We start from the raw sequence: 72089 nt of genomic DNA on the forward strand, positions 1-72089 counted from the left end.
TGAGCATACATGATATGATTATGTATTTTGGCAAAAAAAAAAGTAAAAAGGGTTTAGGATTTGGTCACTCACTCTTCGCCGTCGTGACTCACTCACTCTCACTTTATCACTGTTCTGCCTTCTGCGCCTTTGTCATCTGTCCTACACCACCGTTCTCTCTGCTGGTCGCCTGCGTCTCCTTCGTCTAATCGGCTTCACACATAGTTGCACATAATTTTACTATCTCCGTTGCTTCTCTTTATTGTCGCAAATTCGCTCTCTTTTCTGCCTTGCTGTCTTGCCGTAGTTCGTTGCGTTGTCACCGTTTATCGTGTCCTCAGCAATTTGTCCTACTATGCACACAGTCGCACACGTCCCTGGGTTTGTTCCAAAGTGGTGACAATGACATGTCTCTTATATCTAGACTCTGGTTACGGTGAATTTAGATTTGTAATTTGATGAATGATTTTTTATGTTCTACATTTGGGTGTTTATTGTGAATTTCAATTTGTCATTTGATTAATATCTCACTATTATCTTTATTTTTACATCCTTGTTAACTTTTTTTTAGCGTTACAGTGAACACGATCCATTGAAGGACAAAGTGACTTTGGATTCATTAGCCAATTCAATTGGTCAATTGATTTAACTAGTCCAATCTCTTGTTCAACATTTGGAAAATAATTCTAGCTCCCCCTCTAAGGTGTTTAAGGTCTTTGGTTCCAATTCTAATACTCTTACTCAACAAGGTAGTGCATCGAGTAATCCATTGTTGCTATGTTCTATTGAGAACGCAAAGACGGATTTGTCTACTACTAAAAAAAAGAAGAGACTCACTTGCTCCAATTAATGTTCTTGGACTAGAGCTACCTATTGTGAGTACTAAGTAATAAGTAGTTTAGTTTTTATTATTATTATTTCAATAGTAATAGGTTTTTTTATATTTAGTGGGTGTGACGTCGGGATTTTTGCCAGTAAAGAATGTCATAAAAACAGTTGCGTTGTAGATATAGTCTCTAAACCGACAAAAATCCCTTTCGTACAAACGTTTTGGTTGTCACAAGTAACAAACCCCTTTTTAAATTGATAACCGAGTATTAAACCTCGGGTTGTCTTCTCAAGGAATCGCAGGGAAGTATGTTCGTATTATTGGTTATGAGTTTGTAAATTGGGGTTTAGGAAGTAAGGTGGGAATATGTTATATGACAAGTAAAATAAAATAATAATAATAAAAATAAACTCTTGGCAAGGTATGAAGACTGGAGGTCCTATCCCAGTTATCCTTATCAATTGTAACGAGAATTGGATTTTTCTCCCACTTTATTAACCTCTAACTATGAAGGTAAGTTAAGTGGATGAATTAATTCTTGAAGAATTCCAATTCTCAATCAACAATGAGTTTGATAACTCAAGAGTCACCAATTATTTAACCAAAGCCAAAAGGGAGAAAAATATCTAAATTAAATTAAAGGCAAAGCAATCTTAAATCTGAAATACCTCAAATAATATTAATTAAGAAAATCATAACATGAATGTAGCATAAGCCAAATAGGCAACATAACTAATATAAGCATTAAAGTATCTGAACGTAAGAGATAAATATAAAGTAAAAGAACGTTGAACCTGGGATTGAGAGTCACTCCTAAAACTAAGAGAAATCCTAAATCCTAATCCTAAGAGAGAGGAGAGAACCTCTCTCTCTAAAAACTACATCTACTCCTAAAATTGTGAATGGTGTGAGCCTCTTTATGAATGGATGCAGTCCCCCACTTTATAGCCTCTAATCTGTGTTTTCTGGGCCGCAAACTGGGTCAAAAACAGTCCAGAATTCGCTGGTTTCGAATTTTTGCCATGCTGGATTTTCGTCATTGCAATGCGGCCGCATGGATTACGCGGTCGCATCGCTTAGCGTCAGAGGAACTATAGCATATTATATATCAAATCGAAGCCCCGGACGTTAGCTTTCCAACGCAACTGGAACCGCGTCGTTTGGACCTCTGTAGATAAAGTTATAGCCGTTTGAGTGCAGAGAGGTCAGGCTGGACAGCTTAGCAATTTCTCCAACTTCTTGCATTCCTTCCACTTTTGCATGCTTTCTTTCCATCCTCCAAGCCATTCCTGCCTTATAATATCTGAAAACACTTAACACACATATCAAAGCATCTAATGGTAATAAAAGAAGATTAATATTAGCAATTATAAGTCCAAAGAAGCATGCTTTCAATCAAAGCACATAATTAGGAAGGTAAATGTAAAACCATGCAAATAGTATGAATAAGTGGGTAAAGAGTAGATAAAAACCACTCAATTGAGCACAAGATAAACCATGAAATAGTGGTTTATCAGGGTGCATGTATCTTTTAGACCAACAGCTTCGATGAGTTTGGACAATACTGAACTTGCAATTACAGCATACTTATATGGTTATCTATTGGTGGATAAGTAAGTAAACTTAATCAGCATATTGTTTTTTAACAGTGTTGTGGATTTGTTTAGCTGAGATGTATTCAGGAGTTTGATGCCAGGCAAGCCAATTGATTCTCTTGTGCTACAGAGTTAGGCCTGGCAGCATGGACCCTATCCGCGGGTACCCAACCCGGTCGAGTAGGGTTGCCAACCCGATCCACTGTGGAGCGGGTTGGCTTGCGGAGCGGATAGGGTGCGGGTTGATCCTCAACCCTACCCGCCCTACCCGCACCCTCCATAATATGTATTATATATGTTTAAAAATGTTACATATGGGAGTTGAACCAAGGACCTTAAGAATATGCAAAAGGCTCCTGGCCACTGAACTAAATTTATAAATATGTAAACTTTACTTATTAAATTTATCAAAACTTTACAAAAGAAGGAGAGATCAATTCAAAAGCAAGAGCAACCCTCAGTCAAACAAATAAACGGTGTCGTTGTATGTTTAGGGTTGAAATAAAGAAAAGAAGCAGCCTTCAGTCCTTCACTTTCTCCTCTTCGAACCATGGAAGCCTTCGCACACTAAGCCCTAACCCATTCGCCGAACAGCTTCGTCTTCATCTCACTCACCGTCTTCGTCTGCACTCTGGGTGTTCGTCTTCTTCGCCTGTCTTCTGCTCGCCGTCGTCCTCGTCTGTCCTCTGCTCGCGCCGTCGTCTTAGTTTGGTCGCCGAAGGTCAGCACTGCCTGCTCACTGCTCTCTGTTCTTTGTTTTTTTTTTATTTTTTTCATGCGCTCTGGTTCTGGGTTTCTGCTCACTGCTCTATTCTTCATTTTGTTGTGTTAGGATTTTTGTGTTTGTGCTACTTGTTATTGAACTGTGTTGTGATTTTGTGTTTGTGTTTGTACAGATTCATCTGGTGATTCTGCTCGCCGCCTCAGATCGAAGGTTAGTGCTTGCTCACTTGTTCTTCATTTTTTTTTTAATTTTGTTAATGCTTTGCTTGGTATTCTGCTGTGCTGCTATTTTGTGGGTGGGTTGTAATTATTTTGGATTCTTCATTCAGATCGAAAATTTTACTGAGATTAATATAAACGGTGCAACATGAATGATGGTTCAGCTTTAATTTATACTGTCATATATTTAAATGTGGCATTAAAAAATAGAATGACGTTGAATAAATACTTTTGTAGGCTTATTAGTTTGAAAATGGCAGCAGAGATCTGAAAATTAAAGAGATTATTCCATTAAGAAATAATTAATAAAGTTTGAAATGATATGACATGAATTGAGTAGCTTTGTGTAGTGATGTGTTGCTTTGTGTAGCTTACCATGTTGTTATGTGCTGCATCGTGCTTGTTTTTTCCTGTATGTTATCGCCGTTTATGTATCTGCATCTTCTTCACTTGATCTGAGTTGTACTAGTCCTTTTTATTATCATTTTTCTTGTGGATTAAATGGAAAAATGTTGACTGCAATTGAATTATAGAGGATTAATTAGGATACTTTGTAGTTGTGATTTTTATGTTGTAGACTTAGCTATTTTTCTAATGGAAGTTAAGTTGATATAGAAAGGAACTTTTTTTTTCTTTTTATTTTATTTTATATGTATGTGTGTGTAAATTGTATATCTGATTATCTGTACAAAGTGTATTTAAACATGTCACATATATATATTTGTAGGGAATTCACTTCGAAATGTCAAGTACCAATATGGATGTAGTGGCACAAGATGTGGCTGCAGAAGAACAACAACAAGAACCTCTGGTGGAAGCAACTGCTAATTTTGTTCCAGATGAGTCCGCTTCGATTGAAAATAGCAACAAATCGAGTGTGAAGAGTGTTTATTGGCAATACTTTACTCGATTTCAAGAGGAAAAAGATTGGAAGGCAAAATGTAACCATTGCAAATCTGTTCTTGGAGCCAATCCAAGAAATGGAACTACAAATTTGAAGAATCACGTGCTCTACTATTGTAAAAAGATCAAATTAGCAAACTCTAGGCAATCAACAATTGCTGATTCATTATCTAAACATGCAAGTGCTGTGGATACTTTTGTATTTGATCCATCTTATACAAGAAGGTGTATTGCCAAGGCCATATGTATGCATGAGTACCCTTTATCTTTTGTGGAACATGTTGGAATGAAGGCATCAATGCAACCAACTTTTAAGGTGCCTAGTCGAAACACAATTAAGAAGGACATTTTTGAAATGTATGAGTTGGAGAAGCTTAACATGACTAAGCTAATGGATGAAAATGATAGTCGAGTAGCAGTTACAACCGACATGTGAACTTCCAACCAAGAAAAAGGATACATGGTTGTCACGGCACACTACATTGATAGTTCACGGATTTTGCAAATGCGCATATTAAGGTAATCTTCTAAATTATACTTCTAGTAATTGATATGACTTTTAATATTTTTTTTACTTGAAATTAATTTACCTTCTAGATAATAATTGAAATATATTTTTGAATGCTTTTTAGTTTTACTTATGTTCCCGCTCCTCATACGAGTGAAGTGCTCTCGAATGCATTAATGAAAGTTTTGTTAGAGTGGAACATAGATAGAAAATTGTCAACTATTACATTGGATAATTGCTCTACTAATGATGCTATGGTTGATGAGTTGTTGGGGCGCTTAGATTCAAAATATTTGTTGTTAGGGAGTTCCATATTGCATATGCGTTGTTGTGCTCATATTTTGAACCTAATTGTGAAAGATGGTCTAAATTTGGTTAAGGAGAGTGTGGAAAAAATTCGTGGCAGTGTGGTGTATTAGACTTCAACCCCTAAAAGACATGAAATCTTTGTGAGTTGGTGTAATAAGTCAAATATTCAATTTACAAAAAAATTAGCTCTTGATTGTCCAACTAGATGGAACTCCACTTATGTGATGTTAGAGACTGCATGGTTGTATCGAAATGTGTTTCCTTGATTAAGACAAAAAGATCCTAATTACAAAAGTTTTCCAAGCAATGAGGAGTGGGACCTTGCTAAAGAAATTTGTGGTAAATTAGAGTTGTTTTATGATGTGACACAATTATTTTCTGGTACTCAAGTTCCAACAGCCAACATTTATTTTAACAAAGTATGTGATATAAATGTTGCCTTGAAAAAATGATCTGCATCTCCAAATCCACTGATTAGTAATATGGCATGTAGTATGAGGGTAAAATTTGATAAGTATTGGGAAGAAATTCATGGCATGATGGGTGTTGCTGTCATTCTAGATCCTAGGTATAAGTTTGTTAGGCTTGAGTATAAATTCTCAATATTATGTCAAAATCAAGATGAGTGCTTAAGTAAGATTGAGAGGATCAAACAGATATGCTATGACTTGCTTCATGAGTACCAACAAAATCCGTCTAATTCAAGTAATGTATTTGAGGATTCTACACAAGAGCTACAGATGAATGCAGAGCAAGATGATGATGATGCTTACCAGTTGTATATTAGACAAAAGAAGAGAGAAAATGCTTCATTTGTGAAGACTGAATTTGATTATTACATAGAGGAATATGTTCATCCTTTGAGTGCCGACTTTGATATTTTATCTTGGTGGAAAGTGAATGGAGCTAGATTTCCAACACTTCAAAAAATTGCGAGAGATATATTTGCTATCCCTGTATCTACAGTTGCTTCTGAGTCTTCTTTTAACACAAGTGGTCGAGTAATTGCTCCTCATCGTGGTAGTCTTCATGAAGATACTGTGGAAGCTCTTATGTGTAATCAAAACTGGTTGTGGGCAGCATATCGTCAAAGAGGTTATTTATGATTTAACTTTTCTATTTGTTTATGGTAATGTTAAATTTATATATAGATTGATTAATAAATAAATTATTATCTTTGATTTTTAGGTGGAAAACCTGATTATCAAACTGCAAATGATGATGATGATGCTGTATCTGAAGGCATAGACTAGTGACGGTGTTGTTGCAACAAATGGAATGCTCATGGAGACATGAAATTAAATAATTTTATTTATGTTTATGTTATTTACTTAGACAAAGACTTTTATGTGTAATTTAATATTTGATGGTTATATTGTGTATGAGATACTTGTGTTATTTGTGGGATAATTTATGTTGTTTGAATACTTGTGTTATTTGATGGTTATGTTATGTATGAGATACTTGTGTCATTATAATATTTCTTTTTGTCAACCCGCAGGTAGGGTAGGGTTGAGTTTTGGTTAAAAGCTCAACCCGCGAGTAGGGTTAGGGTTGGGTTCAAACCCTACCCTACCCTACCCGTTGCCACCCCTGCACAGAGTTGAAAAGAGAAAGTGGTTATTGGTTTGTACCTCCATCTTTTGCGGTAAGTATATAGGAGTGTATGTTAAAATAATACTGATATTTTTTATTTGTATTGTGCAAATAAACAAGTGACAAAATTAACGTAGGCGACAACGAAGACCAAGATGGATCCCAACTGCTTAGAGTATTATATCACCGATATTTATTTGGGGAAAGTTGACTGCTTAAAAAGAGTAAGGACTGTTGCATACATTATATAACATAACATAATGCATTTATTTTTAATATACATAAAAACTATAATAACTAACATGACTTTCTCTTGATTAGGTGTTTATCCCTGTATCTAAAACTACTGACGAAGGTTATGAACATTGGTACTTCGTAGTGATCAATCATGTTAAAAGACAAATCATTTTGCTAAATTCGTTTTCCATTGAGAAACAGTTCAAGCGAAAGAGAACAGCCTTGAAATTAGTAAATATATTTTCTGTTTTTTTTTCTTAATTATCTAGATATATGACTGAAAAAGCAAACTCTGACATACACATAAACAGGCCATTTTTTTAGACGAAATATTGGAAAATCATTCATTCTACGACTTTAAGAGCACTCTAAATCTGATTTCTTCACAATTTGAATTTTAAGAACCAGAAGGCCTTCCCACCCTCGAAGCTGGATCGTAAGATAATATAATTAGTAGTTATTGGTATGAAATTATGCAATTATATAGTATTCTCTAATATATTTTGCTCGATATGTAGGAGTGACGCAAGTGTGTGGTTTGCGAGTTAGATAATAGCTTATTTTGAAGATGATAATTGTAACATAAAGGTAATATTATACACTAATTTTTTTCCTCATTATTTCTTTGATATTTAGGTAGTTAAGCCTAATGTTTAAATGTTAATATTTTATTAGGTTGGATATAGGAATCGAATAAAAATTGCAGTCTCATTCTTGTCGAAGAGTCATAATATGATCGAGTATAGGGTAAAAAAATGCCTTTGAAAATCTTAGAAAGCTGAATGATAATTACCATCGTCATGATCATGAATTCCTACAAGATTAGATTTATAACATCCCATTATTTTGTTATTTTTGTTTTTATTGTTTTCTTGTGGGCATATATATAAACCTTCTAGTGACATACGCATTATATTTTGTTCATGTTTGTGTTCTTTTTTGTTTGTCGGATTACTTATTGTTTTGACTTAATTAGAGATATAATTATTATTCTCAAAAGTGGGTTTTCTTGGCCATCATTATTACTTCTGTGTTTTATGATCCTTTATGATTTTTCTTCTAGTGGTGCTCGTTATTATGCCATTTTGATATTAGGATTAATTTGATCATAATCAGCAGATTCAGAATAATACATATTAGTAAATAGTAGTTTCTTTGATATATGAGTTGCTTTTTAGGGAGTTAATTTACCCTATGCACTAGAATTTCGAAAAGCTTCATCAAGGGTACCTGACATGGAAATTGTGGTGCCAAACATTGTTTATACTTCATGTCTCATGTTATTCCTATTCCCCCTTTAAGTATTATTTTTTACAAATATGAAAATGCACAACTAGAAAAACTTTTCACTACATAACGAAGAATAGAAGAGGAACGTGCAGCGCATAATGCTACCAAGATGGTTTGTATCTTGATTGCTTAATTCTTTTGATTGTTATCTGAAGTTTTGCTTGCTAAACTACAGGAGTGCATGCTTTACACAATAACTTGTTTACACCCCCAAGTTGTTTCTATGCACTCACATGTGCAGACTCTTCTCTCCACTCTGTCCTCAAGATAGGTTTATTTCCTATACAATTTTCATTTAGATAATGTATTATACACTCTCATTTTCTGTTTAATCTTTTCTTTGATGCAGCCAAATTTACGGCATCTTGCTGTGTCAACACTAAGGAAATTAGTGGAGAAAGACCCAGTTGGTTCCCGCTTCTTAGTGGTGTTCTCAATATAAAGTATTAGCATACCATATTTTTGTATTGATAGCTAATTTTAATCATTACAGGTTTCCATTATTGTTGAGCAGATTGAAGATAAGTTGTTCTTTATGCTGGATGAAGAAACTAATTCTGAGTATGTATCTTTCTTACTCTTTACAACAAACTTGATCCCACTAAGCATTGTTAGTAACATGAATTAATCATCATTATTAGTATTTACAATTTCAGTTTCTCATAACATTTTCTAAGCTTTTCCACCTCTCTCTACCCTTTTTAACATAACTATGAGAATACCTAGCAATTTTTGCAATTGACTAGATATAACTAATATGCTTATAAGGTAGTACAAATAGTGCAACCATTTGGATCAAGAAAGAAGCAAGCAGTGTAACAAAGACTATAAGCTTTTGTCTTTTAATTATAATAACAAATATTCTTGTGTACCATGTGATATGTACTCAGGTGCCACATATCCCAAAGTTTCCGACATCTTCATGTTCTTGTGTTGCATTACAGAAGAGATAGCAATATAGCATGTCCAAAATCTGATAGCTAAACCGTAAAACTCAGTGTAGGAACATAAATAAGAAATTAACATGTATGATAAATTGTCATGTATTGTCTAACCTTAACATTAAAATTAGAATCAACAAGAAAATTTGAAGATTTTATATCCCTATGAACCACAGGGGGGTTGGAGTGTTCGTGAAGATATTCTAATGCTCTAACAAAGACAAATATGCATCAGTCATTAATCATTATGGTATACATACAAGACAAGAAATACTTTACTAGCAATTTTTGACAGAATAAGTGTGACAAAATCACCTAGCAACATCAATTGCAATTCTTAAACGGAGATACCAAGTTAAAGATGATCCACGATTAGGCCTTACAATTATGGTTAATATAAACAAACAATATAAGACATTTTAGTTCCCAACTATAGATACTTTTTATGTATTTCTTCTGAATCAACATGAATGAAATGAAATCAATGTACCATGCAATTGAGTTTCCAATGATCCATTCTCCACCAATTCATAAATAGGGAATCTTGATTCACCATGAATATAATAGCCCGTGAGTTTTATGATATTCTGATGCCGAATCTTGCTCAGCCAACTCACTTCATTCTGTAGTTTGATGTAACCATCAAAGGCAAATGAGTGCAGCAAACCTAGATATTAAATATTGATATGGATATCTTCTAATTTTTAATAGTAACCTCACATCAAATTTTCCAGTACACCTTTCAAAGAACAAACATAGACTAACCTAACAGAAAAGATGAATACCAGCACCATCTCTTGACAAGAATCTACAGCAGCAATATTCAACCAAATTACAGGCATCACCATATACAGATTCCGAGACAAGTGCCTAAAAAATTTTTTGAATTTTTTCCCAGTCAATCCATTCATCCTGAAATCTTATTTCCATTGTGTCAAATAATAATTTCTGTATATTAGCACAAAAGAAATTCCTCAACTAGGTCATAACTTAAATCATAGCTAGCACAAAAGATACTCATATATTTTCACATCTACTCAAATAATTTGAACACATCCATGAATGACCATAATAAATAGTCTCTTATGTCATGTCCATTTCTTTCAACGTCACAAAAGAATATGATTAGAAATTGAACTTGTAAAAGTATAAAAAAAATCTATAATTCAAGATCTTATACCATAAAAATATAAAAAATTTAAAATATAATATATAGATCCTATGGCTTTTTGTTATTGATGACATCATTCAAAAGTTCAACACATGCATTCCTATCACTGGGTCCACTAGAATACAGCGAGATATGGGAAAACTGAGGATATGATGTAATTCCGACAGTAGAAGGATAATGGTTGAAGTATGTCGTGCCATGTTAAACAGGATAAAAGGGAATGGGGAGGGCTCCACCACAAGGTTGATAAGGATGAACCATTGGATAATAATGATATTGTGGCAATCCTGGTTTCTTGGTTGTAGTTGCACCTATAACTTCCGACACTTCTATTCTTGGTGTGTTGGTCTTTTCTTTTAATGTTCCTTGGGTTAGAGTGATCTCTTCAGTCTGAACATAAATCAGAATTTTCAAACAATTACGATACAAAATTCAAAAAAGAAACTAGTAAGACAAGTAGAGTTAAGTAAGACTTTTTCAAAGTCTTGATCTCACTCTCCCTTATTTTCTGAGTTGCACTTATGCTATTGGATTAAATAATCTAAAGTCAAAATAAGACTATAATTTTCCTTCTTGAACACCCTAATATAAATGATTAGATATGCAAAATGTTACATTTTGTCCATTTTTTTTTTGCCATTTGCTCTAATCTTCGGTGTAGCTTTCAATTTAGATACAAACTTCTTGCTTTCACTACCTTTGAATTTTTTGTTACAGACAAAAGAAGAAATAATATAAGCACTACGAAAAAAAAAAGAAAACTTAATCAAAATATAGCATTTTTTAGTAGTTCTATAAAAGACACTAATATAACACCCTAAGTTAAAATCCTATCCTTGAAGGTCTTTGAATAAGGTGCCACACTCGGTAGAAAAAGAGAATGAACTTAATCGTTATGCAAGGAAGGAAGAAGTGTGCGTGAGTAGCACTAAAACGATGGAATTGAATAAATATGAAATAACAACTTTCCCATGAGTACGGTTCAAAATAAAATGCTTAGAGGAAATTATAACAAAAGAAAAAGAAACTAATACGTCCTAACTAATTTCGTCGAAGAGGCTCCCATACTTGTGTCCTATCCTACCCTTGATCAGGACCCTTCAGTTATTCACGAATCGAGGTACCAGTGGTTTTCCTCCAACACCTTTTTGCGCAGTGAAGATCCGGTTCCGTTGTGTGGGATGAACTAAGACTCGACGGGGTGCCGAAGTGGGGAAATAGGGTACGTATTCCACCTTTGGACTTTCGCAAGGGTTCAACTCCTCCTCTGGATCCTCATCCATAGTATCTTCCTCTTGTCCAGGGTTGTTGGATTCCTCTTCCTCCGTCTCGGAGTCTGATTCGAGATGCATCACCTAAGATGACCGTTTCTTGAATGCTGAAGCGTTCTTATCTAGGAAGGTTACGACGGGCAGCTGGGGTTCTCTTTCCACGAACTCTTGACCTAAGTAGATAGTTTGGAGCACGGTAGTAGTGGTCGTAACTACCCACGCGTGCTTCGAGGGGTCATATTTAGAGGTTACCTTTGGGGGGCACTGCGTCGTCTCTATCTGCTGTGCCATGTTCTTCTGGAGACAGTATGGAAAAATAAAAGGGATAAGAACTTAAAGTCTCAGTAGGAGTGCTATGCAACACCTCCATATCTATCTCCAGCCCACGTGCGGGATTTAAAAAAGATCGTATGATATGGCATGTAATATGAATATTTCTTTGTAAAGCATGTAGGCAAAAAGGAAAGCACATAGGAAAAATAGAAGAATAGTAACATCTGAAATGTTGACATATTCATAAATAAATCTTAAAAAAAGAACATCATTATGATCAAACTTTGCCTTATACTTTCTTCTTCCTTAACTTGTAGCTTTTATGAAGGGTATTGAGCTCAAACCGGTATAAAAGGTGGGAGTCCCCTTTCCTTACCGAATGTTCTTATCCCAAACGTTTTGGCAATTATCTTCCCTTACCAAAGGATCATCTCGAACGATCACCTTCCCTTACCGAAGGATCATATCGATATCTTGTATTTGGGGGTCACCTTCCCTTACCGAAGGATCATTCCCTCAGTTCAATTTACAATCAAGGTTATTTAGACATACACAAGAAAAGAGTTATATCAACAAAGATATCTTATTATATAAAATTGATGGGAGTCTCCTTCCCTTACCGAAGGTTCCCAAAAGTTTGCCGATCACCTTCCCTTACCGAAGGATCATCTCGATTATCTTGTCTTTGGGGGTCACCTTCCCTTACCGAAGGATCATTCTCTCAGTTTAATTTATAATTAGGGTTGTTTAGGCATACACAAGAAGAGATTCATGCAAGAATAGATCATGCAAGAGGAGGGACATATACCATGATAAAATGAGCATGTTGAATAAGATGTTATAAGAAAGTAGGTATTCTCAACCCTAGAGGGATATTAATAATATAATGTATAAAATATAATGTAAATGTACATTATATAAAAAACATAGGATATTTTAAATAATTGAATAAAGTAATTACAAGAGGGCATGTACTCTTAACTCAAAAAAATATTATTAATCCAATGGTATAAAAGTTCAAATAATTCCACATAATAAAATAGGGGATATCAATTAGATAAAACAATTATAAGGAAACATATACTCTTGACCCTAAGAAGATATTAATAATATAATGTATAAAATATAATCTAATTGCACATAGTAAGAATGGGGTATATCAAATACTTGAAAATATTATAAGAAAGCATGTACCTTTGACCTTCAATTAAAGGAGTAATAATAACATAATGATATAAGAGGTCATTTAGTTGCACATAATAACATATGGTATATTGAACAAGACATAAAAAAAGGTATGTACTCTCAACATTAAAAGAATAATAATATAATGGTATAAAAAGTCATGTAAATGCACATAAAATATGAGATATATATTAATGGATCAAGAGGGTATGAATGACATAATAGATAATCATGATCAATGTGGATAAAAGATGAGTAAAGGATAATTAATGTCATAAGACACATGAAAGATGGTAGCCATGCATGGATGGAAGGAAATAAAATATATCATACTACATGCCAACATAAAAGTAAGAAAATCATAATTCCCTACTCTTTTCCTAACGCTTCTTTGAGCTTGCCTCTTGTGTTTGCACCCCTATTTATATACATTTGGGGATAGAGTGGTTGGGATAATTTTAAATTCAAATGGAGGGTGGTTACTAGATTCCTATCCATAAATTCAAAATTCTAAGCCCATCTCCTAACTGATTTTCAAATTTCGAATTTAATTTTGTTTCTAGAAGGGATGAAGGGAGGGTATTACAACTAAAATAATAGATAAGCATAAAGTAACTAATAAAAAAAGCATTATATTAATACTGCTAGTTCATCTTCTTTATTTGAGTATTCAACGGGTGAGTCCTCGTTGACGAGTACTAGACATGTCCTAATGAAATGCCTTCTTGACTTACAATGTGAACATCTTCGCCTCTTTTGGCCTTTCGAAACTTTTCTTAGAACACCTTTTGATTTCACAACAGCTAGATCACTTATTAGCGTTGACGTGGGGGAAAGTCTCGCTTGCGCATCACTTTTTTTTCTACCTTTGAAATTAGCTTAAGTAACTCACTTGAGATTTCTCTATAGTCGGATGAATTTTTTGAAGAAATATCATAAAGCTTCTAACAAATTGATGCTATTGCACTGCATCTAAGTGTGTGCACTATATCATCAGCGGAGTCTTGCTCTCCAATTGAGCATATAAAATTACTCTTTGCATCTCTTGTCCATCTTTTCAAGATAAGAGATGAAGGTATGCATTTGCGTTGTGATGCTTCAAGACCCCAAAGATGTGGGAGCACGGTAATCCACGAGTCTCAAATCGCCTGCACTCACACACAAACAGATCTTTGTCTTTATTGTAAAATACTTTAAATAGCCATTGCTGATTAAAATACTCACTCGTGTTGTACTCAATAATATCTCCACTGTTTGGGCATTCAGTCACATTTAAAGCACCTGCTGCTTCTATCTCATCTTTTACAAGTTTGAAAATATTTCTAGTATAAACTTCAGCAGCTTGTTTCTCAAAACTTTTCAAGCACGTAGTCAAAACAGGAAACTTAAAAGGTATCAAAGTCAGCAGTAAGATGGTTGTTTCGGTAATGCCTTAGTACTTCACTGAATTTATGCATGAATTCAAGGAGACTGGTTTTACTGTCAACATAGTTCTTCAATAATGAATGAATTCCCTCAAACTGTGATGTAGTTCTTTTGCGGCTAAAGAAGTGCTCCCTCAAATATGTGATAGCCCACTTCATTTTGTCATTATAAATGCCCTGGACCCATTCATTCTCAACAAGTCCATATTTTGATATGATCTCGCTCCATCTCTGTTCAAATATTTCTGCAGTAAACTATCCATACAATAATACATTAAAGTCATCCCAAAAATGTTTATTTTTTATATTCTGTACCGCATTACGATAGAGATGCCATGCACAAAGGCGGTGTGGTATACCAGAAAATACTTCTAAGATGGCATCTCTCATAGCGGGTCCCTGTTTGTCATAACGCCTCCAAATAGTTTGTCTGACATGATTTCCAAAAATTTCTTCAGTGCCCACTTGAAAGTTTTTGACCTTTCATCCGAAAGCAAGGCGCATCCAAAGATAGTTGTTTGACCATGGTGGTTGGTCCCTGAAAATATGACTAAGGGCTTGTTGTAGACATTTTTCTTGTAAGTGGTGTCAAAAGCCAGTACATCGCCAAAACATTCGCAATCAACAACGATTGCTCTATCAACCCACACCAAATTATCTAACTTACCATCTTTTAAGGTGAACTTTCCTAGAAATAATGGGTCATTGTCTGCTTTGGACAATATTTTTTCTATATTTATTTTTAGATTTTTATTATTTTATTTTTTTATTTATTTTATTTTATTATTATTAATTTTTTTAGTTAATTTTTTTTTATTATTTTTTATTTATTTTTATTTTTATTTATAATATTTTTTATAATTTTTTATTTTTTATTTATAGTTATTTTTTTTTATTTATTTTTTTTTATATTAATATTTTTTTAATTTATTTTTATAGTTTTATTATTTTTTTTTTATTTTTTTTTATTTATTATTTTATAGTTTTTTATATAATTTATTACTTTTTATTATTTTAGTTTTTTTTCTTTATTTTTATTTTTTATATTATTAATTTTTTATTTATTATATATTATTTTTTTTATATTTTATATTTTTACTTTTATTATTTTTTATTTTTATTATTTTATTTTTTTTTTTTTATATTAGAATTTATAATTTTTTTTTATAATTTTTTTATTTTTATTTTTTATATTTATATTATTTTTTTATTCTTTTAGTATTTTAATTATTTATTTTATTTTTTTTTTAATTATTTTTTTTTTTTTTAGTTTTTAATATTTTTAATTTTAATATTTATTTTATTTATTAATTATATTTTATTTATTTAGTATAATTTTTTTTTATTATTTTTTTATTTATTTTTATTTAAATATTTTATTAGTTTTTTCTTTATTAGTATTATTTTATATTTTTATTTTTTATTTATTTTTTTATTTTTACTATTTTTATTTAATTATTTATTTTATTTTTATTATTTTATTTTTTTTTTTTTTATTATTTATAATTTTTTTTTTATTTTTTTAGTTTTTATAGTTTTTATTATTTAGTTAATTTTTTTTTTAGTTTATAATTTTTTATATTATTTTTCTTTTTATTATTTTTTTTTTTTTTATTTTATTTTTTTTTAGTTTTTTCTTATTTATTTTATTTAGATTATTTATTTTTTTTTAGTTAATCTTTTTTTTATTTTATAAATATTTTTTTTTTAGATTTTTTTATTTTTTAAATTTTTTTTTATTATTATTTTTTTTTTTTTTTTTTATTTTTTTATTTTTTTTAATATTATTTTTTTTTTTATTTATTTATTTAGTTTTATTTATTTTTATTTATTTTTTTTTTTATTTTATTTATTATTAGTTTTTTTATTTTTTTTTTTTATTTAATTTTTATTATTATTTTTTATATTTTTTTAATTTTTATTATTTCTTTTTTTTATTTTATTTTTTTTATTTTTTTTTTTAATATTTATTTTTTATTTTTTATTATTTTAGTTATTTTTTTTTTCTTATTTACTTTTAGATAGCCAAGCAAAAGCATCATCGTCTTTCACTTGGCCACGCCTAGTCTTACTAATGTGGTTATGTAGGTCTTTGCTGGTAAAACCAACTTTATCATATCCACCCTTTTGGAAAATCATGTAACTCATTATGTGATAGGTTTTAACACCACATGCTCACAAGTTGCCTGCTTGTGTTTTATCGGTGTCATTAAGCTCACGATTGCAGCAATAAGATGTCTGTACTTAGGTGGACACAGTTGATGATTGTATTCACTCTCAAAGACACTGACTTTTCACTTACCCGTCCTATAGTGACGAATGAAACGAATCCTAGCCTTGCAATTGACACGAGTAATTGCCCTATGCTCCCCTTGCCGATTGTCCCTTTTAAGGTGCTTCCAATGTCTTTCTCTTGCTTTATTACAAACCAATTATCTTGTATTAATGTTGCCATTGGCATCTACCGTCTTTAAGTCTTTTCGGGACAAAAATCTGTATCACAAAAAACTGTATCACTTGGCATATGTTGCCATGTGGAGTATTTGCATTCGTTACGGAGAGGGGTAAAATTTAAGAGGCCCCATGTAAGTCAACCAACAAAAGAGAAAGTTTTTCTAAACTTTCACTATATATGTGCAGAGGTTACAATTAATGGACTGAATTTTCTATATAATTTTCACAAAGAAGAAAAAATACAGTAATGATTAATGAATAAGTTTATCATCTATCCACACTATAGATTCCAACTAAGCAGAATTAGCATTGATTCCACCACCTTCCTCTTTTTAAGAAACAAATCAAAATACCAATAGAGACAACACTGCCAGTCCAAACAACTTGCCTCCAAAAGAATATGCATACAGCTCAAAAACCTCGTACCAACTAAACTCCAAACTCCTATTTTCAAATTTTACACATCTATTCCTGCTATACTTTCCTCCTTTCTATGACTATCAGTGCCTAGTGCTAATTCAAGCTTCATTGTTCCCGTTCTTGTCACCTGCAAACCTCTTCATGACTAGTGTGTCTAGAGCCTCTAGCACTACTCGGCTTGACTCAGATTCAATAGATGAATAGGCTTCATTTGACAATAACATAGGCACATTTTTCAAAATTACTGTAGCAATTGCAATTTTTTATTTCTGTCCTGGAGTTAAGTTAGCACTTCTCATCCCAACATGTGTGTCGTAACCATGAGGAAAACTACTAATGAAATTATGAGCATTAGCTATTCTTGCGACCTCTTTCACCTCAGCTTCACTGGCATTGTGCCTGGCATATAGGATGTTTCCCTTAAGGTGGTTGAGAAAATAATAGGTTTCTATTGAACCAGACCAAGGTGGCTCCTCAACCATCTCAAATTATATAATTTTAAATCCCTCTCGTCTTAAAAAAATTTGTCCAACAACTGGATCATAAAACTAAAAAAATTATAACATCAATTTCAAAACTTCAGTAAATGTAATCTCATAAGTTCCCCAGCAGACGCATACTAATAATAGAAATATGTATCTATGTACATATATACCATAATAAAAATATAGACAACCAGAATATTTTATCACCAATAGAAGTAATTAAATGATTAGACATGAAACTTGGCAAACGACCAAAGTTGAAATCCATAAACAATGCATAAATAAGTAGTACAATCATAAGTAAAGGTAGTATGCTGATTTGTGAATGTAGAATGTTCCAATTTTACTAAAATGAATGCACGATTGTTAAGAAATTTTATGTAAATTGATAATCCTACTTTACTCATGATTTATAGCAATATTTAGATCATCAACAAGGTAAATTAATTTATTAGTAATTCAACATCATCTTAAAATACAAGGAGAAGAGAAATCTGGAAAAGACAGAATAGGGAAAGCGATGATGTAGGAACTCACCAACGGTCTACTGTGACTCAGTGACGGCGAGGACCCGAAACCAGAAGACGAAGAGGAGCCCTGGGAAGGCCGGGAGACGTTGAAACGCCGGCAACGAGTGCGAAGGAGACAAGATTCGAGTGAGACCAAGAGAAACTCTAGTGGGCTAGTGGTAGTGAGAGAGAAAATAGAGTTTGAGTCGGAAAATTGAGAGTGAGAGAGACGTTCTTTGAGAGGGTGAAGGGGAGGTGAGAAAACCCAGAAGATGAAGAACTTTTTAATTTTTTTTTTAAGTTTTTTAGATGTGTTTTTTTTTTTTTAATTTGTATAAATGACTATGAGAGATTAGGGTTTATGAGAAGCACCAATAAGATTGAAACAATTGTTTTTAGTGTGGATGAATAATTAAATATATTTTTATTTTATTTTTAAATTATTTAAAGTTAAAATTATAAGATTAAAATTAGTTAAATTTTAAATTTTGATTAATTTAAATAGTTAGTTTTGTCTAACACAAAAAAGGAAATTTATGTTTTTTTATAAAATTAAATAAAAATATATTTTTTATTTTTATTAAATTATAAGGGTGTTTTAGTAAATTGATATTTTATATATATATATATATATATATATATATATATATATATATATATATATATATATATATATAATACTGACATAGATATTATAATTCACATGTTATTTTATTATTTGTCTACAATGTTTATTGTATCGATACGTATAAATTTATTATCGTATCAAAACAAACACCTAATCAAATAATCTGTCTCAAAACTACTTAAGTTAAGTTCCTAACTAAGAATACGAAAAAAAAACTTAATTGAGTGGAGTTTTCTTTTCTTTTCTTTTTGCGGACTATAAAAAAAAGATTATGTGAAAAAAAGATAGTTTTAAAGTTTTCAATAATATTAAATACATTAGTATATTAACAGACAGTTAGTGAGATTAGACAAGACGGTAAATATCTTACATTCTAGTTAAAAAGTCTTTGGTTCAAAACTTCAAATTCTATAAATAACAAAATGTATTATACGTAAGTATATAATGAAAGATATTTTAAAATAAAAAATTATACAATAGTCAACTAGATTTTTGCCTTCTAATTTTAGGGAAGGATAAGTTCCTCCTTTTCTCTACAAATTTATATAAAATATAAAAAAATCATATGAAAAATAACATTATAAAAAATAAAGTAAACACCCAACCCGATTCCTGTCCATTTCAATTTAGGACAAGGCGATCCCTCACCAAAAAAGTAACCCACACCGGTTCCTGTTCGTGCATAAAATAACTCATCGCGCCCCCTCCCTTATATGCCCCATTCATAGTTGACGGAAAAGTCTGATGTGGCACTTACCGGCGCTGATCAAGCTGTTAGCCCAGAGTTAACTTCCAACGTGGATGAGAGGAATGGACAGGGGTCAATTTGTCCCCCTGTCCTATTAAAAAACGACGCCATTTCTAACTTAAGAAGAAGCAAACATTAACTTCATCTTCTGGTTCCTCAACAACCTCTACACAAACTATTCATATTCCAAATAATAACGAAACCCTAGGGGACCATGGTTGGAAGTGGAGACCATTGCTCATCCTCCAACATGCGAGCTGGCGATAATTGGAGTTATAGCATGAACTCTAATGAGAGTATTGTAGGTAGAAGGAAGAAGAGATGGGTGTCCCCAAAATGCTATTGCGGCTGTGATGCTATTCTGCTCATGTCTGCGAACAAAAATAATCCGGATAGGTTATTCTTACATTGCCCTAAATTCAAGGTATGTTAATGGAAAATTTTGTGTTGATTGTATTCGATTCTATACTTACTTCAAGGTATGTTCATGGTTTTAACCTTTTTGAATTTGTCTAAATGTAGACTGCAGAAGGTCGTTGCTCATTTTTTGTATGGCTAGATGATTATGTTTCTTCCTTTAATGAGCATGTTTCGAAGACAATATCAAAGGGGGTATTGCCGCAGAACCAACATCGATTTGAAGGCCTAAGTGATGCGGTGGATGACAAAGTGGAAGAGCTAGAAATTAGGTTGATTGGATTAGAAAATCAATTGGGAAAGAGCAAAAAAAAAATGGGTGAAAGTAGATGCTTGGGGTTAGGTTGTAGTATTTTTGCATTTTTGATTAGGGTTATGGTTGCCTGTTTATTTAGGACAAGTATGTATGCAACCTAATGAATAATTTTAGTGTATCCAAGAATTGTGTGGCAAGATGAAATTGTATATGTAAACATTGTGGAAATTATATGAAAATGAATTATTATTATGACTGTTTAAAATTTGTTATCTGAACTTAATGCAAATTAGTGCAACAAATATTTGTGCTTGTAACATGGATTGAAGTAAATCTTGTAAAGCATAACAATTCATACCATTATATTCATAATGTCAAGAAACATGTAATTCATATGTTTACAGTCATAATATCATTGCAGAGGCAACATGGCCCTAAATAAAAGTTACACACTTGTGAATACCAAAATACCAAGAGAACAGTAAGATATTTGTTGGAATAATTGTATCCTTCAAACTAAAGTGTCAAAATAACAAAATAAAAGTAACACATTTCTAAATCCCTATTAGCACAGTCACCCCTGCTTAGGAGGCCTGAGTCCTGGTGGCCTGTAGCCGGGTGTTGGCACAAATTTCAAAAGTTTTGATGCAGTAATCGAATTTGCAGCTGCCATCGTCTCTTCAGAGATTGCATCATGACTGATTTCTGGAGTAGTCTTCCCAGCTATTGAGTCATTTGCTTGGAGCTGTGAGGTATGAGGCATCGGGTTTGGTGTTTGGAAAGGTTGAGATTTGAACCATAAGGTTGGTCCTGGTGCTGGTTTGGGTGGAGGCACGAAACATGGAGCTGGAGGCCTAATAATCTGGTGCTTCTCCCTAAATGGTGTAGGGTTGTCATTGGAGTTTTCTCCTATAGCCTGTAACAAGGTAGGTTTAACAGTTATATGAATGAAAACTTTAAGGGATTGAGAAGTAATAATTTCTTGCATGAAACAGGTTTTGTTAGTTTAAAAAACAGGAAAAAAATGACATTCTCAGATGGTGGTGTAGATTGTGATACTAAGATTTCTTCTCTTTGATTTTGGGTCGATGCGCCAATTGTGATTGGCTTTTTGGGTAGTTTCTTCTTAGCTTTTCTCGCCTTGCTCTATGACAAAAATCAATATATTATAGAAAGCTAGCAACAAAATCAGTGTAACACATAAACCTAAACCATAGACTCACCACAGAATCTGAGGTTGGCCCTACTGTTGTGACATTTGCATTGAGACCAGAGGTCTTTTCATGACATTCTTGAACCTAATCATTGACAAAAATAAAAACACACAGCTCAAATATCATCTAAATGTAATCAGTACATAACACAGCCATTGTACCTCAATTCTTAAACATAGAGTAAAGAAGTTATTGTTTAGGATAACTCAATTCTGAAAACTAACACATTGTACCTGATCAGTGCTTATTGCTGGATCAGTGTTTGTTGTTGGATCAGTGCCTGTTGCTGGACCAGTTGATGAATTCTGAGTTGAGGTCTTCTTCTGTGCTCATCTCTCCTTTTTAGTCATAGGCTTCCAGTTGGGATCTTGTACTGCATTTGGGCATGTCTTGTAGTAATGGCCTTTTTGGCCACACTTGGAGCAAGTAACAACGAATGTCTCCTTTGCCTTGGTGGTGCTCATCTCTCTCTCAACTGGATCGGCTCTTCTCTTCAACTTAGGTCTATGAGCAGCTCTCTTAATAATGGGAGGCAGTGGCCTTGGTGCATTGGTAGGTGTCTAATACTCTTCATTGTTGATTGGCTTAATACAATGTGAATAAGTTGCTCTGATGGCTTCTATAGTTAGCCACTTATGGACAAAATTCTCAGCCTTAAGACCTATTTTAGCTATTGCTGCAACTGCATGTCTACAGAACATTTCTATGGACAATAACGAAGTGATGCATAATTAGAAAAACACAATGGACAGACAGTGATAAACCAAAAATTATAACAACTAAATATTAATCCAATAACTATAAGACCAGAATTACCAGTCAACTGCCAGACATTACATGTGCACGTCCTCTTGTGAAGATTAACTCCCACTTTATGGTTTTGGGAATGAACCTCAAAGAGGACTCTTTTCGAATCACTAGCCCATATAGCTCTCCATTTATGACTCTTAGGCTTGATAAATTGATCCAACTTCTTATGTTGGACTGTGCAAGCGGTCCAATGTGAGACTCCAACTTCTTCTTGTGCATTACCATCTTTCTCATTATGTAGCACCGCAGCCCTTCACATATCGTTAGAATAGGCTTTTCCCTATGCTCCACAATCTTTGCATTCCATACTTCGCACATATTATTAGTTATGTTGTCCACTTTCGGCCCATGACTAAAGTACGCCTTACATCATACAGCCGGCTCAAATTTTTGCATATACTCCCATGCTGGTGCACTTACTCGCTTTAACTTCTCCATCGCAGCAGCTAATTCAGTGTGTGTGGTGCACCTTGCACATTCTCAAACCAATTGCTTCGTCTCTTCATCTTTGAAGTGCTTGATAAAATTCTTCCAAATATGTAGTACACAATTCCTGTGATGAGCTCTCAGAAATATCTCCTTCAAGGCCAATGCCAAGCCCTGTATCAGTCCAAGGACATGATATCAGAAAATTCTTATTAGCAATGATCCACACTTAAAATGCTAAGACTCAAATTAAAGTAACTCTTGGCAATATTATAGAGAGAGATATCTATCTATATGTTTATATATATTCCAAAATAATCAACTAATTTTTATTAGAGAAATCAAATTTGTTAAATACAATATCTAATCAGGGAGCTGCAATACAACATATTTAATCATGAACTCATGATGAATGAAATAGACTCTTAGCTAACATAAGAATTAATTCATCAACTAATAAACTGATAAATAAAAAAGTTTTATCTCAGTGGAACATATTAACTAACCAAAGCAGAGTGCAGAATTATATATAATTATGATCAAATTCATAGCACAGTAGTACAAGTCTATGATACAAAACAGAGTAATTCATACATAAGTCTTCAATACAAGTAGCTGATTAAATTTATATGCATCCAAAAATAAGTTACAGTAAATGACATCAAACAAGTTAACTTAGCAGGGTTTAGAGTTGACCTTTTGTTGATCGGAAATAAAATTCAGTCCTAACTCAATGCAATCCCCTAGATCCTGCTTCAGTATTGACAAAAACCAGCCCCAGGTGTCTTTACATTCGTTCGGAACCACAGCATACGCAATGACAAAAAAGTGGTTGTTGGCATCTTGCCCCACTGCAGATAAAAGTTGTCTACCATAGTAACCTTTGAGGAAGCACCCGTCCAACCCGATTAGAGGCCTGCACCCATCTTTAAAACCCCTTTTACATGCATCCAAACTTATATACAACTTGTCGAACAGTGGCAGTGACTCTAGCTGAGGTATGACATCAATCATAGCTGTACTCCCTGGATTACTCCTGTGTAGTTCCATCAGATAGTCGCAGAGCTTTCCATACTGAGCTTGTTCGTTGCCTATAACTATCTCTCTGGCAACCTTCAGTCCCCTGCTTATCATTTTCTCACTAAGATGTACATTGTACTCCTCAATCATATACTCCCTGGCCTGTTTAGGCTTTAACTCAGGCTGAGTCAGTAGCCTCTTCACAACTTTGATGTTACCCATTCTTTGTTAGCTAGATTACTGCCAAAATCTCTAGCACAGTTATGCGCATTAACCAATGTCTTCACCTGATAACACCCCCCAGCACTGTTCCAAGAGGTCAGAATCAACCAAGGACAGTTTTCTTCTGCACATGCAGCCCTCACCCTCTTCTTTTCATTCTTTAGATACATCACATCCTTCCCTTCATACACAAAGTAGTCCTTTAGTGCATTCTTAAAAATTTTCATTGTGATGAAAGTTTGCCCCACCTTAAATTCAACTTTCCCATATTCGGTCTCCTCATTGAAAGCATCAAATGCAGTCCTGTTTTCATCATCATCAGACACTGGGCTGTTAAATACTTCACTCTCATATTCATAAGGCTTGTCATAATCTGAGTCTAACTCTTCCCCAACAATATCAGAATTTGATGCCATTGTATTCCCGACCACTCCATGTCTAGCCTCCACACTACCCCCTGCTTTAGGCCCATCAACTACTGTACTTTCTGCCCTAGTTTTTCCATCCCTTAGAATATGTGTCCTCCTCCTACTTGAATACCTCTTGGAAGCCCGTTTCTTAGCTGTCTTTGGAGAATAACTTGGACCACCTTTACTTGGTCCAGGCTTATCCCTATTTTTTGGGCGACCCTTGCTTAATTTTCTATTTGGGCCAGACTTCACCTCACCATCTGGTCCATCCTTCACCTCACCAGCTGGACCACACTTCACCTCCCCAGCTGAACCCTGACTAGCTCTCTTCCTTGGTGACACCATTTTCTTCTTCTTTTTCTTCAATCTCTCCTTCCTTTTCTGTTCCTCACTATCGTCACTGCTATGAGTATCTTCATATTCTGGAGGAGGTGGCTTATATGGCTCGTCTTCAATTGTTTCATACCCATCACTTGAGGAAGATGAGTCACTCATAATAACCTCCTCCAGTTTGCATCTCCTCATCCACAACTTCTGGCACACTAATCGGGTGATCAAAGTAGATGTAAATCTCATTTGTCCCCTTGTTTTTAATCTTGTTATTCCTCATGTCATTTATCTCAGTATCACCCCTCATTACATGTAAGCCAGATTCTAAGTCAGGTGCCATGCTATCAAACCAAAGCATGGTCTTGTACTCTGTGTAACCCAACTCCTTCAGTAACGTTTCAAAATCAAAGAAGTTCACCAAATCAATGTCTAAAGGTGGCCACTTCTTGACTTTTCCATCAACATATTCTAATTTGCCTTGTGCATTCCTCTTAAAATTTCCTCCATGATGGAAAATAGGAACTACTTCAAACTCATCCATCTGAAAATTATTTTTAATAATCAAAATCCAATTCATGACATTTTATCTCACTGTACCAATCATCTAAACTACTGACAAGCAACATTAATTATTTAACAAATTAACTAAAAAACTTCAAAATCCATTCACGTCCACAACATTTTTAAAAACCCACAACCAGGCAACTCATTTCAACCTACTGAACAATGCAACACCAACATGCAATTTATGAACAGAGATTAGATAGTGCTAATGTTTTAGATGTCCAAATTCGTTACTAACCTGAATGGTGACACAAGCTGCCTCCACTGCACGACGTTAGTGACTCCGTCAAGTGCGGAATTAGAGGAGTCTTCCGAGTCCTTCCTGGCAGCCTTGTCAGCACCAATACTTGCTACTTCCACCACTCACTGTCCTTTCGCGCGAAGAAGGTGGAGGGGTTTTGGTTATTCTGTAAATATGAGTTAGGGCTTCGGGGGTTATGAGAGTGAGAATGACGTTTGCTTCTTCTTAAGTTAGAAACGGCATCGTTTTTGAATGGGACAGGGGGACAAATCGACCCCTGTCCATTCCCACTCATCCACGTTGGAAGTTAACTCTGCGCTAACTGCCAGATCAGCGCCGGTAAGTGCCACATCAGACTTTTCCGTCAACTATGGACAGGGGATACAAGGGAGGGGGCGCGATGAATTATTTTATGCATAGACAGAGACAGGCATGGGTTGCTTTTTTGGTGAGGGATCACCTTGTCCTAAATTGAAATGGACAGGACCGGGTTGGGTGTTTACTCTAAAAAATAAAAGCAACATTATTGTTTTTATTTTGTTGGAGCCCAAAACTGCGACCCATATTGTAACGTTACCTGGGCCAAGACCTTGAATAATAATATAATATATTTTCGTTGGCGACCCAATCTCCAATAACATTTGGGCCCACACATTAAACTTCTCTTCCTCAGACAAAAAAAAAAAAAAAAAAAACACGCACACACTTCTCTTCCAATGGCAGTGAGTAACAGTGTAGTTGGAATGGCCATGGACATGGTTCTGAGCTTCTCACCATCCCAATTCCGAAGCTCTCTATTACCATAATCATTACCATCATTGTCGCATTCTTTAACGAATCCAATGCTGCCTTCCATTCAGCACCATTGCACTGCCATAAACTCCGCCACGCTGGACTGCGTCGTGGTTGGCGGCGGCATCACCGACCTCTCCGTCGCCCACGCCCTCTCCTCCAACCACTCAATTCCCAATGTAGTTCTCACGGGACGGCTTTCTCTGGAAAGAAGGTCCCAACAACTTCCAACCCTCCGATTCTATGATCAATTCCTGGTACTCTTCCTATCTTATCACACTCGATGCTCATTCTGAATAGCTAGTTCAATAAGAAAATTGAAATCTTAGAATCACAAATTATTACTGCTGGATGAAATTGGTAAAACTTGTCCTATGTATGATTTTCTGCACAGCTTCAAATTTTTATTATAGTTTTGGTGTTGTAGGTGGAGTGTGGTTTGGAAGATGAACTTGTGTTGTGGGATGGGAAGCTGAGGCAGTGCCTTCAAGACCCTTTGATTTGATGAGTATTGGGGGAAAATTCAGGGCTGCATTTGGTGCACTTGGGATCCTCCACCACCAGTTTGTCCTTTAACTTTTCATCCCTTTGTTTGAACATGTCATTGTCAAATTCAATATTTGCAAGGATCAAAGAATAATAACTGTTTTGATTATTGTTTCTCTTCTCATATAATATTATGATGTTGACAAAAGTGACAGGATCATGAGGAATCAGTTCAGGAATTCGTGTGCCGCAATCTTGGTGATGAGGTTTTTGAGCGTTTGATAGAGCCTTTTTGTTTAGGTAAGAGTCAATATCCATTACCACCGAATGATCCACCGATCTGATCTTTCACATAATCTGCGCTTTTTGCTTCATATTAAGTTTATTTTCCTCTTTATGGTTTACATTTTTTTTTTCACGTGCAGGTGTATATGCAGGTGATCCTTCAAAACTAAGTATGAAAGCAGCATATGGGAAAATTTGGAAGCTGGAGCAAAATGGTGGTAGCATTATCGGTGGCTCTTTCAAAGCAATACAGGAGAGAAATAAGGTTTCCAAACTGCCTCAAAATCCATAATAATATTGTCTATGGATTTTTACTATCTTTTTCATCATTTATGGGGTGATTCTCTTATCCAAGTAGTCATCTTGTAGGCATCTCCCAAAGCCAAAGGGTCAAACTGTTGGATCTTGTCGAAAAGGGATGGGCATGTTGCCAGAGGCAATTTCTGCAAGGTACTCTATGGTTCTTAATTTATATTGATGCCCCAGTTCTTTTACCACTGTTTTTCAGGATTAAGTTCTTAGTGAATTGAGTTATTGTTGGCAGGTTAGGCAACAGAGTTAAGTTATCTTGGAAGCTTTCAAGTATTAACAGAGTGGAAAGTGGACATTGTTGCGCCCTTCATCCGTTAGTTTCTTTCTTGAGTTGGATTATATTCATTATCTATGATATGGTTGTTTTACTTGTGGAATCTTTTTACATTGTGTTTGACATAATCAAATTCTATCGTTTCTTTTATAAAGTTGCAACGAGAATGTAATAATAGATCACACACACACAATGACAAGAATTAGCCTACATGAAAATACTTTAGTATGTATTTTGATCAAAATTATTATGTAGCCTACGAATAAATATCAATGTCCCTTGTGGAAGTGGTGGCAGTGGGGAGGTGTTAGTCTTTGCATGTTTCAGTCTGTGTGTACATGCATATGCATGAGCATCTTTGGTTGCACATGGTTTACTTAAATTAATATGAACATGATTGCTTTGATATGCATTTTTTCCCCAAAAAAGAAAGAATGTTATACACTCCATCAAGCTCTATTATTGTTTTTTCTAATCCAAATATGTATAGCAACAGAGGCATAATACTGCAGAACATGATTAATGAGCATATTGCAGAAATAAAATAAGAGTTGGACACAAGCTCAGTGCACATGTTGTGGGTTGCAGCAAATCAATCTTTCTTTTAAGAATGGGGAACCTGTGAAGTTATCCTTTGTTATGTACACAAGCTCACTGCACATATTGAAGGAATCTATTCTTAATCTTTTAATTCCTCTTTCAGAATGCTGCTGCAGATGCACTTTCAAAGATTTATTACCCCCCTGTAGCTGTTGTTTCAATATCCTATCCAAAAGAAGCTATTCTGACAGAATGCTTGATAGATGGTGAGCTGAAGGGATTTGGTCAATTGCATCCACGATCCCAAGGAGTGGAGACTTTAGGTAAATATTCGTTATAATGACAATACAAGTTGTTGGGTACTGGATAATGTATTGCTCTGTTTGTGAAAATTAACACACGTTGGGTTTGACACTTGACAGGAACAAGATATAGCTCATCAATTTTCACTAACCGGGCTCCACCTGGACAGCTTCTATTATTGAATTTCATTGGAGGAGCTACCAATCCTGGAATGTTATCAAAGGTTTGATAACTTTTTTTATATTCAAACAAGTTCCATACGACCATTTCTGTCTGATTACAGGATTTATTTCTTTTCCCTAGTTCCTTTTGATACCTAAAGCCTCTCGTACAATGACAGATGGATCGTGAACTCATTCAAGTAGCTGATCGAGATTTGCGAAAAATCCTTATAAACCCAAATGCCAACAATCCAACTGTATTAGGTGTGAAACTGTGGCCTAAAGCTATTCCACAGTTCTTAATTGGCCATGTTGAGCTACTAAATTTTGCTAAAGCCGCTCTCAAAGACACCGGGTTTGAGGGGCTGTTCCTTGGGGGAAACTATGTGTCTGGTGTTGCCTTGGGAGCATGTGTTGCAGACAGATGTAAGTCCTCCTTATATTGTGTTGGTTTATCTATTCTAGACACAAGTAAGAAACTAGGTATCTGTTTGGTTCTGCCACAATACTTCCCTTGTCACACGCATCAAGGAGGTTGACATGTTACATTAAGTAAACTCAGATTTTCTAACATTGCACAACAATTTATATCTTGAACTCTTGTCCATATCTTCTGTGATGACATGTAAAAAGGTGTTGGATGTTGCACCTGGTTACTCAAATTCTTTTTGTAATGAAGTCAATCAGCTATAAATGAAAGCAGCCGCATTGGATCACAATGAGATTACCTGTGCCCAAAATTCTCTGCATATGTTTACTTGTTGGAACCAACCAAGAATCTCTGCATTGCAACTAAAAGTGTTGATTTATTGAGACAATTAATAAGCAACAACGGAAAGTTTGAGTTTAATGGCGTTCATTTCATGTCCCACCATTGTTGTTGTTCAAGTGCTGGAAAGGGGACGACATTCCAACATGGTTATTTATTGCCGCATATAGTAACTTTGACTTTGACCAATTAATGGAACTTAATTATTAAAAGCGATTAACAAAGTTGAAGGGATATAGATACCAAGCATTTAAAACCAGGCGTTACAAAAACAGGACCATTTGGTCTTAACATTGTAAGACACATCTACTAACAAAAAGGAGAGGAAGGTGGGTTTGCACACTGCTTTTCTTACAATGTCGTTTTATTTGGGGACCAAATGACAGACTGAAGCAACATTATGGTTGGAGTTGTGGCTAACATTTTGCTTTTATCTTCTTTTCTCTCTCTCTTATTTCCAAACCATCTTCTCTAGTTAGTATTCACCATTGCTTTAAATCCAAGCTAATAGGTTCTTGTTAACCAACATGCGATAAGGGAATCGGATGGGAGAATTAAATTCTATGCCTGAATTGTATTTGTACACGTGGGTGGCGAGAATAAGATACAACAATCCTAGACAACCAGAATATCTTCAAAATTTGGTGAACAAAACATGTCACTCAATTTCGTGTAAAATTGTTGTGCACCCTAGTAAATTGAGACAATTAGCAGCACTTTCTTTTCCTTGTGCTAAACAAAAAATAAATAGATTTGATTTTCTGTCCCCAAGGTTGGAGCGGGGTATCATTTCGCCGTTAAAAAAGAATCACACTTGTCACATTATTTTATTAATTCCTAATTATTTAGAATCATTGTTAATTTTGCCATAGATGCTTGTTACACCAAAGTTTACTCATCCTCATGCACTGCCCAGAAGGGGAAATAAAGGAGAATGATAAAGTAGCAAGCTTTGTCGTGTGTCGATTCTTGAAAAGGAAAAGCATGGACACGTGTCACACGTCGAATGAGGGTTAGTGTATATCCTGTAATAAGCGCACACAACCTGTCTCTTCATGAGTATTTTCTACTACAGTGTCCTTTTATAGCTTTATTTTCTGTTGAGAGAGCATTTCACGGAAGTACATACATGAATATGTTCCTAAGGTATAAAACATTACATTATTTGCGGCATCACTGGTTCCGATACCTTTTATAATGTATGGTATCTGCAACATTGGTCCCTCATGCGCAACACGATGATTATATCCATTGAACGTCTGTGTTAATTGGGGTTTATACCATTTACCTGTACAAGGTTTCAGATATCAATGTTCTCTTGTCCACCACAAATGTCTACTATACACTCTACAGTGTCTAGATTCACTCCCTCAAAACTCAAGGCTGTTACTACTCCCTCACATGCTTTGTCTAACATTTGTCTCCTTTCTAATTTAACTGCGCCAATATTATGTTGCATGCATCATAACACCAACGTTTTAGACCATCATCCTCTAATGTAATTAATTTGCATATGCATCAAGCTTCAACTAAAGTAACAAAAATTTACTACCAATTGAAGTATAGTGCATATATAATATCACAGTGGGTAAATTGTGATTTTCATCCAAAAAATTTAATTTTTAGTTCTCCAAAAGAAAATGACATTTTGATACTATAAACATGATGTTAGTTTATCGAAACAACAGTGCTAGGAACCAAGAGGGTACCAGCAAAAAATCAGACAAATGCCTTTGAGTGAATCCAAAACCTCTATGTGGATGGTGTTTATGCTAGATATTAGGATGTTTCTTTTCTTTGTAAATTGGATGGTTCTGAATCTATTTTCTAATTTATTATGTTTTAGGTATTTGGAGAGCTGAAGAGACAGAAGCTAATTGAATCAGTTTTCGTGATTCACCTTACAATGATACTGAACGTATCTCCTCCTAATTTGAATGTGGTGAAACATTTAATAACCAATATTTAAATCATAAATAAATAAAAATAATCACTATATTTCTAATTAATTAAGTTGTTCCATTCTTTACTAATTTGGAGTTAGTTCATATACTTTTCCTTATAGAAATTTATCAAAGATAAAAGTGACATACTTAGAAAAAGATTGTAGAGATAAAATTTTGACGCTCATATTTTAATTAACAATTAAGATCTTTTTATTTTTAAATTTGGTGATTTTAGAACAAATAATTTTTTTTTATTTATTTATATGTGAATGGGAAAAAAATTCAAAAAAAAATTGACAAAAGAGTTTGGTGTTAGAATTTTTTTTCTTTATGCATCTTTTAAATAATTTTTAAATTGTTTTAAAGAAAATTGAATCAAATATATGACTTGTTTGTTATTTATAAAAAAATATTTTATTAAATTAAAATCATCTTTCGAAAATCAAAACATTATTTTCCTTTTTCAAAATGTATTTTATTAAAAATATTTTTTTTGAAAATAAAAAAAAATTATTGATATTTTAATTTAAAAATAAATAAATTATTGACTAATTAAAAATATAAAAATATTTATTATTTTTTAAAATAGAAAGCGTCTAAATTTTTCTAAAAATTTATTTATTTTTATATATTTTAGACTGTGTTAATTACTTATTTATTTTTGAGTTAAAAAATTAGAATCTATTTATTTTTTCGAAAATACTTTCCACTTTAAACATTTGATATCCGCACTAACTTTTGAAAGATATCTTCATAAAATATTCATTTTTTTTTTTTTACTTTAATCAGCAAATATGATAAAAGAAGTAAAAGTATAGGTATAGAAAATAGTAGAAGAGGAGATGAGGTCCAATAGGAATGATGTTGGAAATTGTTTATTATTATAGTAATTGACACGTGGAGTTGTCGGCTGGCAAGACAACATGGAAAAGAGAGGGTGGTGGCGCAGCAGTTTATGTAGAAAAGGGCCTATCAACAATAGCAATAGGAATAGGAATATAGGATCTCTGTTCTGTGTTCTCTTCTTATTATTTAAAGGGAGATAAGAATAAGAGGCTTGGTGCAATTGTGATAGCATTTTTTATTAGCATGGGAAGAAAAGCTGCTACTACTTGTTCCTCTTCCTCTAACATTTCTTCAACTGCTTCCTTGAATCTGAGGCTTGCACTCAGCACTCATGAAGAATGTGGTGGAAGCCTGTTTGTGAAGGTGTACATGGAAGGCATTCCAATTGGGAGGAAGCTCAACATATTAGCACATAGAAGCTACCATGAGCTTGTTAAGAGACTTGAGAACATGTTCGACACCACCATTCTCTGGGGTACAGAGATGGATGAAGTTGTAGTTCAACCTGGTGAGAGATGCCATGTCCTCACTTATGAAGATGAAGAAGGAGATCTTGTTATGGTTGGAGATGTTCCTTGGGAGTAAGTCATCATCATCATCTAAATTCTCTTCTTTCTTTCTTTCTTTAATGAAACTAATTTATATTATATTGATGTTGGTGTAGGATGTTTGTTTCCACTGTAAAGAGGTTGAAGATCACAAGGGTAGACACATTCACTACCTCTTGATAATGCAGATCTCTATTTGTTTTCGATTAATTAGGTAGCTTCAGAGACACCACTGAGGTTTCCAATTTTGTTCTTAGTACTACTACTACTAGTTTAGTCTTAATTACAAGTGTTGAATCATCAAAACTATGCACAAAGTTAAGTCCTCAGTTATATATACTACATGCATAGCTTGCTCACTAGTCACTCCTTTCTTCTTTCCTTCAACAACATGTATAATTAATTAATTAATTAATTCCTGTTGTACATTCATTCCTAATTAGTGTATGTCACAGCTTCTTTTTATTAATTAGCTTTTTATAAAGGCAAAAGATAGATTGACATATAAAGGTTATATTCCATGAACTAGAAACAAGTAAAGGTTATATTCCATGAAATTTGGTAAGTATTTGTTGAGTTTAATTAGGGCCAAGTTCACCTAAATTTTAAATAAAAAAGTAAAAGCTACAATTTAATCAATTGTGATAAATTAAGGACAGTTTGGAAAGTTTAAAAAGTTATTTTTTTTAGTTTTTTATTTATGAAGAGTAATAATATTAATGGCTGATGTAATTTTAAAAATTAAATTATAGCTTTTTAAGAAATTATTTAAGTGTTTATGGAGAAGCTAAAAAAATAATTTTTTTTATAATAAAATTTTTTTATCACATTTCTTTTAAAATAAGCATTTTTAGAACTAAAAAATTAAACAAAATAATTTATTTATAAACTATTTTTAATATAAGTATTAATTATTTAAGTTATTTTAAAAAAAAAATAGCTTAATTAAACTGTTTATCAAAACTAAACCCAATATCTAAAAATAAATAACCAGCTTCAATTAAGGGACACAAATCTCGTGTGTTAGAAGTTAGAAGTAAATGTAACTACATTGTTAAAAAATCTGAAAATCCTTGCCAAAACATTGCATAACAAAACAACTTTAAATAACACACAAGATCAAGACATGGCGTCGCATTAAAATTGATATTATGAGTGTATTACAGCATTTGGTGCTAGGGGTGGAAAAAACTGTTTCAACCATGGGGTATCGTCAGAAACTCAGAATCACTTATTTTATTAGGAAATGGTTGGCACAAACATTTTATTTATATAATCTAACAAACAATATTAGAAAATATCTTGATACATTTGGGTCCACTACAAAGGGAATAAAGGATAGGATAGATCCATATATATCGGACAATTATTGAGGAATTTTTTACTAGAAAAAGAATAAATAAAAGAAAGATTAATAAAGAGTAGTTACAATTATTTACAAGGGTTTCTGAAATGCACAATCCAAGTTAGGTCCAGTATCGACGTTGAACAAGTTGGTATATCTTTTGAAAAATCCAATCCTATCCTTGACCCTTGGATCATTGGGGATTCCACATTCAAGTGCACCATTGATGATGTTAGTAACCAAGCCATAACCAGCTGTTCTGTTTGCTGCTATGTCGGCTTCTGAAGGCACATATTTTCCAACCATAACATTGTGGCAAGAAAGTGTTCCTCTTGTCTCTCTCATCCAAAACCACAGAGCACTTCTGAATGCAATCACTGAATTGTTTGACACAATCTCAGGCTTCCTCAACCCATCAAATCCCAACTCCTTCCCTGCTGGACCATAATTGTAGTTCCTGCATAAATCCATAAATATGTTGCATACTTTTTTTCAGTCATACTGTATACACAAAGTATCATTCATCAATTAGTCACTACGTGTAGAAATATGTATTTGGTAATCTTATAAAATCTTTTACTATACTACATTCTACTCAGTCGTGCGTGCGTGCAATTTATTCACGTAGTCAATGTAAAACGTAGTTATTTTTACTAATATGACATTATGTGATTAAATGCACGTGTTACACGGACATTACATCAAAATTAAATTTCATAAATTTGATTATTTAATAATTAATTATGTAGTTAGAACAATGAATAAATTAATATGCATAATATATACAAATAAATACAGATTTGTTGTGTGCACATAGTATTTTTTATTTTTCTAAGAATAAAAACTAATTACTATATCAGTCATATTAGATGTATATAAAAAATTGGTCACTATATTAGAAAATATGTTAAAATACACATTTAAAATGAATTGATTTATATAGAAATAATGCATGATTGGTTTTGCTTGCATACCAAGAAAGTTGAATGGGTCCTCTTCCATGGTAAGATTTTCCTGGGAAACAAGGCCATTGTTTGTTAGTAGAATCACAGTAGTTACTCTGAGGATTAATCTCTTCCTTAAAGCAGAGACCCCAAGCATATGGACCATCAGGTGCAGTAGCCCATCCACCAGTCGTCTCATGAGAAATTTGAGCAAGAAATGCAGCGATCTCACGCTTCCGTGTGTCTAAACTGCCGGTGGTGCCGAATTCAGGGAAGGTTTTCGCGGCGCGAATGAAGGCCTTGTAAGGGTAGAAGTTCTTAGCAGGGCATGCATTGTCATCTTTATGTAGGAACATGGTATCAAAAAACTTCTTTCTAATGAGAGAAGAGATTGGTTTCGCTTCCAAAGAAGAAGCGAAACAGGGCAATAAGACACAGAGGAAGAGAGTAAAAGAGAGCAATGTTGAAAAAGCCATTTGCTGAATATAGTTCAAAAAACACAAGCATCAAGGAACTTTAATTTATAGATAGGTATAAAGAGGGAATCTTTTCATGTTCAGAGTACCTTTTATTTGCCTAATAGCTTATTGCAATATAAAATTTGTTGTTGACAAATTATGGGAATCAACTGTTGAATTAGATACCCTCCTCCGCCGGCTGGGTTTTAGCCATGTTTCAATTCGTTGGATAAGATGAATCATATAATATATAGTGACAGAACAAAATGAACAGTAATGCACGGTGGTACTTAGTTCCGTTTAAGTGTTTGTCGTTGGTCAATGGGGCGGAATTCGAACTCCCGACACTTGCTTAAGCGGACTAGTGAGCTAACTATTAGACCAACCCAACTTGGTTAAATCTGACTTAATTAAAAATAAAAAAGAGTAATACCCCAAATAGGTCCCAAGGATTTGGTCGTCCGACAGATTTGTCCCCCAGGAAAATTAACTAAGTCTCTGGTCCCCAAAATTATTAGATATATGTCATATACGTCCCTGATCCAGGTTTAACTGGTTAATCGAACAGTCTCTCTCCTACGTAGAGGTGATTAGTGTGACATGTCAGGTTAAAAGCTACCAGGACACATTGGTCCCTACACACGTGTCCAAAACGACGTCGTTTTAGGACTTCTTCAAACGACTTTGAGTGGGACAGATTAGTCCCCAAACTTTCTCATGCCAGTGTTATAAGACGGCAGCGTGTGGAAAATGTGGAGAGCCTGGCCACAATGCTAAGACCTGCAAGGGAGCTCCTAAGGCTGGGATTAATCCTAAAAAAACAATCAAGGAAAAATCCAAGAAAAATTCATCTGCAACACAAGAAGAGGTTCAGGTTTCTCAATCGGCACCCATAACTCAAGTATTCATGATTAACACTTATCTTGTTATACTAAATATTCTATATTGTGCGGCTTGGGATCTGTGATAACTTGTTTAAGACTCAGAATTTTTACAGCCATTAGTTGTTCTATTATAAGGACCATCTTGACATATAATATTATTGATCAGGGACCTGATTGACTTATAGTATAAATTCTAAAGGATCTATTTGACTTATAACATACATCATAAAGGATTTAATTGTTCTAACAAATTTGCTCATGTACGAGATTACTCAGCCTGAGACACCAACAAATGCTGCTAAACCAAATGTTGGAATGAATGTAAATGCTGAAACTGTAAGTATGCTTGATAATGTGTTTCACTATTAATTCCTAAATACTAGATACTAATATCTTATGTTAGAATACTCATAATTGTTTAAAATTCTATCAGGGAAGACAGACTCAGCCTCAACCTCCACCTCAACAACCTTTCAGACGTCTAAAGCAGACAATAATTAGGCCCAAGAGTCAGAAGAGTGTGAGTGATGAGACAATGACAGCTGCAAGTAGTGGCACAACCTCCAGAATGTTCAAATTCATTCCAACTCCCGGACTGAATCTCTCTAAGAAGAAATAATGCTTCCTTGAAATTTATTGTGGAAGAGACAAGACCTTGTTTGTCATTTTGAAGAAAATAGACCTTCACTTTTAAGTCTTTTTGTGTCACCACTTTAATGAGTGTGTGTAGAAGGAAATGGACCTTCTTTAGTTTGTAAACATTTTGATACTACTTATGTGCATACTTATGTTTATGTCCCTTTATGTTAATATTTTGATACATGACATTTGAATATTCTGGTTTGGATTATATACTATATTTTATAATATCTACTTGGCCAACTTATTTACATGCTACTCCGATTTGGATATGACTAACTTCTGTTTAGTATCATTGTCAACCTCTAGTGTCCATTTAACTAAAATGATTCATTCAAATACAATATTTTTTCAACAAACATACAATGCTAATTTCTTATATAACCACCACATAGATACAAAATAAAATCACAACTACAAGTGCACCCATTATTACACTACTAAACAACCTGAAAACACTATCTTTCTTGATTTTTGAACTATCTTCATTCCTCTTTATCAACATCTCCTCCAATTGTTTCACTCTCTCCTCCAAAGTATAATTCAAACCTGCACCAAATTCTTCACCCTTACATGTCTCCATAGAGGCCAATCTACTGCTTTCAACTACATCATCCACCAGACACCCAAAAATCTCATCAAACCATACAAAAAAATTACAATAACCTTGCTTCTCCTGCCATCAGAATAACAAAACAAGAATCATAACATTAGCCTTAGTCTTCAATTTTCAAAATTATAGCACCACAAAAATCAATCACATTGAAGTACCTTGAAGTGAGGACAGCCAAAGAACAGCCTATTTGGGTTCTCTGTTGTGCGAGACCTAGATATTACGGCATATGTATTGCACTTGCACTTAGGATGTTCTCCTCTTCTAAGTTGCCCCCTTAGAAAGCCAGTCGAACCGCTGTCAACACGGAAGACATCATCAATAGTTCTCCAACCACGTCTCCGACTTGCAACTGATGTGTTGCCTCCACTCGCCATCACCTTCTTCGAAGCCAGAAACTCTCTCTCACATACTAAGATACATGGGTTGGAGACAAAGAGACAGAGGTTAAAGATGAAGACCTAATTCATGTTGATCTCCCTTTTGAAACGGCAACGTATAGGTCCTTATTTACACGCTGCCGTTTTATAACACTGGCATGAGAAAGCTTGGGGACTAATCTATTCCACTTAAAACGACGTCGTTTGAAGAAGCCCTAAAACGACGTCGTTTTGGACACGTGTGCAGGGACCAATGTATCCTGGTAGCCTTTAACCTGACACGTCACACTGATCACCTCCACGTAGAAGAGAGACTGTTCGATTAACCGGTTAAACCTGGATCAGGGACGTATATGACATATATCTAACAATTTTGGAGACCAGGGACTTAGTTAATTTTTTTGGGGGATAAATCTGTCGGACAACCAAATCTTTGGGACCTATTTGGGGTAAATAAATAATCTAATTAGACCTCTAAATGTAATAAAGGAAAAAGGTCTGAAGCCTTAGCCCATATCAATGTGTTTTTTGTAATTTGTTTGAAGGCTATAACCACCTTAAATGGGCTTGGTATATGTTGAAACTTGGTTTTTGGGTTAAATTATAGGCTTGGGTAAGGGACCCAAGTTGACAATGAATATATTAAAAAATGTTTATTTAGTTATAAAAAAAAATGTTTATTTACATATTTAATTTGTGGAAGTAAAACCTGTCATGTCAATACTCAATAAAAAAAATGTCAACATTAATTAATTTTTTATGATAAAATTATTTTCTTTAATTTTTATTTTTTAAAATTTAGAATTTAAATTCTAAAATAATTTTGATAAAATTAATATTAATTGAAAAAAAAAAATGATTTGGAATCAAAGTCTTTGAAAATTTAAAAGCCAGAGTGTAATGAAGCAATTAAAAGTTGGAATAATTGAGTGCAATGTTTCCAAGCTGTGAAAAAGGTGGGGCGTTGTAGCATGTAGGTCATTATCAAAGCAACGGCAATGTTTACTTTGTTTTGGTCAGTATCTTGTCGCGTTATCCTTCTATATTAAAAGTCAAGTATTGGGCCAATTTTTGACAAAGGGAAAACCCTCCACTCAAATCTATTCCGTCAAACACTTGGACCACTATACCCCCCTACATTTATGCCAATTATGCTCTTTTTTAATTCCTCACAAAATTAAAGAAACTTCTCCTAACATGCATGCTATATCTATGGTCCATCTTATATTCTTATTTAATATCCAAGCAATATATATGATCCCTTTTCAATAATTTCATTTCATGAATAGAAACTAAAATTCCTTTTTCTTTTTGTATGGGAATACAGATATTAAATCCTATCATATGCATACAGTATTAGTCAACAACAAACCTTTAAATAGAGCTCAAATTTATGACGAATTAATCTTTAATCTACCGAATTTAGGGATATTGTGAGAAAAAAATATATATTTTTCTAGAAGCATGTTGGTATTCCTATTATGAGATGGGTTTGAGCAATGGATAAGAGTGTGGATGGATCAATGTGTGGCTCTTTAGCGCTATGCTGAATTCCTTGTATAATATGTAAGTCTGTGTGTTTTGAACATTTATAGTATTTTCAAACTTAATTATTAAGCTAACCACTTTAATTTTACTTTGATTCCCCAATCAAACACTTAATTTTGGTCTCATCATATGTTTCTCTCTTGTATCTAGTATAAAAGAAATTAAATTCAGTTGCAATAAAGCATGCGTTTCTTTTTCTCAAAGTTTTTTAATGGAAGCGCAAAATTTTAAATCCAAATCCCTTGCAACTAAATAATAATCCAATTCATCCAATGGCTTGGTGAAATTATATTTGTTATATACTTCTTAGTTACTGCTTGGTGATTGGTGGTTTAATTTTCCTACACTTGAAAAATAACATTATTTATTTCATCTCAGCTGTAATAATCATTATTAAAGAGAAGACCTAGCTCTGATCTATAGCGATTATTTCTTATCGAATGCATTAATTATGCCTTTTGAAAATGTCGCTAGCTTGTCGATATCGGTACGTATATATATACACACGTCACGTCGCAATTAATTAACGCCAAGCGTAGTACACCGGCACGTATATGTATGTATACGTATATATGTAGTTATACACTTATACTGTATGTAGTAATTAGTACTAGCTAGTAAGGATTATTGTGAAGTGAAGTGGGGGCTTGTTGAATTATGGGTCACTCATCACTTTCGTTTTCTTCTACTAATTGAGTTCACGCAAAATATCAAAGCAAGTGGACAACGGTGCATTCAAAACAAAGAAGACGACATCACTTTGGAAGAAAATAAAGTATTTATATATAGTCTATATGGTTGAAAATGGGGACGATGTATCCTCTCATCTTTTCTTTTTATTAGGGTTATTATATTTTATGTGTTCATTTTATCTAATATTCATATTTTTTATTCAATAAAACATAAAAATTTCTACGTCCAACTTAATAATAATAAAAAAACTATTGACTTGACATACAAATTAAAAAAATATATAATTGAGTATAAATAAATAAGAACAATCCAACATGACCAGTATATATATTATTATTTTTTATCAATAACAATAATTTATATCTATATTTATAAAAATTTTGCATACAAGTAACATATAATTTATACTTATATTTATCAAAATTTTATATACATAAATCAATACAATTTAATTTATATTCATATTTTTCAAAGTTTGCACACATAAATTAATAAAATTTATTTGTTAAAGACAATTTAGTATCTGTACTGATCAAATAATGACCAAAAAGAAAAATACTAAAAGATCATTAGAATTTATTATTTTTTACTATTAGTTAATCATCAATATTTAAAAGTATGAGATAAAATATATTGTTAAATTACTAAACTAAAAAATTAGACTAAACAAATTAAGTTAGTGACTAAATAATAACCAAAAATAATAAATTATGATAAGTCCTAATATTTTTTAGCCAAAAATATTAAAAATTATCAACCTCCAAAAATTTTTCATAAAATAATTATTTATGAAAATATATCTAAAATTTATTAAATAATTTAACATATTTAATAGATAAGAAAATATATATACGTGAGTAATCGCATACAAATAATACATATATATGGAAGTGAATAGATATAACATATAAGTAGGTCGCCTCTATTTCCAAATTGTTAAGAGCAATGAGGGTTGGCGTCTCCATATTGCAAACCGTGACTTTTAGGTTAAAAGTCGCCGCCCTATTTGGCTATGCATACAATTACAAGATATCAAAGAAATCATAACATATTTCATTAACCTTGTATTTTGGGTGCAATGAAAAGCATCTCTTTGTCGGTTTTTTATGACTATTTATTTAGATATATATTATGGTTTTCCTTTAATTCTAATCAACCACGAAATTGGGGTTGCAAAAGCGTGTATTACTATTTTTGTTAATAGGTTATTTTTTTTATTTTTTATTTTTTAAATCTTGCAAACGACAATGAGATTAGGAAAATGAAAATTGACCCGTACTCAACTATGGTTATAAGATAGATAATTAAAGTTTATTTTACTTACTTTCACTTAGTAATGAATGCATAGCAAGGACAAAACATACCTAATGTGCTGGATGCCTCCGGTACGGATTGAGAGATGGATTGGGAATTTGCAGGTCGAGGCAGATGCCGTATTATTTGACTGGAGCAATGGGGGTGGTACCTGCAAAGACACTCCGACGCTCAAGTCAGAATGGATCTAAGAGGTAGAAGGTGTGAGGAATGAATGAATACCTGGAGGGACCTGGGTCCTCTATTTATAGGTGATGGTAGCTATCTTATCTTATCTTGTTTGGCTAAGATAAGGGAGACGTTTGAATTCGAAAGTTGGTTAGGAGCTCTAATGGGCCGGTTCCGAGCCTTCTAGAAGGGCAAAGAGGGTCGGACCCGGGTAACCGAGTTCGGGGACCATTCCGGGCGTAGGATCCGTGGGCCTGATTCGTAAAAGTTGCCCCCGGAGCGAGAGAGTGAGGGTGCTCGGTCTCATCGCTGGAGGAATCTGTTCCTCGCCGTTTGCGGTTTGGCAAGGAGATCGTTATTTGGTTTTTCCGGTCGAGGTTGAGGATTTAGGGAGTTCCTGGCCGTTTCATGGTCAGACAAGGAGCATGTTGTTTGGGCATCTCATCACATGCCGGGTTTGATGACCGTTTCGAAGAAGGGCCCGGAGATCGGGTTTGGAACAGTTGCCCCCGGAGCATGAGAGTATGCTTTCTTGGTCTCAATGCTAAGTCGTTGGGGAGTCCGATTCTCTGTAGTTTGGGAGACTGTGAGGGGCCTGAAAAGGGCGTGACATCATCTTGCATCAATTGGTAGGATGTTGGTCAGTCTGGCTTTCTGCGAGTTGGAAGACCGTCAGCTCATGCTTGTTTTGTGTGGCCTTTTTTGGGCCGTTATTATGAACTTATTTTAGGCCTCTTGGTGGGCCGATTTCAAGACTTTGTTTATTTAGCTTTATTTGGATTTCCATTTTGTTGGCTTTGCGGGTGATCGATTCACGAGTCACTATTTTTGTTATTTGGATATCCGTTTTGTTATTTGGATATCCGTTTTATTGGCTTCGGGGTGATCGATTCCCGGGTAGCCGTTCACTTATTTGGATATCCATTTTATTATTTGGATATCCGTTTTTGTTATTTGGATATCTGTTTTGTTGGCCTCGGGGTAATCGATTCCCGTGTAGCCGTTTACTTATTTGGATATCCGTTTTGTTATTTGGATATCAGTTTTATTGGCTTCGAGGAGATCGATTCCCGGGTAGCCGTTTACCTATTTGGATATCCGTTTTGTTATTTGGATATCCGTTTTGTTATTTGGATATCAGTTTTATTGGCTTTGAGGTGATCGATTCTCGGGTAGCCGTTCACTTATTTGGATATCCGTTTTATTATTTGGGTATCCGTTTTGTTATTTGGATATCTGTTTTGTTGGCCTCAGGGTAATCGATTCCCGTGTAGCCGTTTACTTATTTGGATATCCATTTTGTTATTTGGATATCCGTTTTATTGGCTTCGTGGTGATTGATTCCCGGATAGCCGTTTACCTATTTGGATATTCGTTTTGTTATATGGATATCCGTTTTGTTGGCCTCAGGGTGATCGATTTCCGTGTAGCCGTTTACTTATTTGGATATCCGTTTTGTTATTTGGATATTCGTTTTATTGGCTTCGAGGTGATCGATTCCCGGGTAGCCAGCCGTTCACTTATTTGGATATCCGTTTTATTATTTGGGTATCCATTTTTTTTATTTGGATATCCGTTTTGTTGGCCTCGGGGTAATCGATTCCTGTGTGGCCGTTTACTTATTTGGATATCCGTTTTGTTATTTGGATATCCGTTTTATTGGCTTCGAGGTGATTGATTCTCGGGTAGCCGTTCACTTATTTGGATATCCGTTTTATTATTTGGGTATCCGTTTTGTTATTTGGATATCCGTTTTGTTGGCCTCAGGGTAATCGATTCCCGTGTAGCCGTTTACTTATTTGGATATCCGTTTTGTTATTTGGATATCTGTTTTATTGGCTTCGTGGTGATCGATTCCCGGATAGCCGTTTACCTATTTGGATATCCGTTTTGTTATTTGGATATCCGTTTTGTTGGCCTCGAGGTGATCGATTCCTGTGTAGCCGTTTACTTATTTGGATATCCGTTTTATTGGCTTCGAGGTGATCGATTCCCGGATAGCCAGCCGTTCACTTATTTGGATATCCGTTTTATTATTTAGGTATCCATTTTTTTATTTGGATATCCGTTTTGTTGGCCTCGGGGTAATCAATTCCCGTGTAGCCGTTTACTTATTTGGATATCCGTTTTGTTATTTGGAGATCCGTTTTATTTGCTTCGAGGTGATCGATTCTTGGGTAGCCGTTTACTTATTTGGATATCCATTTTCTTATTTGGATATCCGTTTTGTTGGCCTCGGGGTAATCGATTCCTGTGTAGCCGTTTACTTATTTGGATATCCGTTTTGTTATTTGGATATCTGTTTTATTGGCTTCGAGGTGATCGATTCCCGGGTAGCCGTTTACTTATTTAGATATCCGTTTTATTTTTTGGATATCCATTTTGTTGGCCTCGGGGTAATTGATCCTCGAGGGTAGCCGCATTTGGTTCGTGCCGTCGAACGGGGCAATGCTTTTGAAAAAATGAATTTCATTTGTGGTTTGGGCCTCGTTAAAACATCCCGGTGTGGGTAGGAAAGAGTGCCCAGTAAGAAAATATACGATTAAACAACTTAAGCAATAAATGCAAGTGAAAAAGGCAAAACATAAAGGGTAAAGAGATAGTCTTAAACGACATCGATCTTGTTGTTTTGGAAGGATGTTTCTACATCTAGTAGCGCCGTAAGTTGGTGGAATTTCAGGATCTTGGGAGCTTGGTCCCGTCTAGTCTTTCGAGCCTGTAGGCTTCTTTTTCGATTTCCATCTTGATTTGGTAGGGACCCTCCCAGTTGGGCGTGAGCTTCCCTTCTCCGGGAGTGGGTAGACCGATTTCTTTTTGTCGTAAGACGAGGTCTCCTAGTCCAAAGTCTCGTCGTACCGTGCTGTCATTGTACCTTAAGCTTATTCTCTATTTTAGGGCTAGCTCCCATAGGTGTGCTATGCTCCTTCCCTTGTCTACAAGGTCCCACTCTGCTTCTTTGTCATTTCCTCCCATGGTTCTGCGTGGACTTTGGTCTTGGCGTGCATCAAGATCGGCGAGGAAGTTGCCTACCGCATCTCGAGATCTCTTGCAGAGGGCCGAGCTGGTGTTCTCACACTCTACTGCGACTTCCCGGTCCCCGTGTATTATTTCGATAGTGCCATTATCGGCCTGAGACTTCATAATTAGGATCTTGGTGAAGATGACGGCGGATAGGTTGTTGATCATCTTTTTTCCGAGGATGATGTTGTAGGCAGTGGAGTCCTTGAGGACCACAAACTCGGAGAGGATGGTCTTCCTCTGGTTTCTGGGTTTCGATGGTTAGTGGTAACACTATAGAATCATCCGGTTTGAGAAACTTGTCTCCGAGTCTGGTAACCCGGTTGTGGTGGGTTTGAAGATTTTTGTTTCAGAGACCCAGCTTGTCGAAGGCTACTCTAAAGAGGATGTTGGAATCAGCTCTGGTGTCGACCAGTATTCTTTTCACAAGTCTGGTTCTGACTTTTGCCGAGACGACGAATGGGGCGTCTTTCGCCGAAGTGCCGTGTTGGCAGTCATTGGGAAAAAATGTGATTGCTGCTAGAATCGAGGAGATTAGTGCTTGGTTTCTTACAGCTAGGACTTTGAGATCCTTTTTTATTGCTGATTTTGACTTTTTCAGCCCGTCCTTTCCAATGATGACATTTACGATTATGGTCGGTTTCTGGACTTTCTTGGGATGCCTATCGTATCGTCTTTGAGTTGCGTCATTCACGTTCTTGTGATCTTTCTCTTTCAGTTCTCCGAGGTTTTCGAATGATTTTGACAAACTCGGGGAGTTTTCCGTTCGAATGTCTTATTCGAGGGCGTCTTTTAGGTCGAAGCAATCTTGGATTTTATGCACATATCATCGGTGGTAGTTGCAGCTTGTTGCCACCTGTCCGTTACTTTAGCTGTCGTGCTTTCGTAAGGATGCCTCGTTCTGCTATTTGGTGGCAGATTTCAGTGATGGGCGCGGGTAGGGGGTGTAGTTCGAGAACTTTCCAACCCTGGGTGGTTAGTTGGCGTTCACGGGTTTGAGGTGCTCTTTTGGTGTATCTCTTGGTGGTGGGTTACAACGAGGTGCCGTGTTACCGTGCTGTCATTTGTTGGCGGCCATGACTTGGCTTACCTCTTCGTCGTTTATGTATTCCCCTGTGATGCTTTGAATTTTGTGCATGGTCCAAACTGGTTTGGTGGTGAAGTGTTTCTAGAAGTCTTCATTTATGAGGCCGTTGGTTAGACAGAGACTGACGACCGAGTCTGTGAGTTTGTCGGCTGTTAGGCACTCATCGTTAAACCTATTGATGCGTGAGCATCTTTCCTATCTTTTCCTAGTGAATTTACATCTAATTTGTTGAGTTTAATAAAGAATTAATTATATTTTAGCCACTATGGATGCTATTTTGAGTTTTGTGCAATACTGTTTATTTTAGGTAGCATTCGACCGGATTTGATGGAGTTTCTGCAGCACAGGAATCAAAGGAGATGGCAGCGAGGAGCGACGCGTACGCGTGACTGACGCGTACGCGTGATTTGAAGAATTGCTCAGCGACGCGTACGCATGACCGACGCGTCCGCGTGACTTGCGAAAAAGAACCATCGACGCGTACGCGTGACATGTGCCACATGTAGAAAATGCAGAAAAACTCTGGGAGCGATTTCTGGGCTGTTTTGACCCAGTTTCCAGCCCAAAAAACACAGATTAGAAGTTGCAGAATGGACAAATCAAGTGGTCCCCACCCATCAGCTGAAGATTCGTTAATTAATTCGAATTTAAATTCAAATTTGATTTTTGAATAGGAAAAGATATTATTTTAATTTTAATTTTAGAAATTTGATTTTTAAATTATTAAGATTAGTTATAAAAGGGGATTCAGATCCATCAGATTGTAACGGAGTACATTTTTTTACCTGAATCCTTATTTTCTACTTTAAACCATGAGCAATTAATCCTCCATTGTTAAGGTTAGGAGCTCTGTCTATTTCTATGGATTGATTTTATTGCTTTTTCTATTTTAATTTATGTATGGATTTATAATTTAAGAATTATTTTCGCTCTTTATTTTATGAATTTGGGTGGAACGGAAGTATGACTCTCTTTCTATTTGAGTTCTTGTATAACTTGGAAAAGCTCTTTACTTGAACAACTGCTTGAAAACATATTCTCCTAAATTTTAATTATCTGGATTTAATGGGATACGTGACATATAATCCTTTTATTTTTAGGTAATTAGAATTTTTGTGGTATATAAACTGGAATTTGATCATCACTCTCTAATTGGAATTAATTGACCAAGGAATTGGCTGTTGATGAATTTTAGAGGAGACTAGGAAGGTCTAAAGAATTAGGGTCTAGTCACATAGTTTGCCATAAATTAAATCATACATGATTAAAATAGTTAGTAAAAAAAAATAATTCCAGAAAATAGATAACTCTGAAGCCTTAACTATCTTCTCCATATTTTCTTCCCAAAGTATTTACTTGCCTTTCTTCAATATTCTTTATATTGTTTAATGTCTTTTATATTGCATCTCAACACTATTTTCTGTTTGTCTAACTAATCCTATCAAATACTATTGTTGCTTAATCCATCAATCCTCGTGGGATCGACCCTTATTCACGTAAGGTATTACTTGGTACGACCCGGTACACTTGCCGGTAAGTTAGTGGGTTACAAATACCATACCAAGTTTTTGGCGCCGTTGCTGAGGATTGACTGTGATTAACAACTATTAAGTTGTTTGATTGTTTAGATTAGGCGTTTTAATTTTAATTTTATTTAAATATTATTTTATTATTTTTCAAAAAAAATATAAAAATAAAAATAAAAAAATAAAATTTCTTTGTTTTTTTTTTCGTTAGCGCCCCTGTCCCCGTTTTCTTTATTATCTTTTTTAAATTCCGTTTAAAAAAAAAAACCTCGTCGATTTTTTTTATTTCTCTTTTTATTTTCATTTTTTTTCTCTTCGTTTTACCTTTTTTCTTTTTTTTTATTTTTAATTTTTATATTCTATTAGAAAAAAATAATAATATAATAAATAACACTAATATTTTTCTTAATTTCTGAAATTAAGTTTGGTGTTACCCAATTAATTTTATTTTAATTTTTCTTTTTATTTTTCCTTTTAAATTTTTGAATTTATTTATTTATTTATTTATTTATTTAGTATTTTTATTTTATTATTTTACACAGGTTACCTCACAGGGACTTCTCTGCACTCTGACGTAGAGAGTCCCATTTTTTCTTGTTTTCTGCTTGTGTATGCACAGGAGTAGAGACAAAGAACATCTCTTAGACTTTGATCTTGAACCTGAAAGAACTTTCAGGCGACATTTACAACAAGCAAGATTTTACAAGGTTGCAGAGTCCACTATGGCAAATAATAACGCTGTTAATGTCAATGTGGTAAATCTAAATGGGGATGATCAATAGAGGAGAGTGCTTGGCTCTTATTTTGCCCCTACTGCGGATCTCTATGGAAAAAGCATTGTGGTACCTCCTATAGCTGCAAACAACTTTGAGTTGAAGCCACAATTGGTCACCCTGGTGCAACAAAACTGCCAGTATCACAGACTTCCTCATGAAGATCCAAATCAGTTTATTTCTGGTTTTCTGCAGATATGTGATACCGTGAAGACAAATGGAGTGAATCCTGAGGTATACAAACTCATGCTCTTCCCATTTGCTCTGAGGGATAAAGCAAAGCTATGGCTAGATTCCCAACCGAAGGAGAGTTTGGATACTTAGGAAAAGGTGGTTACTGAGTTTCTCACTAAATTTTTCCCACCAAAGAAGCTGACTAAGCTTAGGTTGGAGGTTCAGACTTTCAGACAGAAGGAGGGAGAAACTCTTTATGAAGCTTGGGAGAGATACAAGCTACTGAATAGGCAATGCCCTCCAGACATGTTCTCCAAATGGACCCAACTGGATATCTTTTATGAAGGCTTGGGTAAGATGTCCAAGATGAGCCTAGACACTTCTGCAGGCGGTTCATTGCACAAGAAAAAGACACCAGAGGAAACTATTGAGCTGATTGAATTGGTTGCAAGCAACCAATATTTATACTCATCTAACAGGAATCCTGTGAACTCTGAGACCCCTCAGAAGAGAGGCGTGTTGGAAGTAGAAGCTGTTAATGCTCTTCTTTCTCAGAACAAGCTGATGTCTCAGCAAATAAATCTACTTACTCAACAGATGGGTGGCATGCAAGTCTCAGCTATCAACACCCAAAATCCACCACAGGAAGTCTCCTATGACATGGCAGGTAACTTTATGCAAAATGATAATTATGATTATGCTCAACCCTCTTCTGAATAGGTGAATTACATGGCGAGTGGTCCTAGAAATCCCAACAACGATCCATATTCTAAGACATACAATCAGGGGTGGAGGAATCACCCAAATTTTGGGTGGAGAGATCAACCTCAGAGACCTCAGAACTTCAACAATAGTTCTCAGGGCGGTTTTCAACAGAACAACTATAATAACCGCCAATTTCAGTCTCAGCAACAACAACCACCTCAGCAAGCAAATTCTAAATCCTAAGAAGATTCTAATTGGGAGATGATGATGAGTTTCATGCAAGAAACCAGAGCCTCCATTAGAAACTTGGAGGTGCAAATAGGTCAAATGAGTAAGCAATTACCTGAAAGGTCTTCAAATACATTCCCTGGTGATACAGTGGTGAACCCAAGAGAAGATTGCAAGGCTATTCAATTGAGAAGTGGTAAGGTAGCTGGTTCTGAGACCAAGGTCAATGAAGATCTAGTTGAAAAGGAAACTCCAGAGGAGAAGAAGGAAGAAGTAGAGCACGCCCCTCCTAAGCGTGTAGACAACCCATTTCCTGACTCTCTTGACACTTATCCCACCTTACCAAAGGCCCCTGAATACAAGCCAAAAATGCCATATCATCAGAGGCTTCAGAAGGCGTCCAAAGAAAAGCAATTCTCTAAATTTTTAGATGTCTTCAAGAAGCTGCAGATCAACATTCCTTTTGCAGAGGCTCTGGAGCAAATGCCTCTCTACGCTAAATTTATGAAAGAGTTGTTCACCCACAAGAGGAATTGGAAGGAGCAAGAAACCGTGGTGTTAACCAAGAAATGCAGTGCTATTATTCAACACACCCTTCCTGAGAAGATGCCAGACCCAGGAAGCTTTGTCATTTCTTGCACCATTGGAGAATCGGCATTTAGAGAGCTTTATGTGATCTTGGAGCTAGCATCAACCTCATGCTACTTTCAGTGATGAAAAAGCTTCAAATTGAGGAGGTAAAACCTACTCGTATTTCTCTTCAACTTGCTGATCTTTCTATTAAATTACCTGTGGGTGTGGTTGAAGATTTACTTGTTAAAGTATGACCATTTATTTTTCCTGTTGATTTTGTTATATTAGACATGGAAGAGGAGGTAAAACCCTCTATTATACTTGGTCGACCATTTTTAGCTACAGGTAGAGCTCTGATTGATGTGCAAAAGGGTGAATTAACCCTGCGGGTCAATGAAGAATAGGTGGTCCTAAATATTTTTGAAGCCCTCAAGCACCCCAATGATTCTGAGGGGTGTATAAAAATAGATGTTATTGAACCACTTGTTCAAGAAGTACTGGAAACTGAGGTACTTGATGATGTTCTGGATCCTATTTCTGAGTGTGAATTAGTTGAAGTTGACGATTCACCACCCCAAAAGGAGCTGATGAACACGCCAATCAAGGAGGAGGAAGCCCCCAAGCTTGAGCTCAAACCCTTACCCCCCTTCTCTGAAATATGTGTTCTTGGGTAGAAATTATTCATATCCAGTAATTATTAGCTCTTCCCTGAAGCCTGAAGAGGAAGAGGCGCTTGTTTCAGTGCTCAAGAGCCATAAAACAACTCTTGGGTGGACCATTAGTGACTTAAAAGGGATTAGTCCAACCAAGTGTATGCACAAGATCCTCCTTAAAGATGATGCCAAACCAGTTGTGCAACCACAAAAGAGACTCAATCCAACTATGAAAGAAGTGGTCCAAAAAGAGGTAATAAAATTATGGGAAGCAGGTATTATTTACCCTATTTCTGACAGTCCTTGGGTAAGTCCTGTGCAGGTAGTTCCCAAGAAAGGAGGGATGACAGTGATCAAGAATGAAAAGAATGAGCTTATTCCTACAAGAACAGTCACAGGATGGAGAATGTGTATAGACTACAGGAGGCTCAACACTGCTACAAGGAAGGATCATTTCCCCCTGCCTTTCATTGATCAGATGCTTGAGAGGTTAGCTTGTCATGCTTTTTATTGTTTTCTAGATGGATATTCTGGATATAATCAAATTGCAGTGGACCCTCAAGATCAAGAGAAGACAACATTAACATGCCCCTTTGGAGTATTTGCCTACAGGAGAATGCCATTTGGACTTTGCAATGCTCCAGCAACTTTTCAGAGGTGTATGCTTTCAATTTTTTCTGATATGGTTGAAAAGTTTATTGAGATATTTATGGATGACTTTTCTGTTTTTGGTAATTCTTTTGAATCCTGTCTTAAACATTTATCTCTTGTCTTGAAACGGTGTCAAGAATCAAACCTTGTTTTAAATTGAAAAAAATGCCATTTTATGGTTACAGAAGGCATTGTTCTTGGACACCAAATTTCAAGTAAGGGGATTGAGGTTGACAAAGCAAAGGTGGAGGTAATTGAAAAATTACCACCACCAACTAATGTTAAGGCAATTAGGAGTTTCTTGGGTCATGCAGGATTTTATAGAAGATTTATAAAGGATTTTTCTAAAATTGCTAAACCATTTAGCAACCTGTTGGTTGTTGATGTTCCTTTTATCTTTGATTCTGATTGTCTGCATGCTTTTGAAACTCTGAAAGCAAACCTTACCTCTGCTCCCATTATAGCTCCCCCTGACTGGGATTTACCATTTGAATTAATGTGTGATGCTAGTGATTTTGCTATAGGAGCTGTTTTAGGATAGAGGCATGGTAAGCTTGTACATGTCATTTATTATGCCAGTCGTGTGTTAAATGATGCTCAAAAGAATTACACAACTACAGAAAAGGAATTATTAGCTGTTGTCTATGTTGTTGATAAGTTTAGGTCCTATTTACTTGGTTCTAAGGTTATTGTTTATACTAACCATGCTGCTTTGAAGTACCTTCTAACCAAGCAGGATTCTAAACCAAGATCAATCAGATGGGTGTTGCTCCTTCAAGAGTTTGATATTGAGATAAAAGACAGGAAAGGGTCAGAAAATCAAGTAGCTGACCATCTCTCCAGAATTGAGCCTGAAGCAGGAGTACAACCACCTACAGCTATGACTAAGACATTTCTAGATGAGCAATTGTTCCTCATACAGCAGGCTCCATGGTTTGCAGATATTGCAAATTATAAGGCCATGAATTTTATTCCAAGGGAGTATAGCAGGCAACAAGTAAAGAAACTATTGACTGATGCAAAGTACTACATTTGGGAGGAACCATACCTTTTTAAAAGGTGTTCAGATGGTATAATAAGGAGATGTGTCCCAGATGAAGAAACACATCATATTCTTTGGCACTGTCATGGTTCTGAATATGGAGGCCACTTTGGTGGTGAAAGGACAGCTACAAAGGTCCTTCAAAGCGGGTTCTACTGGCCTACCCTCTTCAGAGATTCAAGAGAATTTGTGAAGCACTGTGACAGATGTGCAAAAGCCACAAATCTCCCTGCCAATCATGAAATGCCACAGCAGGGGATTCTTGAGGTTGAGTTGTTTGATGTGTGGGGTATTCATTTCATGGGACCTTTTCCACCCTCACATTCAAACAACTATATTCTAGTGGCAGTTGATTATGTGTCCAAGTGGGTGAAAGCTGTGGCTCTACCCACTAACGATGCCAAGGTGGTAATGAGCTTTCTTCAGTGGTATATCTTTAGCCGGTTTGGCGTCCCAAGGACACTCATTAGTGATGGAGGAAGTCGCTTTTGTAACAGACAGCTGGATTCTCTTCTGCACAGATATGGAGTCTGTCATAAGGTGGCAACCCCCTATCACCCTCAGACGAGTGGACAGGTTGAAGTTTCCAACAGGGAACTTAAGAAAATTCTAGAGAAGACCGTCAGCGTTTCAAGAAAGGACTGGTCTAGGAAGCTTGATGATGCTCTCTGGGCATACCGGACAGCGTACAAGACTCCAATTGGCATGTCCCCTTATCAGTTAGTCTATGGCAAAGCCTGTCACTTGCTAATTGAGTTAGAGCACAAGGCTTACTGGGCAATCAGATATCTGAGTCTTGATTCAGAAGCTGCAGGAATTAAGCGGATGCTTTAGTTGAATGAGCTTGATGAATTCAGATACTCAGCCTATGAGAATGCCAAGCTCTATAAGGAGAAAACCAAGCTACTGCATGACAAGAAGATTGCCATCAGAGTCTTTGAGCCAGGACAGAGAGTGCTTTTGTATAATTCAAGACTCAAATTCTTTCCCGGGAAGCTGAAATCCCGGTGGTCAGGACCGTTTGTGGTTACCAGGGCTTCTCCATATGGTCATGTGGAAGTACAGGAAGAGAAATCTGACAAAAAGTTTATAGTGAATGGCCAGAGGTTGAAGCTCTATCTTGGAGGTGAGATTGATCGCCAGAGGTCCACTCATCTGCTGAACTAGCAGAACTGACCGTCAAGCTAGTGACATTAAAGAAGAGCTTGTCGGGAGGCAACCCGATAATTTTGTATCCTTAGCTATTTTTCGTAGTAGTAGTTTTCTTCCTTATTTGATTTTTTTACTAAGTTTTTACTATTTTTTTTCAGATCATGCAGCTATCTTAGAACAGGAGCCGGACGGTATCTAAAATAAATAAAAAAAGAGAGAGAGAGAGAGAGAGAGCACACAACGCGCAAGCGTCGCTGACGCGTACGCGTCAGTCAGGTGTGCGTGAAAAATAACTTTGAACAGAGTTGCGCGGGAATGATGCGAAAATGATGCCTCTAGCACAAACAAACCCACACGTACGCGTACCCCACGCGTGCGTGTCAACCATGATTTTGGCACTCCACGCGTCCGCGTCATCGACGCATATGAGTGACTTCGCAAATCGGCGTAAAAGGTGTTTGGGCAGAAAGTTGTGCTGGCTTGGGGCTGGAAGTGTGCTAAAAGCACAAAATTGCCCGCACGTACGTGTCCCTGACGCGTGCGCGTCATTTGACCAAACGGCCATCCAAGCGTGCGCGTGCATGACGCGAACGTGTCGTATGCCAAATTTGGTTCCCTAGCCACGCGAACAGAGAGTTGCGTGTGCGCGCGGCTGGCTTCGCGCGAATCGCACAAAACCCAGGGCACGCGGATGCGTGCCTGACGCTGACGCGTCATTAAGGAAGTTCCGCGACCCACGCGTACGCGTGCCGTACGCGTCGTCTTCGCCGCCCAGTTTTAATTTTCTTTCTCCCTCTCCCAATCTTAATTCTCTCTTGTTCTTTTATCCTTTTATTCTTATTTCATTCTAATTTTTGTTTCTTTTTATTTTCAGTTCTTCTTTGCTTGAGGACAAGCAAACCTTTAAGTTTGGTGTTGACACTTCGCTTATGGGTTTTCTGTTTATTCCTATGGCTCCAAAAGGGAGGCAAATCATCTTCACTGAGGAGCACAACCTAAAGAATAAACGACCGCTAGGATAACTAAGGTGGTTGAGTTCCTTTTATTCTTTATTCCTCCCCTCTTTTTGTATGATATGTTTTGGTTTTCTGCTATTTTGCTTTGTTTGTTGCATGATCCTTTATTAGTTAGAATCCTAGGACTAGTTTAGTTCTCCCTATTGCTTTAATTATGAAAATATGTCTCATGTATTACTCACTGAACTTGAATTCAAATAAAAAAAATACAGGAGTGATATATTGCATGAGAAAGTGGGTCTATATTGAAGAATAGTCTTATTTACTTAAATGTGGTGGTATTTTCTGTGATTCTGAATGCATGAAATGAACAGTGCATATTTTTTATAGTGAAGTTTATGAATGTTAAAAATTGTTGGCTCTTGAAAGAATGATGAAAAAGAGAAATGTTATTGATAATATGAAAAATCATAAAATTGATTCTTGAAGCAAGAAAAAACAGTGAAAAATACAAAGCTTGCGAAAAAAATGGCAATATATATATATATATACAAAGAGAGAAAAAGAAAAAGCAAGCAGAAAAAGCCAAGAACCCTTTAAAGGCAAAGGGTAAAAAGGATCCAAGGCTTTGAGCATTAATGGATAGGAGGGCCCAAAGGAATAAAATCCTGGCCTAAGCGGCTAAATCAAGTTGTCCCTAACCATGTGCTTGTGGCGTGAAGGTGTCAAGTGAAAAGCTTGAGACTGAGCGGTTAAAGTCGTGATCCAAAGCAAAAAAAGTGTGCTTAAGAACTCTGGGCACCTCTAACTAGGGACTCTAGCAAAGCTGAGTCACAATCTGAAAAGGTTCACCCAGTTATGTGTCTGTGGCATTTATGTATCCTGTGGTAATACTGAAAAATAAAATGCTTAGGGTCACGACCAAGACTCATAAAGTAGCTGTGTTCAAGAATCAATATACTGAACTAGGAAAATCAATAACACTATCTGAATTCTGAGTTCCTATGGATGCCAATCATTCTGAACTTCAAAGGATAAAGTGAGATGCTAAAACTATTCAGGATTGCAGTTGTAAACCCCACTATAAGAAGAGACATGAGCTTAATCGAACTCTCATTCTCATGCAAATTCACATCCTAAGCTTATATTAGTTTTGGTTGCTTGAGGACAAGCAACAATTTAAGTTTAGTGTTGTGATGCGTGAGCATCTTTTCTATCTTTTCCTAGTGAATTTGCATCTAATTTGTTGAGTTTAATAAAGAATTAATTATATTTTAGCCACTATGGATAAACTGGAATATAAACTGGAATTTGATCATCACTCTCTAATTGGAATTAATTGACCAAGGAATTGGCTGTTAATGAATTTTAGAGGAGACTAGGAAGGTCTAAGGAATTAGGGTCTAGTCACATATAGTTTGCCATAAATTAAATCCTACATGATTAAAATAGTTAGTAAGAAAAATAATTCCAGAAAAATAGATAACTCTGAAGCCTTAACTATCTTCTCCATATTTTCTTCCCAAAGTATTTACTTGCCTTTCTTTAATATTCTTTATATTGTTTAATGTCTTTTATATTGCATCTCAACACTATTTTCTGTTTGTCTAACTAATCCTATCAAACACTATTGTTGCTTAATCCATCAATCTTCGTGGGATCTTATTCACGTAAGGTATTACTTGGTACGACCCGGTGCACTTGCCGGTAAGTTAGTGGGTTACAAATACCATACCACCTATCGAGGTATTTTCTTGTGGATTCATCTTCTGTTTGGGTGATTCCGAGCAACTTTATGGGGGTGTTTTGCTTTGGTGATCCTGGTGGTGCACTGGGCCATGAATTTTCTGGAGATGTCATGAAAGCTGGCTATGGAGCCGTTTGGAAGGGCGTTGAACCATTTGATTGCGGGGCCGGCTAAGGTTATCGAGAAGCCCTTACACCGGACCATGTCGGCGGCTCCTTCCAGGTTCATCCTGGCCTCGAAGGCCGTTAGGTGTTCTTGGGGATCTTTGGTCCCGTCGTATTTCATGTCAGTGGGCTTGTTGAAGTCCTTCGGGAGTTTGGCTCTCAAGGATTTTTCTGTGAACGGGATGGCTTCCATTATCACGTGCATGTTTTCTGCTCGTTTGGCCTCCCGATGGTGCCGTTGGTCGTCTTCTCCGCGTCGGTGTTTGGGTCTAGAAAAACGCTACGGTCGTGCCGTTTGCTGTGTCGTTGCTCAGGCGGCATGGTGTTCCTGGCATTGCGGTGAGATCAGGTCCTGGAGGTCGCTTGGCTTGCGTGCTCCGGGTGGTACCATTCTTTGGGTGTAACTCGGCCTTTGGGATTTTGCACCCTAAGGCACAGCTCTTGGATTATCTAGATTGCCTTCTCTCCTAAGCCGTCGGGTGGCCGGGCTTCAGTGGGAGGATGATTGTCTTCTCTTGGTTATTGCTAGGTTGGGGTTGGTTGGCGATGTGTCGCGCTTGTTATCCTCCCGTGGGTGGGAGGAGTGTTATCTTGGAGTTCGGGAGTTGGGCTTCGTGGGTTTGAGTTGGGGTGTTAGCTGGAGGATTGCTCCTCAAGGTTCTCCGTCATGCCGTCACGATTTAGCAATCCCCCGCATCTATGCAAGAACCTTGAGAACTTTCTTGATCTCTTGGCTCCTGAGAGGTTTGAGCTTGGCCACGGTGGTGACGTTAAAGAGGTCGTTCATGATGAGCTTCCTTATGAATTTTCAGTAAGGTTCGAAGGGGGATCATGGCGATAGAGTTGTCAAAGGTGAGGTGGCGGATGGCACAGGTTTGGAACCTGGTGTTGAAGGAGGTGACCTCGTGGGTTTGGAGGGAGAGCTTGAAGAGTTCAAAAGATGAAGCAACTACGGTAGGCATGGAGCCGAAGTAGAGGGAGAAGATGGGGCCATGGCGCTTGGATAGACGGATGAGGGAGTGGTGAATGAGAGGGTCCAAGAGGTGGAGGTGTCCCACTAAAGGGAGGCGAGACTTTGGGCTCAGAGGATTTGAAATTTAACCGTTGGAGAAGGGCGAAGGTGCATAAAGAGTGTTATCACTAAGAAGGTGATTGCAAGTAATATTGTTCCTTTGGGATTTCGCCATTGGAATAGGGTGAAGGTGTGATATCACTGCAAAGGTGATGCAAGTTAAAGAAATATTATTCCTTTTTGTTCTCAGTAACAAGCAAGAAATCAAGTGAGTGAATTTGAGGATTACTCTTCTGGGTTATCCGCCATGCCGCTATGACGTTGCAAATTCCCCACAAACGGCGCCAATGTACTGGATGCCTCCGGTATGAGTTGAGAGATGGATTGGGAACTTGCAGGTCGAGGCAGATGCCGGATTATTTGACTGGAGCAATGGGGGGTGGTACCTGCAAAGACACTCCGATGCTCAAGTCAGAATGGATCTAAGAGGTAGAAGGTGTAAGAAATGAATGAATACTTGGAGGGACCTGGGTCCTCTATTTATAGGTGATGGTAGCTATCTTATCTTATCTTGTTTGGCTAAGATAAGGGAGACGTTTGAATTCGAAAGTTGGTTAGGAGCTCTAGTGGGCCGGTTCCGAGCCTTCTAGAAGGTCGAAGAGGGTCGGACCCGGGTAACCGGATTCGGGGACCATTCCGGGCATAGGATCCGTGGGCCAGATCCGTAACACCTAACATGATAATTATTTTTATAATTATATTTATTATTATAAAATATAATTAATTTTTAAATTATCTTACAAAAAATTAAAACACTAAAATAATCATTTAAATAATAACACATTGTTAAAAAATTATTTAATTTTTTAATTTATTTATAGACAATACATATATTAATTATAATTATAAATTATACTATTTTAAATTAAATAACTTATATAATGATGATTTCATTTATGATTATAAATGCTAAATTAAATAAATCATAATTCCTTTTTATTTGGAACCAAATGAGAATAAAATCAATAGATACAATTTTTATTTGGATTGTAGAGTTTAATGGGTATCATGCTCAAATATAAATAGTATCAAAACTGCCTCCATAGCTCTTTTTCATCAAAGAGTTGTGATTCAGCTCTATTAGAAATACAAAAAGCTTTGATCGAAGAAGATCAAAGAACCAAATTTTTTTAATCACTTTTATAAATACAGGTACGTTTTTACACTATAATGTGTGTGTGTGTATATATATATATTGACAGAACTTATTATCAATGTTTGATTATTTTATTAAAAATACCACTTATAAATTAATATTTTTGTATAAAGACTAAATATTAATATTGTGCTAGGTCTTTGTGATTGGTCCACCATTATATGAATTTTATTCATATAATATGTAGTTTGTGTGAATATATTATTTTGCTTTAAAGTTATATCTGCCAATATTAATTTATTTTTAAATAAATTTTTTTGAAATTAAAAAAAAAGAGAGACTTTAGTTGATGACTTATATTTTATCAAATTAATTATTATTTCATATGGTCTTTTGAGATAAATGTGATTGATGACTTATATTAGTTTAGTGAGAGGAAATATATTTTATTATTTTTGTATGTCACGACATACAAAATTATAAATAAGGTTATATATTTAATTCTAAGGAAGACAAGTATAGTCTCATTAAGTGTCTCAAGAAAGTTATAAATCTCAAGAATACATAAGGTTTATCATACTTTAGCAGTAATTTAATAGATAATAAATTTATACACTTACAGTTATTTGTGTACTATATTAGTTTAGCAGATATTTGAGTCAGTTAAAAATGGATCATAAAATAGTAGACAAACAAGTTTTGTTAGAGTAAAATATTATATGTTCACACATATAAAGGTAGAAACTAAAGTTAGAGATGATTTGATATTCATATTCTGATTTTGTTGAATGCCAAGGCAATTTTAATCCATTGCATGTATATTCATATGTTCATTGAAAGAGTTCTTTAGAAAGGTGTTAAAATGATACTTATTACTCTTTCTACAAAAATAACTGAATATAAAACCCCTTTTGAAGGCACCATTTTGGTGATTACAAATACTTGCCACAAAATATGAAAAATAAATTTAAAAGACTACTTGAATTATTTTGTGACAATGTATTAGTAGTCTGTTATTTTAAATTTTTGTTCAACAAAAGAGTTCAGAGTGCTTAAGTGTCTTGTGAGCAAGTTAGCACAAACTCTATAAATGCATGCATATTTGGTTAGTTAGAAACAAACATCCATGGTCTTTCATGTGGATACTATTCAAATGAGTGTTATATCATTTTATGATATGTTGTTTCAGTGGGAGTGTATATTTAGATGCTCATATAGTTTAGACAAATTTACGAATATAAATAATTTTACAGAAATAAAGTATTAAGTTTCATTTTCACTTTGACTCATGATCTCATAAAGTTTATCAAAGTTGGACCAGTTGAAAATAGATATACCTGAGGTTATTTTCGCATGTAATTTCTGAATTTTTTCATCTAAGTTTGATCTATGTCGTTGAGTATATTAATATAGTCATTATCGTGGTTTTGTCGCGACAGTAATGTGATAAAAGCTCTGGTAATTTCATAATTAATATATAAGACAGACTAGATTGTTAAAGTAATAAGGGAGATAGCATTCAGATGCGCGCTGTTTATAAGATGTGATTATTTCAGGAAAGAATATATGTATATTCCAAGTGGGAGATTGTTGGAAAATTATTTAATTTCTTAATTTGTTTGTGGATAATACATATATTAATTATAATCATAAATTATGCTATTTCAAATTAAATAACTTATATAACGGTAATCTCATTTATTGTTATAAATACTAAGTTGAATAAATCATAATTACTTTTTATTTGGAACTAAATGAGAATAAAATCAGATACTATTTTTATTTGAAATTTAGGAATTTAATGAGTGTCATGTTCAAATATAAATAATGACTTCATAATTTTGTCTTCTAACATATCAAAACTGCCTTTGTAGCTCTTTTTTCATCAAAGAGTTATAATTCAACTCTATTAAGTATACATAAGACTTTAATGGAAGAAAATTAAAAAAACTAAATTTTCCTAATACTTGTATAAGTATAGATATATTTTTGATATATATATATATATATATATATATATATATATATATATATATATATGTCGGGTACCGAACGGTTCGGGTTGATACTTTGGTTGGTAAAAAGGGGGGAATCGCCTGGTCTTGGGTTGCTGGATCGGAGGAAGTGAAGCCGACTTCCCGAGCTCTTCGTGTGGAGAAGGGGGGGTCACCTGCAAAGACACTCCGACGCTCTAGTCAGTCAAGTGTGCAGGCGAAAAGTGAGAGAATGATGTGTGACGTACCTTGGGGAGGGGTAGAACCCTCCCCATATATACCATGTCAGAGGTGGGTCCCACAAGGGGAGACCCACCTTCCTCGAAACTTCTTTCACACAGCTGTAGCGGAACTGTCAGGGACGCGTGTCCGGGTGAGAGGTTGAGCAGCTCTAGCCCGACCGTTCGGGTCGGGTGGTCCACGAGTCGGGTCGGCCCGTATGCTGTTTGGGCCCGGCCGTAACAGTGCCCCCAACGCGCCAGCTATAGACGTGAACACTGTTGGTGGCGTGTTATATTTTCCCTTGTGTCGTTGCCAGGTCGGCCGCTCGTGGAGAGGACGTGCCTCTTGCGCGTGTGTCTTTTTGTTGATGGGGATAACCGTTCGTCGCCTCGTTCTTCGTGCCGGGCATTTAATGTTCATAATGGGTTGTTTCAAATCCTGTGGGTAAAGACTCTTTTACCCCTGTCTTTCGCGCTTCATGTCAGTTTTTAACCCTCTAGTCAGTTTCACACTCCATTTTAATTCCATTTTCTTGTTCATCTTCATTCCTCTTCTCTTTGCATTCTCCTTCTTCCTTCCTGAATTCCCTACTGTGATCTTCACGTTTTTTAGCATCAATCCCTTCCTGTTTTCCTCTCAGTTATCACAGTCAATCAGGTAAGCACTCTTCTCCTCTCTCTCTGCTCTATGTGTGTTTTATCTTCATTATCATTTCTCCTATATGCATGTTGCTTGTTTGATTTGCATGCTAGATGATCATAGTGTCAAGTACGTGCGTTAGGGGGGTTACCATTTCAGGGTGTTAGATTTTTAGGTTTTTACTTGGATTCTGCTTTAGCCATGTTTGATCTTAGTTATTGAATAGGCTAGATGTAGTTTCTGGGCTTTTTCTGGACTCCCGACCTCATAGACTAACCGAGTGGTACCCCACTGTAGGTATGCCTCGCGTCGTTTCTCGAGCTTCCACCTCCGCCGCGGGTTACGATCCCTACGCGTGGGTGACTTCCGACGTGAAGGACTCCCCGAACCAGATGGGCGAGGAGGAGTTAACCGAGTTCCGCCAAGCTGAGTACTTGTGTGGCGGGACTGACGAGGAGGCCAACTACGACATCTTTGTTCCTGCCCCCAATGAACGGCTATACGAGCTCAATTTCCATTCTCCCGGGTTGCCGATTGGATTTGGTTCTATAAGTACATGTTCACCCAAGTGGTGGTTCGTATTCCGTTTTCAGCTTTTCAAATGGCGCTCCTTAATCGGATTTCCGTGGCACCGTCGCAGCTGCATCCAAACAGTTGGGCTTCCATTCGCTGTTTCGAGATGGTGTGTGAATATCTAGAGTTGTCGGTGTCCGTTGACGTTTTCCTTTTTTTCTTCAACCTCACGAATCCTTCCAAGGAGGGGAAAGCAAGGAAATGGTTCATTTCCTTCCGATCTGCCCAGGGTCGGAGGATCTTCGGCTTGTTCGATGACTCTTATCATGGGTTTAAAGACAAGTATTTTAAGGTGCGTCCAGTCAAAGGTCGCCACCCCTTCTGGTTATCGTTAGAAGGGGAACGCCTCATCCCAACGTACTGGAGTTTCGGGGCAGGGTCCAACACCTTTATCAAGGTGACTTACAAGGGGATGTCCGCTGTGGACAGAAAGGTTGCCTACGTGTTGTTGGCCGTTTTTGGGAGGAATCATGTGAACCCCCACCTTTTGATGGGTGACCGGGAGGTCGCCAGAAATTATATTTGTGAGTAATTTTGACGTTTCCTGCATTATTTTTGCTTCGATTGGTTATGCCGATTTCACGACTAACTTGTCTACTTATTTGTTGCAGTGGAGATGTCTGCTTCAGTGACAGGGCTTGAGGGTTTGTTCAAGACTTTCTTGGCGGAAAGCGATGAGGAGAAGGCTGACAAGAAGGCTGACGGGAAGCCGAAGAACCCTCCTGAGGACAAGAAGGATCAAGCGGTGCCTTCACCTCGTGACACTGAGATGTCGGACAAAAACTCTGGCGGGACGCGCGTTTCTCCTATTCGTGAGGAGACGGCTGGCACCAGGCATTCGTCCTCCACTCAACAAGAGAATGATAACTTGAAGCTTATTCCCACCCCCAAAAGGCAGAGGGCATCCTCCAGCCCTGAAGGAGTTCTCACCATGATGGAGAGGAACTTCGACGCTGGGGCCTTTATAGACTCCCAGTTGCTCCCTGGCACGGAGGATCACTTCCTTGGCACCGAGCTTGCGGGTCAGGTGAGGTGGATGTACCGTACCCTTCTCCGTGGTGCCGCAATAGCTCGGAAGGCCAAGTTCAAGCTGTCGGGGATGCAGTCGCTGCGCAGGAAGCTTGATTCTGCTGCCAAGTCCAATAATGAATTCAAAGCTCAAGTTGAAACGCTTCGGGAGTAGCTGTCCAAGATGGGGGAGAAGCTTAAAGCTGCCGAGGAGAAAGCTGCGTCTGCCGAGGAGAAATTGAAGACCTCCGATGCCACCGTGTCCCATCTAACCAAGCGGGAGATGACTTTGGAGAGCCAAATCAATGCCGCGCAAGGTCGGCTGGTCGCTTTGGAGAAGGAACATGATGTGGCCGTTTCGTCGGCTAAGGCTGCTCAAGCTGAGGTCGAAGAGCTTAGGAAAAACATAAAGAGACCGTGAAACAAGGAAAGAGCGCGATCCTGATGACTGAGGAGGCTCTCAAGGCCCAGGTGAAGATCGTGGCTCCTGATTTCGACACGTCGGCAATTGGGGTCTTTAAAACAATCAAGGATGGCAAGATTGTCGACATGCCCAAAATGTGATTTCTTTGTACTTTTTGTATGGATCTGTGATTATGTTGTAGAACTTTGTGGAACTTACTCTTGTTATACTTTAATAGTCGCTTGGTCGACTTGTGATTATCATTTTTTCTTCGCTTATCTGGTAGCATTTTCGTTTTGTTTTGTTACCGTTTTGCCGGCGTAGGCTTGTCGCTCGTGTTCGTTTACCCTTATGTTGGTAACTCGGCAAAGCCAGGTCGTGGCTTTGCTATTGCTGTAGCCGTTTGTTATGGCTTTAACTTAGTTGGCTCCCGGGGTGATCAGTCCCGGGGCACCGTGTCGTTGTCCCATTTACCATGCATTATAAGGAACATGTTGTCGTGGGACGCATAAATGGGAAAAAGTAGATGGAAAAGTAATTTTGACAAATAAACATTAATTTTTTGACAAGTAAACATTAGTCGATAGCTAAACAAAATTATTGCCATGACAAGTATTCAAGAAAGTAAATTACTGAGCTCGTCAGATCGCCTAGTCGGCGTGTTTGAGCTAAGAATAGAACCTTCTTAGGTTACCTGCATTCCAAATTCTCGGGATTTCCTTGCCATCGAGCTTCTCCAACTTGTAGGCGCCTTTGCCAATTACCTCTTTGACCCTGTAGGGGCCTTCCCAGTTTGCCGCGAGCTTGCCTTCCCCCTGAGTCGGGAGACCGATGTCGTTGCACCGTAGGACGAGGTCGTTTTGTTCAAACTCTCTCCTAAGCACTTTGGTGTTGTAGCGTAGGGCCATTCTTTGCTTTAGTGCTACTTCTGACAAATGGGCCATCTCCTTTGCCTCGTCTACTAGGTCCTTCTCTACAGCTTCTTCCACTCTGTTTAGAAGTAGTCGTGGGATCGGCTCGCCGATCTCTACGAGTATCATTGCGTCCACCCCGTACGTCAGGCGGAAAGGGGTTTCTCCCGTGGAGGACTGCTCGGTTGTACGGTAAGACCAGATAACTGAGGCAAGTTCGTCGGCCCATGCACCTTTTTTATTATCCAGCCGCTTCTTGAGGCCCAGCAAGACGACCTTATTCGCAGCCTCGACTTACCCGTTCGTCTGGGGATGCTCCACCGAAGAGAATTTCTGTTTTATGCCCAGACCGGTGAGGAACTCCACAAACTTTTTATCAGTGAACTGCGTCCCGTTATCTGAGATAACGACTTCCGGGATGCCGAATCGGGTTATCACCTGTCTCCACATGAACTTTTGACAATTGGATGAGGATATACTGGCCAGCGTTTCAGCCTCTATCCATTTGGTGTAGTAGTCAATGGCAACTATGAGATATTTGACTTACCCCGGACCAACCAAGAAAGGTCCCAAGAGGTCGACCCCCCACTGTGCGAAAGGTCGGGAGGACGTCAGTAAGCTCAGTTTGGTAGCCGGTGCTTTGTGGAAGTTGGCATTCTCTTGGCACTTGACACACTTCTTCACGAATTCTTTGGAGTCCTCCATCATTGATGGCCAGTAATATCCAGCTCGGATGAGCTTTCTTGCTAGGGCTTTGTCCCCGATGTGGTGACCACAATACCCCTCGTGGACTTCCTTGAGTACGTAGTTCATTTGGTCGGGATGCAGGCATTTCAGCAAGGGCTGGCTGAGTCCCTTTTTGAACAGTTGCCCTTGTATGATCGCATATTTGGCTGCCTCCCTTCTCAACGTTTTAGTTTCCTTCTCATCTTCAAAGAGTTTGCCGTTTTCTAGGTAATCAGTGATGGGGTCCATCCAGGAGGGACTTATCTTTGTCAGGTGGAGGACAACTGCTGGTTCTTTTGTCATGCCTTGAATGAGGGACTGGTTGCCGGCCCCCGGTTTCGTGCTCGCTAGCTTGGATAGGAGGTCTGCCCGTGTGTTCCTTTCCCTTGAAACGTGTTGGACCGCGACCTCCTCAAACTGTTTGCTCAGCTCTTTGACCTTCTCCAAGTACTTTTGCAATAGCGAGTCTCTGGCTTGGTAGCTTCCATTTACTTGCGAGGTCACGACCTGTGAGTCGCTGCATACTTCCAGCCTCGTAGCCCCGACTTCCCGAGCTAAGATCAAGCCGCCTAGAAGGGCCTCATATTCCGCTTGGTTGTTCGATACGCAAAACTCGAACTTGATTGATTGTTCGTATATGACCCCGGCAGGACTTTCCAAGATGATCCCGGCACCCCCGGACATTTGGTTGGAGGCCCCGTCCATATGGAGCCTCCACCGTATGCCCGCTTCCTCGGTCGGGTCCCCCGCTACTTCTACCAAGAAGTCTGCCATTGCTTGTGCCTTGATCGCATGTCGGGGCTCGTATCGCAAATCATACTGAGATAGCTCGATGGCCCAAGTTATCATTCTTCCTGCTAAGTCGGATTTTGGAGCACTTGGTGGATTCCCTGGTCCGTTCTCACGACCACCTGGTGACCTTGGAAGTATTGCCATAGTCTTCGGGAGGAGGTTAGCAGTGCTAGAGCCAGCTTCTCTAGTTTGCTGTATCTCAGTTCTGCTCCTTGCAGTGCTCTACTCACGAAGTAAATTGGTTGTTGAACCTTCCCTTCTTCCCATACCAAAACTGCTGCCAGCGCTTCATCCGTTATGGCCAGGTATAGGTAGAGCGGTTCTCTGACTTTGGGCTTCCCGAGCACGGGTGGTGTGGCGAGGATCTCTTTGAAATGTTTAAATGCTTCCTCACATGCCGGGGTCCATTCAAATACTATCCCTTTTTTCATAAGATTGAAAAACGGTAGCGCCCTAGCGGCCGACGCCCCGAGGAAACGGGATAGGGCGGTGAGTCTACCTGATAACCTCTGAACATCCTTGACGTAGCTCGGACTCCTCATTTGGAGTATTGTTTGGCACTTTTTCGGGTTGGCCTCGACCCCCCTTTGGGTTATCATGAACCCTAGGAACTTTCCTGCCTGCATCGCAAAGGCTCATTTGAGTGGGTTGAGCCTCATGTCGTGTTGTAGGAGGGAGGCGAACACATTTCCCAGGTCGCTTATGAGGTCCTCGGGTCGGGTGGTCTTTGCAAGGATATCATCTACATACACCTCCACTGTTTTGCCTATGAGGTCACTGAATATCTTGTTCATTAGCCTCTGGTACGTGGCCCCAGCGTTCTTCAGGCCGAACGGCATTACTTTGTAGCAATATATCCCTCTTGGCGTTATGAACGCCGTTTTCTCTTCGTTAGGCCGGTGCATCGGTATCTGGTTATAACCAGAGTAGGCGTCCATAAAGCTTAGGTACCGATATCCCGCCGCGGCGTCGACGAGTGCATCAATGTTGGGCAGGGGGTAGCAGTCATTGGGGCATGTTTTGTTGAGATCAGAGTAATCCACACACATCCTCCATTTCCCATTGTGCTTTTTCACTAAAACTACATTCGACAGCCATGTTGAGTAGTCAAGTTCTCGAATAAATCCTGCTTCGAGGAGGCTAGTCGTCTGCCCGGCCACCGCTTCCGCTCGCTCTTGCGATATTTTCCTTCTTCTTTGAGCTACCGGTCTGGCCTCCGCCATCATGGTCAAGTGATGTGACATGAGTTGGGGGTCTATTCCCGGCATGTCGGCTGGCGTCCATGCAAATAGGTCACCGTTAGCCCTGATCATTTCCATCATGGGCCCCTTTCAGGTCGTGTGGTAGGTTTCTGTTCACGAAGGTGAACTTCTCCTCTGTGTCGCCGACTCTGAATTTCTCCAAGTTCCGTTCCGGCTCAGGTCTGGGTTTGTCTTCGACTCTAGCGTCTAGGTCGGCAAGGAACACTCCCGCTGCTTCCTTGGACGTCTTCCTTAAGGAGAGACTGGCGTTGTCGCAGGCGACTGCCGTTTCCAAATCTCCTTTTATGGATCCCACGGACCCGTCGTCAGCCACGAATTTCATTACCAGCATCGTTGTGCTGATTACTGCCCCGAGATCGTTGATGGTCTTCCTCCCCAGGATGATGTTGTAGGCTGTGGAGTCACACAGAACCACGAACTCGGCCATTGTTGAGCCTCGTCCCTGCCCGTGTCCTACTGATAACGGCAGGGAGATTATCCCGTCTGGCTTGATGAAGTGGTCGCCTAACCCTACAACACCGTGCTGGTGGGTTTTCAGGTCGGCATCCCGCAGTCCCAAAGCATCGAACACATTACGGAACATGATATTTGAGTCAACACCGGTGTCTATGAGGATGCGCTTGATGAGGCCGGTTCTCACTCAGGCCATGATGACCATAGGGGCTTTCCGCGACCTCATCAAACCACTGGTCCTCCGGGCCGAATGAGTTGGATGGCGACCTCGACCTCTTGGATTTTCTACAGATGATGAGAAAATCGCCAGGACTTTGGCGTCTTTCTTGTGTGTCAACTTCGACCTTAGGGGTGCGTCTCTCGCTGTTACGACGTTCACTATGGTGAGACCTTGTTCGCTGTCGCCCTGGTCATGACGTCGCTTTACCACGCAAGTCTTGTCCTCTACCTCTCGGTCGTGATCTCGTCTTCTGGGCTCCCTGATGAGATGGGAGAATTTAGCCAGTTTCCCGTCCTGGATTGCTTGTTCTAGCGCATCCTTGAGGTCGTAGAAGTCCTGTGTCTTATGTTCGTAGCCCTTGTGGTAATCACAATAAAGGCTCTTGTTTCCCCCGGTCCGGTCCTTCAGTGGTTAGGGCTTCGACAAAATTCCCTTCTCGGCTATCTGCTGATAAACTTCTACGATGGGGACGGTGAGGGGGTGTAATTGGTGAACTTCCCGACTCGAGGGAACGGCCTGGGCGTCCTGCTTGGACCGCCGTCTCTGGCGTGTTCCTTCTGTCTTTCTCCGCTTCCGTGTTGCCGGGTTTAATTGTAGGAGGGCTGCCATTTGTTGGCAGCCACGACCTGGCTGACTTCTTCATCATTAATATATTCCCTGGCTACACTTTGGATCTCCTGCATTGTCCACACCGGCTTCGTGGTGAGGTGCTTTCTGAAGTCCTCATTTAGGAGTCCATTAGTTAGGCATAAGCTAGCAACCGAATCAGTTAGCCCGTCGATCTCCAAGAACTCGTCGTTGAACCGGTCTAGATATTTTCTGGTCGGTTCGACGGACCTCTGCGTCTCCCCGAGCAGATTGATCGGGTGCTTTGCCTTTGCGATTCTAGTAGTAAATTGGGCTAGGAAGGCGTGGCTGATATCCGAGAACCTGGCCACGGAGCCCCGCGGGAGGCTGTTAAACTATCGTATCGCAGGTCCCGCGAGGGTGATCGGGAAAGCGCGGCACCTTATTTCGTCTCCCACTCTCTCCAGGTTCATCCTGGCCTCGAAGGCCGTAAGGTGCTCCTGCGGGTCTTGGGTTCCATCGTACCTCATGTCCGTTGGCTTGTCAAAGTGCTTTGGCAGCCGGACTTCGATGATGGAACGATGAAATGGGGTTGCGCCCATTATCACTGGTCCTCACGTTCTTCTTGTTCTTTCCTCGCCGTCTTCCCGTCGACCTTCTTCCCGAACTCGATCTGTGGTGTGCCTCCTCTTGTGCCGGGTGTAAATGATGGGATCGCGGTGTCTTCTCGGGCGTCCTTCCTCCCTGGCGCTCTCGGACTCAGATCGTGGGCTAGCTGTTCGCCGGGAGTGGCTTCTCGGAGGCGAACGGGAGTAGCTTGATTCGGGAGTTCGTTGGCGATGTTCTCGATTTGTCAACCGGTGCTCCAGGTAATACATCCTGTGATGCAGTTCCTGCATTATTCTGGCGCTGTTGTCGCCAGTTCCCCCGAAGAGGCGTCTTTCTAGAGATCGTGAGATTCGTCGTGGAGGGGACCTCGTGCGCTCCCGGGAGGAAGCCACGGAGGCTTCCCCTCTGCGCTCGGTCTCGTGGCCTGTTCCTCCGGGATCTAGTACAACGTCCATTCTGGCGTTCCCACAGACGGCGCCAATGTTCGATAGGTCGGGTACCGGACGGTTCGGATTGATACTTTGGTTGGTAAAAAAGGGGGGGAATCGCCTGGTCTTGGGTTGCTGGATCGGAGGAAGTGAAACCGACTTCCCGAGCTCTTCGTGTGGAGAAGGGGTTATCACCTGCAAAGACACTCTGACGCTCTAGTCAATCAAGTGTGCAGGCGAAAAGTGAGAGAATGATGTGTGACGTACTTTGGGGGAGGGGTAGGACCCTCCCCATATATACCATATTAGAAGTGGGTCCCACAAGAGTAGACCCACCTTCCTCGAAACTTCCTTCACACAGCTGTAGCGGAGCTATCAGGGACGCGTGTCCGAGTGAGAGGTTGAGCAGCTCTAGCCCGACCGTTCGAGTCGGGTAGTCCACAGGTCGGATCGGCCCGTATACTGTTTATATATATCAATTTAATATGAATAATATGGATTCATAAAAAGTATTTATTCTGACACACATAACTTAAATAATTATTTAAATAATAGCCTGTTAACAATTTAACATCAAAAAATTAAATTTATTAATTAAATATAATTTTAAAATCAATTCATAAAATAAAATAAGAAACCGTTAGAAAAAATAATAATGAAACCATATATACATATAACATACTACTACTGTTTGGACTATAATTTTTTTTTTATTTGTGATAAAATTAATTACACAAATAAAAAAAATGTGTAATAAGACATAAGACATAAGAGTTTTATTTTTTCTACATACATGAACTAACTCTTACTTTATTAAAAAGACCTTAAATAAAATTATATTAAAAAAATAATCGAAGTTATCGAATACTTGAAGTTATTAATATATTTAATCGGAAGACATTAATTTTAGAAATGAAGGTAACAATCACTCACGTAGTCTTTATAAGGTCCACTTTAGAACACAAGGCCTCACAAGCCCCCCACACTCACTCACACATCGATCCGGTTCCGGCTCTGATACCATTTATAATAGTTCAGACCACCCGCTAGTACGATATTGTCCACTTTGACACACAAGACTTCACAGTTTTGTTTTTGACGATAAAGATGATAGCCAAAACTCCCCATACTCACTCGTTAAAATACGTCATGTTAAAAAGAGGTATCCACAACTAATAAGACATGCTTTGTTTCCTTTTCCAACCGATGTGGGATCTTACAGTCTCTGTAACAAAGCAACATTCGGAAAAGAAACGGATAGTAAAATTGGATATTTGGATTATTTATACAATTGTATGTTAAGTAAAAAAAAAGTTAAAGAGCAAAAAGGAAAAGAGTTAAATGAGAAACAGAAGCTTTAAGAAATTGGAATTATTCCAATTGATTAGATTACTATTATTAGTTTTTTTAATTGTTTTTATTAAATAATTAATATAATATTTTATAATATAGTAGAGTCATTTAATCTCTTTTCTTTTCATTTGTGTATGAATGCTCTGAATCCTGTGACCAAGAGAATAGATAAAGTGATGAGTGGGTCAAATTTATTTATTTTGTGGGAGCAAAAAATATTTTTGTTTACTATATATTATATGAAAGATTTTTAAAAATCAGTGGGAGCACTTGCTCCCCACATACTAAATGTAAATCTATCTCTGCTTCCAGATATAGCTAAATGACTTAATTAATTTTATTAAGATATTTGTGTGTATATTATAGTTTCTCAAGTGTATATAAATCAAAGTTTCATTTTAAGATTTTTTTTTTGGTGATTTGTAAAAGAAGTGCAACACGAGAACTTTTCAAGAAGTCACCCATTCTAGTACTACTCTTGCCCAAACACGCTTAATTGCGTAGTTCTGATGGGATCCGGTGCATTAGTACTGGTATGATCGCACCTAGTTTGATTTTAAGATTTATCATCATCAACAAATTTCTTGTTGCATACACAATACTAAAATGAAAGTGTAATTATTAAACTGAAAACAAGAAATTAATTAGTGTTTTTATTATGGTCCCGTTTCTACAGCATAGCAAATATGCACGTCATGCATGCATTATGCTGATATATAATAATGCATAGAGACAAATAAACCAACTAACGGAGAAACTAACACTCGTTAATAATTAGGCGCGGTGTTAATTAATTAATTAAAGCTAATGTTAAGGGAGAGTCTAGTAATTAGTCTATAATGAATAGGGGGAGGCGTCAATTGAGAAAAGAAGAGTATAGTATAGGAAGCTACCTAGCTAGTTTTATCATATACAATCCAAACACGTGAAATTTGGGGTTTGGTACTTTTTGTTGTTGTTGCTTTTAATGGATTGAACGTGCGGGTTAACTTGTGTGGGGTCATTCTCGTGAAGCCTATCTTTGCGGCTATTATCTTTTTTTTTTCTTTTCATTATTCTCTTCTCTTTTCTTTGAGGCTTGTTTGTGTGCGTTCGTGCGTGCGACTGCTTAATTTAATGTAATTGTTGTTCATGCATGCAATATTAATGGCCGCTATTCTTTACTTTCGATTCTCTTTTTCTCTTCTTCTACCTTACCCTTTTGACTCTCCATTTTATAGCTCTGCACGTAATACAACCGCCAGCTAATGAAACAACTTTCCATATCAACTATATATGTTAACTTTTAGTAGGAGTACTGTTTACCGATTGAGTCGCATTCGAATTCATCAAAATCATAATGAGAGTTTGATTGGTATGTGGATATAACACATTTTAACATTTTCTTAAAAAAGAAATAAACTTTGTTTTTATTTTTTTTTTTTTATGATTACACAATTTTTCTATATGTTTTATTT

General features: G+C 37.1%; 3 protein-coding genes and 2 pseudogenes across 4 annotated transcripts; 2 read left to right on the forward strand and 3 right to left on the reverse strand.

The window, feature by feature from the left end:
• The first annotated feature begins 26449 nt into the window (after nucleotides 1–26449).
• LOC148571234 (protoporphyrinogen oxidase 1, chloroplastic-like) lies at nucleotides 26450–29479 on the forward strand (annotated as a pseudogene). The gene is made up of 9 exons (XR_015907038.1): nucleotides 26450–26656; nucleotides 26827–26962; nucleotides 27101–27185; nucleotides 27311–27458; nucleotides 27540–27620; nucleotides 27715–27779; nucleotides 28349–28619; nucleotides 28719–28822; nucleotides 28940–29479. The product of XR_015907038.1 is annotated as a protoporphyrinogen oxidase 1, chloroplastic-like (transcript).
• Nucleotides 29480–32486: 3007 nt separating this feature from the next.
• Nucleotides 32487–33301, forward strand: LOC148571235 (auxin-responsive protein IAA30-like). Its single transcript, XM_088509649.1, has 2 exons — nucleotides 32487–32902; nucleotides 32986–33301. Exons 1-2 carry the CDS (start codon nucleotides 32565–32567, stop codon nucleotides 33047–33049), a joined length of 402 nt encoding a protein of 133 aa, XP_088365775.1. The 5' UTR covers nucleotides 32487–32564; the 3' UTR covers nucleotides 33050–33301.
• Nucleotides 33302–34183: 882 nt separating this feature from the next.
• On the reverse strand, nucleotides 34184–35634 carry LOC148571236 (chitinase 10-like). The gene is made up of 2 exons (XM_088509116.1): nucleotides 35189–35634; nucleotides 34184–34671 (listed from the first exon to the last, which is right to left on the reverse strand). Exons 1-2 carry the CDS (start codon nucleotides 35632–35634, stop codon nucleotides 34305–34307), a joined length of 813 nt encoding a protein of 270 aa, XP_088365242.1. The 3' UTR covers nucleotides 34184–34304.
• Nucleotides 35635–64516: 28882 nt separating this feature from the next.
• LOC148571237 (uncharacterized) lies at nucleotides 64517–65797 on the reverse strand. Its single transcript, XM_088507245.1, has 2 exons — nucleotides 64781–65797; nucleotides 64517–64660 (listed from the first exon to the last, which is right to left on the reverse strand). The coding sequence occupies exons 1-2, from the start codon at nucleotides 65795–65797 to the stop codon at nucleotides 64517–64519; spliced, it is 1161 nt and encodes a 386-aa protein (XP_088363371.1).
• Nucleotides 65798–71060: 5263 nt separating this feature from the next.
• On the reverse strand, nucleotides 71061–71179 carry LOC148571238 (5S ribosomal RNA; annotated as a pseudogene).
• Nucleotides 71180–72089: the final 910 nt, after the last annotated feature.

The sequence above is a fragment of the Arachis ipaensis genome, chromosome B3 (genome assembly GCF_059453495.1).
Source record: "Arachis ipaensis isolate K30076 ecotype BB chromosome B3, ASM5945349v1, whole genome shotgun sequence".
NCBI classification, from domain to species: Eukaryota; Viridiplantae; Streptophyta; class Magnoliopsida; order Fabales; family Fabaceae; genus Arachis; species Arachis ipaensis.

Coding starts and splice junctions, on each gene's coding strand:
- LOC148571236 (XM_088509116.1), bottom strand. CDS start 35,634: ATGGCTTTTTCAACATTGCTCTCTTTTACTCTCTTCCTCTGTGTCTTA. Junction 34,672..35,188: donor GGACCCATTCAACTTTCTTG/GTATGCAAGCAA, acceptor GGATTTATGCAG/GAACTACAATTATGGTCCAG.
- LOC148571235 (XM_088509649.1), top strand. CDS start 32,565: ATGGGAAGAAAAGCTGCTACTACTTGTTCCTCTTCCTCTAACATTTCT. Junction 32,903..32,985: donor GTTGGAGATGTTCCTTGGGA/GTAAGTCATCAT, acceptor ATGTTGGTGTAG/GATGTTTGTTTCCACTGTAA.
- LOC148571237 (XM_088507245.1), bottom strand. CDS start 65,797: ATGATAACTTGGGCCATCGAGCTATCTCAGTATGATTTGCGATACGAG. Junction 64,661..64,780: donor ACCTCTTGGGACCTTTCTTG/GTTGGTCCGGGG, acceptor ATGTGGAGACAG/GTGATAACCCGATTCGGCAT.